The following is a 72,089-nucleotide window of genomic DNA, read 5'->3' as shown; positions in this document are numbered from 1 at the left end:
ATAGTTTGATAATTATAATTCGTACCTACATGCTATAGGGAGGAGAGAGGCGAGTGAGACCGAGAAAAAGAGGAGAAAGGCGAGTGAGAGAGGGCGAAGAGTTGGAGAGAGGTGCATTATATATGTATATCGGTTAGATAATTGTATATTATACATGTGTATTTGTATATATGAAAGCGAGATTGGAAGAGGGAGGAGAGATGCAAGCGAGATTGAGAGAGAAAGGAGAGAGGCGAGCGAGATTGGGAGAGGGAGGAGAGAGGCGAGCGAGAGAGGGTAGAGAGTGGAAGAGAAGTAAATTATATATGTATATCGGTTAGATTATTGTATATTATACATATGTATTTGTATATATACAAGCGAGATTGAGAGGGGGAGGAGAGAAAGAAAAGAGTGGGAAATAGGTGAATTATATATGTATATCGGTTAGATAGTTGTAAATTATACACATGTATTTGTATATTCTGGTGAATTATACATATACAACGTGGTTAATTCTACAAACATTACTAATTATACAAATCTGAAGTCAGCCCACATAATTAATGTATAATGTTAATCGTGAGTGTTAATTATAACAAACTATAGCTAAGGGTGACAATTTCCACTCATATAAGTGAAATCAAACCATTTTACCCACATTAAATTAAATGAATCACTCATATTTTCTTTCATTTTCTTAAATAGGTTAATATGGTCTTCAACCTATTTAAATTCATATAAATATTAACAAAAAGGGGTTAACATGAAAATCCATATTCAACCCATATATGTGAAATGAATCAGAATTATTTTTTGTTTTTTGGAAAAAAAATTTAGGGTCGATTGGTGGAAGGTGGGGGTTGGGGGCTGGAGAGGGGGTAACTTTTTTTTCTTTTGAAAAATAGTTTTTTTTTATTTTTGAAAAACAAAAATAATTTAGGGGTAGGTTGGTTGAAGGGGGGGAGGGGAAGGTAGGCGGGTCGGGGTGCCCGGGGAGAAGGGGTAAACTTTTTTTTAAAATCAGATTTTTTTTTGTTTTTTTTAGGAAACAATATATTTTTAGGAGTTGGTTGGTGGAAGGGGGGTAGGGGTTGCGCTGGGGAGTGGGTCTGTTTTTATATTTTTTGAAATTATTTTTTTATTTCTTAGAAAATAAAAAAAATAGGGGTAGGTTGGTGGTAGGTGGGGGTGGGGGGACGCGGTGCCCGCGGCAGGGGTAATCTTTTTTTGTTTTTTGAAAAAATATTTTTTTAATTATTGGAAAACAAAAAAAAAATTGAGGGGTAGATTGGTGAAGGTGATGGGGGTAAATTATTTTTTTTGGTTGAAAAATAGTTTTTTTTTTAATTTTTGAAAAAGAAAAAAATTAGGGGTAGGTGGTGAAAGGTGGGGGGGGGGATGGGGTGTTTGTAGGGAGGGGTAAATCTTTTTTAAAACAAAAATAATGGGTTAAAACTATTTTGCTCAAACCATATTTGATAGGTATATAGCATTTTTTATAATAATATTCCCAAGTTATAGCATTAGAATTTGTATTTCAATGTATAACATTTAATATCTCAAGCTATAGCATATTAGTAAAAAATATAATATTAATTTTAAATTATTAAAAATATTTGTATTAAAAAAAATTAAAGAAAAAAAAATAGACAAAATATAAATGGAAAATGACATCCTTCATTAATTAAATTAAATATAATTATTAATTTGTTTTAGTTGATTAGCACGTTTTAAGGAATTTTAAAAAATATTCAGATTAGTTAGTTGTCTTAAATCTCTCCAATTAGTTTAAATGAGATTAAATTTTGATTTAATTCCTTAAAAAACTCTAAAAATTTGACATCAACGTACAAGCTGTTTTTTTCTCCCAATTTTCACGATTATTTCAGATTTGCAGAATATTTCAGTTCATTTTTTTAGTAATTGAATAAATTTTTGCATTGGAAACAAATTAATTTGTTGTGATGGAGAACATTTTGTCGATATTAATTAAACATGGTAGAAAGTGGAATTCATCAGGTTGATTTTAGTTATGATTTGTTGATTTTAATTATGAATTGTTGGTTTAATTATGATTTTTTGATTTTTAACACAGAGAACATTGTTCAATTTTTTTTTATTATTGTAAGATCTGAAATATAGATTGTATCTTTTTTTTTGTTGGACGAAACAGTGTTTTGGTATGTATACTGTATCTGAAAAACAGCACGTAAATGTATATGCGTTTGAGTTTTAATAAAATTGAATATTCATGTAATGCTTGATTTATGAAAAAAATAGAAAAAATGAATTTGATGGTACAATCTGTTTAGTAACTAGTCAAAAAGTAAGTAGATATAATATTGTGGACCGGTGAAGTATGAAAATTGTATTAATAATGTGTGAAACTTGTATTAATTGTGTATGAAGTTTTAGTTTTTGTTGAAATTAGAATATATGTTTCTGAATGAAATTTTTATGAAAACTGTATTATTTTTATTTAATTTAAGTAGTTTATATGTCATTAAATTGTATATTAAATGTGTATGAAGTGTGTATGAATTATTTTGCAATTATATTTATTATGTTGCACTGAATATTATTTTAATGTTGTGAAACAGGTAAATATATCGATTTCAGATGGAGGGCATCATATATGATGCATCTACTCTTTATAGTGATTTAGTTAATGCTATAATATCTCAACTTAATATATACCAAAATATAAATTCTATTGAGATAAAATTTATTGTTAGCGATATGTGTTCACCTATTAATATTCATAATGATGTTGGGGTATAGGTTTTTCTAGATCAAAAGAAAATGAATTTGGATTTTTTTACAAAATATACATTGTGCATCTCTTTGAAAGATTGTGAGATGTATAATGAAGGTCATGGAGATATTACTGATAGAAAAAACTTTGAGGTTAGTTTAACACATACTAACGTTGATTTATACTCCAACAATTCTATCCATTTGGTGGGAATGAATTTAGACGAAGTTTTCTATGAGAATAGTGGAGGAGATAATGATGTAATATGTGATCATTCCAACCTATTTGTAGCTGAGAATCAGATTTACAATAATAGGAAACACTTAAGGAGGTTATGAGGCATGTTGGATTTGTCGAAAAATTCAGTTTTCGTGTAGCGCGTTGTAATGCATCTAAGTAAGTGCACATCATTGTTTTAAGTTATATTTTTTTAATTTGATTTATTTTGCTGCATAAAATTTAAATGTATATTTTTTTATTTTTGAAACAATTATCACCTGAATTGTATTTCTGATACTTGTTCTCGGATGATAGCGCATCTACTTTGAATAAATCAAATTTATTCAAAGTTAGAAAGTATAATGCTCAACACACTTGTGTTGTTAGAGATAAAGTGTATGCAAGACGTCAGGGGATAATTGATGTAGTAGATGTCTTGATGATGGAGAAGTATATTGATCCATCTACTGTATACATTCTAAAGAATATAGCCGCTGATATGTTAAAATTGCATGACGTTTCGCTAACATACATACAGGCATGGAGAGCTAAAGAAAAAACAACAAAATTGATGCGCAGAGATCCACCCGAATCGTATGCCAAATAACCAGGTAATTTTGACATTTAATATGAATTTAAAGTTTTTTAAATGGTTCAAATGGAAAAAACGACCATATAGTAAGTTTTCATAATGAATTGAATTGTTCTGATTCTTTTATTTTTTATGTATAAATTTTGTATCCTTTTTGTATGTATCCTTGTTGTATAAAAAACAGTATACATCCTTTTTGTATCAACTAAGTGATTTTTGTGTATCCATTAAGTTATACATATGATGTTTTAAGTTTTCGCATTATATAATAAAAATTTCAGGTTATCTTTACATTTTGGAGCAAACATATCCTGGATCTATTTGAAAAATAAAAAGGAAAGAATATGATAAATTCTTATACGCATTTGTTGCATTAGAAGATTGTATTAGAGGTTGGGAGTATTATAGGCTAATTGTAGTTGTTGATGGGGCGGGATTAAAATGTTCATATGGTGGTACAATGTTAACTGCCAACACAATGGATTCGGGAGGTATTTTTTTATCCCATTTAATTTTTCGATTATAACATATAATAAAATATGTTATAAATTGTATTTCTAATTTATGTGATATTTTTTTAAAAAAATGAATCAGGTCATATACTATCGTTGGCGTATGCGGTAGTGGATTTCGAAAACGATGTTTCATGAACTTGGTTCTTTGAACAGTTTAAGGAAGCGTATGGAGTTATACAAGACATGTGTTTTATGTCGGATCAAAACAAAAACATATGAAAAGGGACTGCTACTGTATATCCTGAATCCGAACATTATGCCTGCATATGACATCTGTCAGTCAATGTGTTAAAGAATTTCAATAGAAATACTGAGATTTGAAGATTTTATTTTTTACATTGGCAAAGGCTTATACAAAACAAAAGTTTGAGACGATTATGGGAAGAATAGACCAGATCGATACGCGCATACAACCATACTTATTTGATATTAGTTATAGCAAATGGTCAAGAGCTTACTCGAATTGTAAGTGCACATGGACCATGAGTTCAAACATCGCCGAGTCATTGAATAATATTACCAGGTTAGCAAGGAGGTTACCGGTAATTTCACTTCTTGAATTTATGAGGGTAACAATTTAAAGATGGATTCACAAGCACAATGAGGAGGCTAATAACACAACATCTGATCTGACAGAAAAATATGATCTTTATCTACAGAAAAGTATTGCTTTGTCTTGCAATATGGAGATATGTGTTTTACTCTATTTAGTGGCATGCATATTAACAATATCACATTTAAACTTTTAATTAGGTGATACCTTCAACTATTGATCTGCATGCTGTAGCCGAAGGAGCAAAGAAATACATAGTAAACTTGAACACAAAAATGTATAGTTGCGGGAGATTTCAACATTATGAGATATCATGTGGTCATGTAATTGCAGTTCTCAGATACAGAAAGTTGCATAAAGCATATTTTTGTGCTGCTTTTTATAGCCTGAATAATTTCAGAGATTCTTATGCTATTCCTGTCGAGCCTATGCATGCGAGAGTACATGGTATATACCAAGTTATACTTCAGATCCTAAAATGATGTCACCCGGTCCAAAAAGATCAGCAGGAAGAACAAAATTTGAACTGTAGAAGGGGTTTGCTTATGTGAATTTAAGAGTCAAAAATCACATGCAATAGATGTTGTCAAGTTGGACACAATAAAAAGACATGTTCAAATTATCCTGTGCAATAAAAAAATGATTTCTTACTATTTCATCCGTTTTTATGCAGTTGTTATCATTGACATTTATAAATTTTGATTTCGTAAAAAATGTCCAAATACAAATAACAATAGAACACAATTTTTTTAAATGTGATATACAGTATACAATGTTCATACAGTATTCATAAAATGTTCATATATATTGCATAGTGCATGCAAAATTTATACAAAAGTCATACACATTTAATAAAGTACAAATATTCAGTGAAGCATACTGCCATTCGTTTCTCTTCTATATATATCAAAGTACAATATGACATTTGTAATTCATAAAATATTCATACATAAGAATAAATTAATTTTAACATATTTTGGTACATTAATTATTGTTAAATTATTTCATACAAATTTAATATGTATTTCATATAAAATAAAGTTTATACACATTATATACTAAAGTTAATATATTATGGCATATAAAGTTAAAGATATTTTATACAATATGCATTCATAGATATTACGTTATTTTACAATGATTAATATCGGGTATACATAATTCAGACAAAGTGCATACATAATATATTATGACATATAAGTTAAATATATTTCATGCAATGTGCATATATGGATGTTACATTATTGTACAATGAATAATATATGGCATACATAATTCATACAAGTTTATGTATAGGACAAATACATAAATAAATTTCTAAATTTGTTGGGTTTTTCCCCTCAGGTACCTCAAATATACTATTTTCCTATTGAATCATTGAACCATCCATAATTTGTTCCTTTTAAACAAACGTTGTTGGCTGACGTGGAATCAGATTTTGTGAGGGGTATTGATAGAGGGTACATATGTTGTTCCAGAATTCATTATTCCAATTGAAAGTAAAAATGTTCGAGAATACTTGTATTTTACTTCAAGTCATTTGAACATATTAGAGAACAACTGAGATTCACATAGTTTGTTTTCATTCCTTCAATCAAAATCATTACAATACAAACACAATTACAATAAAAAGTCTACCAAAATCAACCAACATTGTTTAAAAGTGTTTAAAAAGAAAAAATTGTGGGTGGTTCAATGATTCAATAGGAAAATGACGTAGTTGAGGTACCTGAGAGAAAAAACCCTACAAATTTAGCAATCTGTTTATGAGTTTAGCCTTGTGTATATAAATGTAGTAATTAATTTGTCCAAAATAATGGTAACATATATAATTTATATAAAACAATGTGTAATTCATATTAATAATAAAACACTGTAAAGTAACATAAATAGTTCAATAGTTCAAAAAAACATGTCATTCAAAATTATGTAAAGGGTGCAATGAAATTTTCTACTTTCTATTACGGGGTCTTGTAGTAGGATAGTTGGTGGTGTCTATAACTTATTCTTTTAGCGTCGAGGTCCACCGTACTTGTTGGAAACTATACCCGTAACTTCACTTTCGTTTATTGTGCTCTCTTCATTTTTTTTAATTTGGATAATGCCAAAGTAATGTGGCATACCCCAGACGATGATATGTTGAATCGATATCAATATCAGACATGTCCAAAACACCATTGCTGATATATTCGGCAAAAGAGATGTGTATAGACCACAACCGCTGTAAATAATGTGAAAATAAAAAAAATCATAATAACTATATAATGATGTAATTTTAAATGAAATGTATATAATATAGCAACTATACATACTTGGAATTGTCTTCTTGTTGAGGAACATCTGTCACATGCTTGATACTAAGAGGCTCGGATTGAGACTTGTGTTGATATTCCGAGAGATTGTTCGCATACAAATTAAGTCTTTTGCCATAAAAACCTGTGCTTGCCAGAAATAATGAAATCATGATTGCAAGCTTATAAACAGCTGCATGCATATTTTTGGTGTGAACAGATCCTCCACTCATCGAGTCGTATGCATGTAGATATATAAGTTTGATTGGGATTACAACAAGCAACCAATGGAATTTCTCGTTGATATTGACAGGAAAAATTACTTCGTTAACCTTATCCAAGCAATGTTAGCAAGAAGCTTAAATCCTCTGATGCACCGTCCAACATCGTGATCGGGGGCAATGCATCTCATTTTGCAATCTGACTGTCTCCATTGTTTCTCAATATATCACTCCACGTCATAAACCAACAGTAAACAGTACTGTATGAAGTTACTGTCTTGGAGTATTTTGCCTTCTTTCGAAGATAATACATAATTGTATTAATATTTTGTTACAAACAAAAAACATAAATAAAACACAATCAATACTGCATACACAAATTATTTAAAAAAAGTTATATACATGTTCCATACCCAATTCACACATAAATCAAACAAATAAAAATATGTATACATGTTACATGACCATTTCAGTGAATACATCGATGCATACATATATTGTATTATATTAATGAAATATATGTATAAAATATTTTACTGGATTATGTATATTAATAGTTGAATACATATGTCAATACATATACAATTCATACAATATTAAATTAAAACAATACATACCTCAATTAACATGGATTCTGATAAATACTAATTAACTGTATAAAATTTATTCAAGTGTTGTAAAATAATTATTCATTATTTAATCAAATTATGTCTTACCCCGTCTTCTCAAGGTCTGCCCGGTTGACTTATTATATGGGGAAAATCCTTTTATGCAATTTTTACAACGCCAAAGTCCATTTGAGGATGAAATGTATTTTTAGCCTTTGAATATGCTGTTTTCCTGTGAATATTACAAAAAAATTATATAAATTTTGAAATTATGAAATTAAATAAAATAAATTTATTTATAGACATTTATGCCTGCCACGCCTGTTTGAAACATCTTTGATAACCCATTGGTTGAACTCCTCGATTATGTCATCTGGAACAACAAGATCATTGTGATTTTGAAATGGAGTTTGATTGTGAAGAATGTAGGTACTCTCTTTGAACTGCTTTTGCCTTTCGACAGTCTAATATAAGGAGAAGATTCGTATTTGCCGGGATTCTTATGTCTTGGTTACATGTTCGGAGTAGTGGTAGTATTTAGAATTGGATCGAGTGCAATGATTTGTGTCATGGTAAAATCAGGATAAAAAGCATCTAACGTTGGTAATTTTGAAGTTGATGATACAGGTACGTCAGTATTGAAAAAACAACCGTTTGACTTTTGAGCTTCATGTACATAAGATAAAAATCGTTATGTAAAAATAAATTTTTAAATCAAAATAATTTTCTTAACAATGTGTATATCATACCACCTATGTTTGACATGTGGACGTGTTCGTCCATTAAAACAGATGGCATATAGATCTTTTTCAGATTGTACAGCATTATGAGTGGCATCGTCCAGATATTAATTTTCAGCCAACGCCAATATAATCTGATTTTTTTTTGTATGAATTAAATTAACATAATTCATACATGTATGAAAAGAGTGTTATCATGCATTTCTATAAAACTTTTATACATTGTTCATAACTATATAAAAAAAAAAAGCAATTTCATACACAATTGATGCCACAAATTAAACAATGTCTTTATATATATATATATATATATATGTAAGATATTTTCATTCACATTTAATACATAATTTATACATTATTCATATATATTTAAAAAACCACTTTCATACGTGATTAATACAATATGTATACATTATTCATACATATATGGAAAAACTGTAATACATAATTAATACAATCTATACATTATTCACACATATATATAAAAAAAAATGTGTTATTCATTTGAAAGGCATACGCTGGTAATAACTGTAAACACAAGTGACATAACAAATCAATACATACAATGATCATACAACATTCATACACATAAAATACATTGATTCATACCTGTTGTTGTGCATCTGCTATTGATTGACCTTTTGATAATCTAATCTCTTCAATTATCAGCTTAGTCAAGTTATCAACAAAAGTTTTGATTTCAACCATGTGCTTGTCAACCTTATCAGTGTATAAAAATTAAAATTAAAATTATAAAATAAATATAGAGTAATTATATCATTTCATCAAAATTAGATTGGAATTAATAGTGACTTTGAGATCTTTCAGCTCCGTCTTAACCTGTTCATTAAAAGTAATAAGTTTTGATATGTAAAGTGTAATATCTAAAAACAATTTTAATTGTGAATTTCTATTTCTACCTCTGCAATCTTATCTTTTAAATCTGCGTATCAACGCCATGATTTTTCGAGGTTCCTTGTCCTTCCGAATCATGGTGACTTGGAGATTGATTTAAAATGGTGTCATCCATGAAATTTAACTCTTCTTCAGTAAAAATTATATTTCTGATTTTATGTTGCATCAAAGAAAAATATGAAAATGTATAATAACTTATAATTACTTTAATAAAAACAATAAAAAAACTACCTAATTTTCATGTGTTCTGAAAATCGTTTCAAATCGTCAAAAAATATAACGTCATTCGTTGTCTTCCGGTTCAGGATACGCGGTGTTTGATCTGAAGCATGGATAGAAATTGTGTTTTCAAATGGATGACAACACTCATAAAACCATACCTGTAATACTACATGAAACTGGATGAACTTAAATGACGAAGGATATTTTTTCAACTTCTGACTGCATGCTTAAAATGTAAGTTAGAACACTCATTCGCCCATGAAAATGTGGCGTACTTTCCAGACGCAACTAAATCAAAATATAATTTAGGAATTGTTGTTTTTGAAGGGTCTGAAGCAGTCAGAAATGAAGAAATGTAATACAGAATTCCGATTTTTAAATGGTCATCCTCTTCCCAAAAGTTTTCCAATCTAAACTTGTGGTAAAAATTTGACTTGAGGACTTTGTCCTTTTTCTCAAAATTTTATGCAATAATCCTATTTAGAACAGAGGGATCAGAAACAAAACTAGAAATTGGTCCAAATTTCAAACCGATTATAGCTACAAATTCTTTTAATCCATACCTTAACTCTGTACAATTTATGTTTATGACAAACATATCATCTCTGTTATTTTCAGTTTCAAGCAGAAAAATATGGCGTAACAACTGATATTGAATTTTAATGTTGTGTAAATCATAAAAAAATTCAAAAGGTGTTTCCTGTAAAAATTGTAGGAACTTGTATTTGACCGAGGAAGGTCAATAGATCAGCAAACACATTCATGTTGATACATGAAGACAAATGTGTTTATACCTTCTTCTCCTCTAAAATTGGTAAAACTAAATTAGTACTTTTAACTTAATATATAATTTCATAAAAAAATCATAGATACACTGCTATATTAATGTACTTTCAATGCAATTCATACACAAGTCATACAAAATGAAACATCAGTTCATACATCTTTCATACAATATATAATTTCATATAAAAAATCATATATACACTGTTATACTAAAGAACAGTCAATACAATTCATACACAATTCGTACAAAATAAATACACAAGTTCATACATAATTCAAACATTAATACATATTAGCTTTTAAAAAAATTAAAAGTGGTCACATACAACATTGTAAATTCACTTCATACACGATTAATACATAACTCATATACTATTCATTTATAAAAAAAGTTTTCAATTAAAATAACAAATACACACCTATACAATACAAAAATAGTGATTCATACAAAACTCACACAAATTTCATATATTATACGATTGCCAAATAAAATAAAAAATTAAACTAACTTATAAATAATATTTTAACCAAAATTTAAAAGAGTCTTTTTTACTGGCCTTGACATCTTTTTTAGGTATCTTTGTGCGTTGTATCTCTAAATCCTTCTTTGAGGACGTTCTCGTCAACCGACAAATTTCAATACCTTTTGATTTTTTATTTCTTAATTCGTTAACAAAGTCGGAATCTGATTTTAACGATACTTGAATTTCTTTTCCCTTGCTCTGTTTTCCTCTTTCTTTTGCATTTTTTTTCAATCTTCGATTTACCAAAACTAGCAGTCTGTTTTCCGGTTCATTTTTGTGGTTGAGTTTGTGTCAAAATATTGAATGAAGGTGCATGAAAGCCATTGGATGATGATTCCTCAATCAATTTTCTACTTTTACTGGATTTTCCACTGGCTTTACTCGACATTCTTTATCAACTTAACAAAAAGTAAAGTAATTTATGAAGATGATGTTTTTTCGAAATTGATCTGTGATGAAAATGTGGATGAATCAATCGTAATGGAGAAGGTTAGTGATAGACGATTTACGAATTTCTGGGAAAGCTGATTAGTGATAGAGGATTTACTGATTTCTGGGGAAGATGATGATTTGGTACGATTTTGGGGAAGAAGAAGATTTAGGCGTGTTGGATAAGTTTTGGATGGTGATCGGGTATAGGGTGTAGCGGGGTGGATAGTTATTGGACAACAGTAAAGTAGAGATTTACTTAAAATCAAATCCTTGATATTTAGATTTTATTTTAAAAGGGTAACATTATAATTTGATTTATTTATTATTTATTTTAGAAATTGTAAAAGGTAATTGTAATATTAATATGTAAATATTTAAGAGCTCGTTTAAAAAAGGTAACTCAAATATTAAAAATTTATTTTAACATATTAATTAATTATTATTTACATAATTACTTATAATTTATTTTTAATTAAATATATTTTTAATTGATTTAAGTAACATGCTATAACTTGATAATAATATGATATAAGTAATTTATTTTTAAAAAGTATGTTTATAACTTGATATATATAGTCTTAAATGTGTATGTGATGTTATTTTTATTTGACTAAATCTATATTTGCCCATATTATATAGGGGAACTTTCACATATAGCCACTTAAAAATAGCATAATTACTCTCCATACCTATAGTTTGATAATTACAACTCTTAGCTACATGCTATATGGAGGAGAGAGGCGAGCGAGACTGGTAGAGAGAGGAGAGCGGGGGAAAAGAGTGGGAGAAAGGTGAATTGTATATGTATATTGGTTGGATAATTGTATATTATACATATGTATTGTATATATCGCAAGAGAGATTGGGAGAGGGAGGAGAGAGGCGAGCGAGAATGGGAGAGAGCGGAGAGAGGAGAGATTGAGAGAGGGAAGAGAGAGGAGAGAGAGAGGGAAAAGAGTGGGAGAGAGGTGAATTATATATGTATATAATTGTATATTATACATATGCATTTGTATATATATGGCAAGCGATATTGGGAGGGGGGGAGAGAGACGAGTGAGATTAAGAGAGGTAGCAGAGAGGCAAGAGAGGGCAGAGAGTGGGATAGAGGTGAATTGTATATGTATATAGGTTAAATAAATGTATATTATACATATGTATTTGTATATCCTGGTGAATTATACATATACAAACGTGACTAGTTATACAAACTTAACATCAGCCTGCGTAATTAATGTATAGTGTTAGTCAAGAGTGATAATTATAGCAAACCATAGCTATGATGAGTGATTAAATAGTATAAGTTTGCTTAGCCGCGTAATTTTCCATATTATATTTGGATGGATTGTAATACAAACCGACTTTTCTCAAACCATATTCAACCCATCTAAATCTGATCCAATACTACCATTTGTCACCCCTAACTATAACTATGATGAGTCATTAAGTTATATAAGTTTGCTTAACCGCATAATTTTTCCAATAACAAATACATGTATTATTTTTGCTCATAAATTCTACCAAACGAATCATTTTAGTACTCTTATAATCAAGATCGTTCCTGCTCTCATATGTTGGAAAATCTTATATCTGTAGGGAATATTAGAAGAAAAGTATAGTTTGAAAAACCTTTGCCTAGCCTAAGTCAGGCAGCGGAATTGATAAATTTCGGTTACCGGTTCGGTCCGCTATCAATTCGGTACCGGTTAGTCCCGGTATAGACCGGTTCAGACCGGTTCTGGGACAGGTAATGGGGTGGAAACCGATATTTATCGGTCCCTCCCGATTTTGGTAATTATCGCTCCGTTATCGATCCGGTCCGGTCAATTTTTTTATTTTTTTATTTTTTTTAAATTTATCCATTTATAATCGTTGGGTAATGGCTAGTGGGCCTCCCGAACGGCTATTTGATCAAAATTTTAGGCAATTACACTCTTACTCCACCCCAAACTTTTTTAATACCCAAAAGTTTTAAAAATTACACTTCAACCCTTTTTTTTACTTATAAATACCCCTAAATTTAATTTTTTTTAATTACTAAATCATCTATTCATCTTCTACTCACTCAACTCTCTACTCTCTAATCTTTAATTCTCTAATATATAATATCTTAAATTCCGATGTTGCCTTATTTGATCTTTGGAAATTGAATTTGGAGCTTCAAAATTCAACCTTCAACTTTCCACGTTCGGCTCTCGACAGTCATAAACTTCTACTTTTTTAAGTAGATGTTCGGTACATTCATTCCAACTTTTATTTTATATTTCATTTATATTTAAATAATTATTTATTTATTTTGTGATTTATTATTTGCATTACATTTTTCATATTATATATAATCTCACGTTTAATATTTTAATATGGATTTCGGTAAAAATATTGTTCAAAAAGGAAAGGGTAAAAAAAGTGCATTAAAGCGTGTAAAAAATATGTATAACTTTATATCCTCCGGTAATGCAAAAACTGATAGTTCCTCTAAATCAAAAAATAAAAATCTATTATATTAAGAATAAATACAGATGATTATACACATGTTGATGATACGATTTTTAATATTGATTGTAATTCAGGATTAGATCCTTATCATAAACATTTGCAACGTTGCTTTGGTAATTTTGATGAGGATCTGCCTAGTGATAATGATAATGATAATGATATTGATAATTATACTGATACGCCTACTTTTGATGATGATGATGATGAAACTGAGCCACCTACGGCTACTAATACTCCCGGTCCCGGTCCCACTCCCTTTCGTTATCCTGCCCTTGTTCCCCCGTACATCCTAGGCCTAAGGTAGAAATTGCTTAAAAAATTGATTATTTGGCAATTTATGACACAAAACGAAGATAAATCACAAGCTATTTGTAATAAATGTAAACATAGATTAAATCATAAAACTGTTGGTAAATCTGGCGGGACGGGACATTTGAGTAGTCATTTAATGTCTTGTTGTAAAAATGAATTTTTGCATGCTAAAGCGGTAGCGGAAGCTAAAAAAAATGGTACCTCCCTTCCTGAAAATGTAGGAGTAGGCGGCTCTAAATGGTACAAACACAATTAAATTCGTCTAATTTTTGTGGCTCTAGTTTACCACTTTCATATAGTAGAGAAAAAGATCTTGAAGAACTAGCTAAAATGATAAGTGTTATGGGTTTCCGATTTAGTTTTGCTGAAAATCCCATTTTTATACATTATATTCAAGTTGTATATAATTCAAATTTTAAAGATTTTGCTAGAAATACATATAAAAAGGTTGTATTTGATTATCATGCACAACATTTTCAATATCTTCGTTGTTTATTTTATTATAATACTTGTAAAATATCAATTACTTCTGATATGGGTCGTAGTGTGAACGTTAACGATTATTTGACTGTTACTGCACATTGGATTGATGTAAATTGGTATATGCAAAAAAGAATTTTAGGTTATAAATGTTGTCAAATGCAAAAAATCGGTAGTTATATTGCTCAAACTATTTTAGATATTTACAAAGTTATTGAATATGTGATAAAAATAAGTAGTATAACCTTAGATAATGCTTCAAGTAATAATGCTGCTGTTGAATAATTAAAACCTACACTTTGTCCTTTCTACGGTGATAATTATCATATTAGGTGTACTGCACATATATATAATTTGATGGTTAGAGATGGTGTACATATGTATGATAACGGATGTACGAGAGTTGAAAATGCATGTCATTTTATATTTAAATGTCAAGCTAAGTCTAGGCGTAAAGATTTTCAAAATCGCTATTTTGAAAATAATCTTCCACCTAGAAAAATTGCAAAAACAGTGGCTATTAGATAGAATACTTTATATGAAATAATTGTAGTCGCTTGTGAATATACTTACAAATGGTTTGGAATGATCATAATTCTGATATGACATATATACTAGATGATAGTGATTAGCGTGATATAAATGAACTTATAGATTTCCTAAAAGTTTTTTACTTAACTACAAAAAGAATATTTGTACTTTATAGTCCATCAATTTGTACTGTTTTACCTGATATTTGTACGATTTCTTCTATATTATATAAATTTAAAAATAAACCAAGATTTTAATAAACCATTGAAAAAATGATTCTAAAATTTATTATATTCCTATTCCTCAAATTTATTTCACTGCATGTTTGCTAAACCCTCATTATAAAGATGTAGGTGCATCAAAAATGGTTGAAAAATGTATTTTAACTTAGATATTAATGATGTATTAGAAGAAATTCCTAGTTGTCAACAAGTTAAAGATAGCATAAAAATTGAAGCTAGAAAATTGTATGATTTATATAAAACTAATATAGATTTATCAAGTGAAAATGAACCTCAAAGCTCTAGGAGTAGATTTGATGAAGATAATATTGATGCTTTTTTACAGGATTATCTTGAACTTTCTCATGATAGTAGAAATGATTTTGATACCTATGTTAATCAAAATACAGAACCTACTGAAGATATTCTAGCATGGTGGAGAAATCGCGACAAAGAATTTCCAAAACTACAACCGATGGCTCGAGATATATTAGCAATGCAAGCATCGTCGGTAGCTTCGAAATGCGTCTTTAGTGCAACAAGGTTTCAACTTGGAGAACATAGGCATTCACTAGCAGCCGACAGCTTGGAGATATCGGTATTATTTTGAGATTGGATTAATGCCGAGAGAAGAAATTTGGGCCGTGAACCACTACTGACCAAATTTCAATATGACGTTGATGAAGTAATGCAGGATTATAGTGACGACGGGATTGAAGCAATGGAAGATCTTTCTATTCAATCAATTCCCGAACATGTTACTAAAGATATGTTGAATGATTTACGAAGGGATTTATATGGTGACACCAACTATTAGTAAAAGTATGATAATTCGAGATTTAATTCAAACAGAACCCTTCCTAGAAGGTGGTTGTGTAGATTAAATCTTTTAATACTCTACTAATATTTTTGTAAATTTAATTGTAATATCAAATAAATATTAATAAAAATATAGGCTATTCGCCTTAATTTGTTTTTTAATATTATTGTATTAAATTTAGTTTTTAATATTGTCAATTTTTAATGTTATAACTTTAAAGTTTGAATTTAAAAATTTCAAACTTTAAGAGTTTGAAATTTTAATTTTATAACTTTAACATTGAAAATTTAAAATTTTTTAACTTTTAAAGTTTGAAGTTTAAATTTTTAATTTTTTAATTATTATAATAAAAATTATATTCAATTAAAAAATTAATTTTTAAGTTTTAAGTAAGTTAATTTTTTTAATAACGGTCTGTCCCGGTTACCGTTCCAGTCCGGCATACTACCGGGTCTCTTTCGGACTGGGACAGAACACGAAATAATTTATCGGCTTATCGGTCCGGTCCGGTTCCGATTTCGGAACGGTAACGGTTCTCACAGTACCGGTTCCATCCCGATTTTGGAACTTACCGATCCGGTTCACCCGGTTTCGGTACCGCCGCCAGTCATAGCCTAGCCCAAGATTGTTAACTAAGATCGGAAGATTCAACTAAAGAAGAGGAAGCTGAAAAGGAGAACTTGTTTATGGATGAATACTCTTTTATTAGGTTGTTCTTAGTTTGCTAGGGTTATTCTTGGGTTGATTACAAATGTACAAGACCACCCATATTTATACTTGTTCATGGATGTTTCTAGAAATTCTTCTAGATACTTCCACAAAGAAAATTTTAGTGATTGGTTATCTTCTACCCTAGAGTATCTAGATATTTCTTGAAGATAACTATTCTAGATTCTACACTAGACTATTCTAGAAACTATATCATAATAATTTATGATATTTCAAAAATCAACTTTATCATTTTTCACACTCCACCTTGAAGTGATTTTTGAAAACTACCCCGCACTTGTTGTGGAAGAACTCGAATGAAGCTTTGAGCCACGTCTTGGTAAAAATGTCAGCATTTTCTTCCGGACTCCTCTTCCTTCTTCAAATGATAAAGATTTTTCACCGTTAATTGATCCATGTAGATTATCTCCTTGTTGAGTTCTCAAACTCCCCCTTTCTCTCAACTTCTCAACAATAATATTATCGAGAGAAGAACTATCAATATCTTGTGAAGTCTCTAACACCAACATAGGATCTACTGTCATATTCTCTTATCATCTTCTTGATATATTTTTTGGCAGCTTCAGAGCTTTTAAAGAGCATATCGTTTGACTCCAATACTTTAATATCAACTTCTTCCTCTGTTTGATCTTTACGTTCTCCACCTACTTTCAAAAATTGCTCCAAGCCATTAAATTTGCCTTGATGTTACAAATGATTGACCAAATACTTCCGCTTCTAATACATCTCCATCAATGATTTCTCTATAAAGGACGTCACTAGCACATGTAGTTTCAAATATTGTCTGTTCGGGATCTTCTTTTTGTATTTCTTCAATGGAAGCTACCATATCACCATGTGGAACATCCTCAAAAGTTTCTTGCTTAATGTCGACAACATCAGTTTCTTGCTTCTCCAAGTGATCAGCTATATTATATTCTAAATCCTCGATCCAATCTCTTTCAAGATTGATGCAAATCATGGCATCTATCGCTCGAGACTCAGCTATTAAACATTTCCCCACTCTTCTTCTTCTTGGGTAACTTTTTGAGCCATATTGCTCTCCTTGGCTCAGAAATTTTTTTGTATGTGCTCTACTTCGCCACAACGATAACATATGAGAGGCTTCTTACCATAATAACTAGAAGACTCTTCCTTCTCTCTAGGTGAGCGTGAACAACCGGAGGGTCGAGAGTGTAGCGTATCTCCTGTTTTTCCTTTAAAGTTTCTCTTGTTGGCTACAAGAGCATTTTCTTCTCCATTGACAAATACACTAGCCAACAGCTTGGTAATTCCTGTGACGACAATAAATTTTCAAATTCCTTCAAGGATGGTTGTTGAGTCCATCCTTTACTCAACGTCACAAATGAAGTATATTCAGGCTTCAATCCACGAATGACTATTCTTCTCATTCGTGCTTCAGAAATAACCTCTTTCGGAAGATATCTCAGAATACAAGTTCTTAATCTTCAAAAAATACTTGGAGATAGAAAGATTACCTTGAGTGGTGTTAGCTAATTTATTCTCCAATATCTCCAACCGAGCTTTATTCTTCTTGTTGAAAAAGCGATCGAGGGTTCTCCATATCTCGTGAGATGATTTACACTTTATAATGTAATCAAACAAATCGGAGGAGATTGTCCTCTTTAGTATGAACTCCGCCTTCACATTAATCTGCTCCCACTTCTTGTATATGCTACTGTTTTCCGGTTCCTCAACAGTAGGACTTATGTCATTCCCATTAACATACCACATGATTTCATACATGTTTTCCATACCTTGTAATTGGATTGATTCAACAACTCCATTCCCAGTCCATTAACACGATCGCTAAATTTCATGTAGACAAACTAGTTGAATCTACCAGCAAATAGATCTTGAAATAATACCCAAAATCAATGTATGATTATGACTCTGATACCATGTAGAGAATAGCAGAAGAAAAGTATAATTCGGAAAACCTTCTGCTAGCCCAATATCATTAACTAAGATCGGAAGATTCAAATAAAGAAGAGGACGTTAGAAAGGAGAACTTGTTTATGGAAGAATACTCTTTTATTAGGTTGTTCTTGGTTTGCTTGGGTTATTCTTGGGTTGATTACAAATGTATAAGACCACCCATATTTATACTTGTTCATGGATGGTTCTAAAATTCTTCTAGATACTTCCACAAAGGAAATTCTAGTGATGGTTATCTTCTACCCTAGAATATCATATATTTCTTGAAGATAACTATTCTAGATTCTATACTAAACTATTCTAGAAACTATATAAGAATAATCTATGATATTCCAAAAATCAACTTTATCATTTTTCACAATATCAAGATACAACAATAACTATATGAAGTAGAAATACCCTTTGTATAATAGATCAGTCTCTAATACTCTATTATATATGTTCACTGTGTTGAGATTTGAGATTCCTGGACAACTAATATGTCAAGTCTACGACTACAACTTCCATAAGAAAAATAAAACTTAATTGTGATGTTTTAGGGTGGCCAGTAACATCAATTAGGATCAAACAAGTGAAAGATAGTAACATCCATTACGATACCCCCTTTGAATTATTGGCCAATAAGGACTTCTTTTTTTGTAGGATAAGTATGCATCTACACCAGCCTCATCTCAATGATAATGTCTATTATATATTCAATATGTTAGTTTTGTACTCATTAATGTATAATCAATGATTAATGAAGGTGAAGATTGATTTTTTTTTTAAAAAAAAATGTATAAACACTTAAAAAATCCTGTGTGTATTTAGTCAAAATGAAGGCTCTCAAGAGATACATGCATGTGTAATGTCCAGGTGAATGTGCAATTTTATTACTTTAAATTAATGTAGCCGTTATTGTCACTGCTTCTCTATTGTATGTAGACACTCACCTTTAGGCCGCAAATTGACATATGACATTGTTATAGTATCTTTTTGGTACTATCTATTTGTTTGGAAGTTCCCTATTTATATTCCCATTATAGAATATTCAACATTAAAATAATCTCCCTCCCTAAATATCTACTTTTATATGTTTTTTGTCTAGAAATTTTTATTGTTATTATTAATCATTTAAAATTAAAAAAAGGCAATATAATAGTGAATAAGTAAAAATGAATCGGAGTAACATCAATTCCACTCATGTGCTTACTATCATATTTTCACTTATGCCTCTATAAAAATCAAAAACCAATTCTTCCTTCTTTCATCTAAACATTTTTGACTAAAAGAGAGTAGAATTCATGGGGCCAAATGAACCTTTGTTAGAATCTGAATCACCAATATTGGCGTCGGCGGCGACGGAGAAAATAAGTTCTGAGCTTGAAGAAATCCTATCAGACACAAGCTTGTCATGTATTCAGAGGTTTAAAAGAGCCTCAGTGATAGAGTTGAGAAATTTATTCCGTCTAGCAGCTCCAGCCATCATTGTTTACTTGCTAAACAATGTTACTTCCATGTCTACACAAATTTTCTGTGGTCATCTTGGAAATCTTGAACTTGCTGCTGCTTCTCTTGGTAATAGTGGCATTCAACTTTTGGCCTATGGTGTCATGGTAATTTTATTTTTTTTCACCTTTATATATTCTTTTATTACAAACTCAAAGATTTTTATTAGTTATACTTTCGCCCCTAATTTATCTGACATCGTTTGATTATAACAAAATTTTTGAAGTTTGTGATCTGAACAAATCTTAGACACTATTACTTGTTGATTACTTATTCTTAAAATAGATTTTTCATTTTTACTTATCACTTTTGACATATCAAGAAAAAATAATTATTTGTTTTCATGTTTTACCCTTAGTATTCAATATCTAATCTCCAAATCATTTTCCATGACCTAATAGGGCTAGTTTGGTAAAATACCTGTATCAATAATTATTTTCTTAATGGATGTGTCAAATCAAACAGTGACAAGTAAAAATAAACAAGTTTATAAGTTATTTCAAATATAAAACTATGACATTCATTTTGCGATCAACTAATTAAAAAATGTGTCACATACATTGAGGGGTCGAACCAGTGTGTTGATTACGAGTTCAAACCCTGAATTTGTAGTAAGAATTAAAGTGTAGAAAATCAGAATTTCAAACTTATAAACTTCAAATTTCGAATCTGCCACGCCTTTTGTGACATATATTAGGATGAAATGATTATAGTATAGATATCACCTTCAATATTACTTGTATGTATATATACTTACAATAAACTATATATATATATTGGAGCAGCTAGGAATGGGAAGTGCAGTGGAGACATTATGTGGTCAAGCATATGGAGGTCACAAATATGAAATGCTAGGAATATATCTTCAAAGATCAACCATACTTCTTATGTTAACAGGATTACCACTAATGGTGGCATACTTATTTTCTAAACCAATCTTGATTTTGTTAGGCCAATCCAAGAAAGTAGCATCAGCAGCAGCACTATTTGTGTATGGTTTAATTCCACAAATATTTGCTTATGCAGCCAATTTCCCTATCCAAAAATTCTTACAAGCTCAAAGTATTGTTAACCCTAGTGCATATATTGCTGCTGTTACATTAATATTTCACCTATTTTTAACATGGCTAGTGCTTTATGTATTTAATTGGGGATTATTTGGTGGTGCTTTGGTTTTGAGTATTTCATGGTGGATAGTTGTGATTGCACAATTTGTGTATATTTTGTGGAGTGATAAATGTAAGAAAACATGGAGTGGGTTTAGTATGCAAGCATTTTATGGATTGTGGGATTTTTTCAAGTTGTCACTTGCTTCAGCTGTTATGTTGTGTCTAGAGACTTGGTATTTTCAGATTTTGATTTTAATTGCTGGTTTGCTTCCAAATCCTGAAGTGGCATTGGACTCCCTTGCTGTTTGGTAACAACATATCTACTTACCAAATTTATTGTTCTCTCCCCCCCTCTGGTCTATATTACGTGAATTGTTGAGGTTGTTTTTCAGGAGGCTAATTTGAGAATAATCAAAAGGGTAATAGTGAAAACCAGTCTTAGTATTTTGAGATTGTTTTCACCGTACAAAATAAGTGAATTTTTAATATTTTTAAAAAATGTTTTACCCTACGTTGAATGAGATTTTTTTAAAATTAATTTACGTTTTCCAGGAGACTAGTTTGAGAATAATAAAAAAGGTAATAGTGGAAACAAGTCTTTTAATTTATATATTTAAATATTTTTCTTAAGAGGTATATGTCATACTCCGACAAATTCAGTTAATATGGACCAGAGGGAGTAGTAAATTGTTTCTTATTTCTTTCAACTTTTTTTCTTGATTTAATGATTATTATTAATTTTGAGATGCAGTACTACAATTCTAGGGTGGGTGTTCATGATATCCGTTGGGTTCAATGCAGCAGCAAGGTTAGTGATTAATTTGTTGTTTGACTAATATTGATAGGTTATTTTAATTAGCTATATTTTTGTTCTTACATATAATTCACTAAAACTAAAAAAATTCATACTAACAAGGCCTTAGTGACTGGTGTTAGTATCTGGATTAAATGAGGAATATTAGCTTTTGAAGCATTTATGTGTTCTTTCGAAAGTACTATTTATAATTATTATGTCATTTACTTAAAAAGGATAGGTAATAGTGACTTTAATTTCATAGTTAAAAGAAGAATTGAGAAGACTGTTGTCCTAAATTAAAGATGTTAGTATAATAGGAAAGTTATAAAACATAAATGTAGGTATATTTTTCGAAATAAATTACTCTCTGTCCCTATTTATTTGTTCATATCCTCTTTTAGATGTTCCTATTTACTTGTCCATTTTATTAAATTAAGAAAGGACAAATTCTTTTTCCTATTATAACCTCATTTAAACTTCTTGAAAATTTCTTCAATCCTTTTTGAAAGCATATTTAATAAGGGTAAAATTATAACTTCACAATATTAATTATTGTTATCTTAATATGTGTGTTTTTTTTAAAGTAGACAATTAAATAGGGACTGAGAAAATATAAAGCAAGTATTCAGTAATATTATGCCCAATAATCTTTAAATGAACGTGCTTGAACTACTTGCTTTATGAACGAACCTTTAAGATTGAAATTCAAATTTATTCACTTTAAATAATTAACAATCTGAAATATTTAATCTGAAATATTTAGTATCAATATATATAAAAAAAATTAAAAGCACAATGATATAATTAATAATTTAAATGATAATGTAATATTATAGGCAAAAAGAACTTGTTATTTCAAACTCTCTAAATAATAGTAGAAATTGTGTCACACGTAAAACGGAACTAAGGTAGTAGATGATTTACTGTTCACCTTTTACTTGTTTATTCGTAAAAAATAATAACAAAAGAAAACTATTAAAAGACAACTGAAAATAAAATATCTCTTGGCATGTAAAATTAAGTTGATGCATCATCTAAGAAATCACAATCAAAGACACCAATAATTGAAAGGGATAAGACAAAAAGAAGATGATTAGCAAAATCAATAATTAAAATAAAAAGAATTAGGTTACATCGAAATATGTGACAAAATCACAAAAAGAATGATCCACCCGCACCCATGGAATTAGGTCATCATTCCAAAATAAAAATGCAAATGATTCATATACTTCGGGATGAAGTTTTGATATAATGATATACTATATATTTATATTTATATTACACACACATATATATTGAATAATATATCATATCATGTCAGTTACGATATTAACACACTCATAAAGATTTACTAATAATTATTTTATATAAATATTTAAATTGTTTAAGTAATTTTGGACAATACTATCAATATACACAAATTAAAATTATTTATAAAAATCGTGGACTATCACAAAATAATCTTTACATGAATGCAAGTTTGGTGTTGCATGATTGGCAACCTTCGATTTGAGGTAATTTATAAATGTCGTAAACATGCTTTCTAGATAATATTATCAGTATATAAAAATTAAACTCGACATATATTTTTTATTTTGGACAGTGTTCGAGTGAGCAATGAGTTGGGAGGTGGACATCCAAAATCAGCAGCATTTTCTGTTGTTGTAGTGACAATAAGTTCATTTGTCATTTCTGTTGTGTTTGCAATTTTGGTTTTATTGTTCCGCCATGTCATGAGTTATGCCTTCACGGGTGGACAAGTGATTGCTGAAGCTGCCTCAGATCTTGCCCCACTCTTGGCTCTATCACTAATACTCAATGGCATTCAACCTGTTTTATCTGGTATCATTTCTCTTTTACTTTATTTCAATCTACTAGATTATAATATATTTTTTGATTCTTATTGAATTAAAAAAATGTGACTTTTTTTAGATAATATTCTCATTTTATCTTTATTGATAAAGTATTAACGTGATACATGCACCTGTTAAGGAGCAACAAATAGAATTATAATTTTTATATACATAAGTCTTGAATATAATACAATTTAAAATTTTGAAAAAATACATTAAGAAATGAATACATTTTATAAATATGATAAATTATGTTTTAATTTTCTAAACTAAACCAGTAAAAACAAATATTTGTTTTTTATATAATGAACAACTAGAAATCTAAATGGTAAAAATAACTACCAATTAAATTCATAAGGTCTTTGGAATAAAAAAAATTAAAGTATGACTATGATCCCCTCTTAGGAGGAATCAAACTTTATTTAATTTCGTCTTGGGGTTTCAATTTTCAAAGAAATAAAGTTGGAATGTTTTTTGAATCTTTATACCACATCAATCTCGAGATGTGCTCTGTAGACTTTATGACAAATTTTATTTATTTAAGATATAAGTAGACAGGGTATGTTTTTATTCACTCACGCATGTGACTTTGTTCACTTAAAGATATGTTTGTTAATTGTTGGACTCAACTCTTTTCATATGCATTAGAATTGATTACACTATTAATTTTTGTTAAATATATAAGTATTTTAAATAGCAATTAATATTTTTTATATATGTGTCTAAAGTTTTAATCGATACTGATTTTAATAACACTTAATTAATATTTGTAAAGATTCTAACACTCATTATTAAGATTAATATTTATTGTCGCTAAAAATTATTTTTATTTTAGCGTGAATTTAGTAGATTATCATAAAGGATAGATTTGTTTTTTAGTGAAGGGATATACATGACTAACCTAACAATATACCATATCAATTATTGGAATAAAATAATATTTGAAGGGGTTGCTGTTGGATGTGGATGGCAAGCATTTGTGGCATACGTTAACGTTGGATGTTACTATGTTGTTGGCATTCCATTGGGTATTCTTCTTGGATTTTATTTCAACCTTGAAGCTAAGGTATATGTAATATTTACTTAACCTTTTTATAATTTGTATACACTATATAATATATGTTTTTGATTATTAAAATTATAGTTATAGCAAATAGTGATAATTTATATAACATTGTTTTGGTTAATTGTGAAGGGAATATGGTTGGGAATGTTAGGAGGAACAGCTATGCAGACTATCATATTATTGTGGGTCACCTTTCGAACCGATTGGGAGAAAGAGGTAAGTTGTTTGAGTAATTTGAATTTTTTGAACTTTTTCCAAAGATTTTTTAAAAATATTTTCAAAAATTAAATATTCTAAAATCTAATTTTTCCAAAAACTTATACTAAGATAGTGATTGGCCACAATTTTCTAAATATTTTTGAGAAGTTATTTTTTCGTGAAGTTTAATCATGCACTTGACCATAGATTTTTGAGAGAAATATTTAACTTTTTAAAAGTTAAATATGATTTATATTTATAAATTTTAAAAAGTATTTAAAAAATTTATAAGTTTGTATTATCATTTTATAATGAAATATTTCATAAAAAAGTGATGACAAAGAACATAATTTATTTGAATTCAAAAAAAGAAAGAGAGGAAGAAAACAAAAGGAAAATACAATTAACTTGAATAGAGAAACTATTGTTACTACTTGCAATTGAAAGTGATGTCAGAGAGCAAACTCAGATGGTATAAAATAGGTATACAAAGGTATAAATTTTATATAACAAACTAGGATTGAAATGTAATCCAAAAATTATAAATGATGGATATTTTTATAGAATATAAAAATTTGAAGTAATTTCTAAAATCGCCAAAATACTAGAATTGGCCCAATTTTTAGTTTTTTTTCCTTCTAAAACTAGGGAACTTGGGATGTTTGCCAAATAATGATAAAGTATATGGTCACTAATTTTATTTGTTTTTCTAAAATATATCTTTGGCTAAACGGCACCTAGTAGTGCAAATTTTCGATCATGGAATATCATTTGAATAAAACTTTAACATAGTTTGCTTTGAATATGGATTTAAAGTATAAATTACCAAGCCTTCTTTATTTAAGTTGTATTTTTCTTTTGGCTAAATAGTTTAGATAAGTTTGAAAACGGATAGCTTGATTGTTGACCAACATGTTCCTATAATTTCTCAGGTGGAGCAAGCAAAGAGTCGATTAAATATGTGGCAAAACAATAGTAAAAAACAATTGTTCAATGATTGAGAAGTATATGTAACCAATAGGGATTAATGCATATGTCAAAGTACCTTTTGGTTCTTGTTTCATCAACTAGAGATGATAAGTACATGGGCAAGCACGAGCTTAATATTTATCAATATGTATTAATATAAAGTTGTTTTTGGATTTTAATTTTAAAAGTTAAAGTAAAAGGGACGGTACCACAATAACTATTAATTATGATATAAAATATAAGTTCATAATAATATAATATAAAGAGAGGAGACAAGATAAGTAGATGAAAGAGAAAATTATTTTTCTTCTATTCAAGTGTGTCATTCAAATGGTAAATGATATCTCTTTTTGTAATGTTGAAATATCATTCTCAAAGGTCATCATTCTAGTACATACATAGTTATTAAAAATGTTTTTATCACCTTAGAAGTATAGGTACATGAATTCAATAAATATTTGAATAAATCAACCTTAGAAGTATAGGTACATGATTTCAATAAATATTTGAATAAATCAAATGGACAATCCACGATTCAATGAATTTATAATTTCCTTTTGGGTATCCATAGATAATGTGTCTCGTTAAAATGTTACTAGAAAATCTCAATGGAAAAAAACCTATTGAAGGAAAAAGAGTTCACACATCTTATAATATGCTTTAAATGTTGCCTCATTAAAAGCATTACCAGGAAAAATCAACTTGGGACAAAACCATGATTAAGGAAAACACTACCATGTGTATTTCACCCCACCCCCACCCCCCACCCTCCGATATCTCGGATACGACGCATTCCAATCTTGTACCTCAACTTCTCAAATGTTCATGTTGGCAACGCCTTAGTGAATCAACAAGATTATCACTTGAACGGATCTGTCGATCTTCTATCTCAACATTTTGTTAAAGATCAGGAGTGTGTTTGGTATGAAGGAAAATATTTTCTGAAAAATGTTTTTCAATTATCTCATGTTTGGTTGCGGTAAAAGTTTTGGAAAATGTTTTTCCAAATCAACTCATTTTCTTCAAAATTAAGGAAAATGACTTCCCTTCAAAAATTAAGAAAAACATTTTCCATAACTCTCCTCCAATTTTAAATTACATTTTTTTAAAGAAAAAACATCAATTTTTAAAAAAATATATTTTCAATTTCAAAATTTTATTTTTTCACCCAATTCCTGACCACCCTCCCCCCAACTCCCCTCCCCAAAAAATTAATTTTGCTTTTTAAAAATATTTTCAACTTCAAATTTTTTATTTTTAAACTCCTACCTCCCCCCCCTACCCACTCCTACCAGCCCCCCCACCCCCACCCCCAACCCCCCAAAAAAATAATTTTGCTTTTTAAAAATACTGTCAACTTCAAATTTTTATTTTTTCACTCCTACCCCCTTCCCTGCCCCACACCCACTACCCCTCACCCCCCACCCCAACCACCACCCCAAAAAAAATTATTTTTAAAAAATATTTTCAATTTTATAAATTATTTTCTGCTCTAGTAAAAATAAAAGATGTTCCTCAAAAACATTTTTCATTCATAAATTAAACACTAAAAATTATTTTCGAAAAATATTTTCTACGCACCAACCAAACATGAGAAAATAAGTCCAAATCTACTTGTTTTCTAGGAAAAACATTTTCCATGGAAAACATTTTCCTTCATACCAAACACACCCATGTGTAAAATAACCTTGATGAAATGTGCTTTGTCCAGTCTTCTTTGATGTATCATTCTTTCAATTGAGCTATACAAGCAAAATTAACTTTGTACATTGTGGTTGATATATTCTTTTTCGAAGAAAAATCACATATTTTCGAAATATGGTGTGTCATTTATCTCATCTAGACACACTCTCGACTTGCTTCATGGAGGGCTAATATTTCTGCATGATTTAAAGAAGTGGCTAGTAAAGTTTGCTTCATTGATCACCAAGATATTATTGTTCTTCCACATGTAAAAAAATAACATGTTTGAGACCGAGCTTTACGCGTATCAGGTAAATATTCCGCATATGTGTAAACAATCATTTTTGACTTGGATTCATCATAATAGAATAAATACATGTCTATGGTCCCTCAAAGATATTCAAATATGTTCTTAACACCATTTTAATATCTTTTTTTTGAGGAGGAACTAAATTGTAACACCTCTATCTTCGAAAGAGCTGAATTTTAGAAAGAACTAAATTAGAATTAGTCAATTTGAGATTTGTGCAAATTATGAGTCTTTAATTGTGTGTTTTGAGTCAACTTCAAACGACCATAACTTTCATCACAGGATGATTTAGGTGACATATGAGATATCAAATTAAATATCTTTGAATCATCTTTCCAAAGCCACAAAGTATGCTAAATTCCGTGTTCGAATGAAGGAGATATGTTTGTTTGATTTTTCATGTCCAGTTAAGAAATTACATCTAAATTAAGGAGGGATATTTTTCTTTTCCTTACCCCACTAAGTCCACACGTTTTTTCCACCAAAATTAGGGATGAAAGCTGATCAAAATTAATTTAAATGGTAAAGTCTAAAATTTTTGAAAAGTTAGGGAAAAGTTCAAATAGAGAAAAGGGAGAAAAGCTACGAGTGTTCAAGATTTTCTTGCGAGCTTTGAGGAATTTCGCTAAGAATTTGATTCTTTCGAGGTATGTAAGCTTTCAGAGTGTTTATTTTGTTCTCCCTCACGTCAATCATAGAATATTTTACCCATAAATTCATTCTTGAACTTGATTGATGAATTCTTGAGATGTTCTTCAGTTAAATTGATAAATTAAGGTCCTGGAGTTCTTGAGGTGAGAGTTTTTCCAAATGAATTGAGTCCCTTGATATATTACTATATGGGTTTCATCGAAGTTGTTTTGGATTTGTGAGATTTCGTGATATTTGGACGAGAAAGCTGTTTTGGGTATGAACTGAGTCTAGTTTGGGAGAGAAAGAAAAGAAAGGACAAATAATTGCGCCCAGGTCCGCGTCAAGGAGACGCTTAAGATTTTCACTCTTCAGATGGTCACTCCCTCTCCGCGTCACGAAGAGGATACGAAGTCCTCTACCTCAAAAATAAATTTCGTGATAAAAAAATTATTCACCCTTCGCGCCGCGCCAGTGTTCTCCAATTTATGTCTTTGCTCGTTTCTTATTATCAACTACCTAAACCTTCTTAAATAATTAAGAGATCCTACATTCCAAATCATAACTCTAAAATACTTATTTCAAATCAAAGTAAAGGTTGAGAAAGTCTTTTGAGTCATTTTGAAAGTTGAATATTTATATAGAATTTAAAATATTTTAGGAAAATGCACAAGTACCCCTCAACCTATGCCCGAAATTCCAGAGACACACTTATACTATACTAAGGTCCTATTATCCCCCTGAACTTATTTTATAAGTAATTTTCTTCCTCTTTTGGGCCTACGTGACACAAACTTGAAAAAAAACTCAAGCAACGTTGGGCCCACAAGATAGTGTCACGTAGGTCGAAAAGGGGTAGAAAATTATTTATAAAATAAGTTCAGGGGGGTAATAGGACCTTAGCATAGTATAAGTGTGTCTCTGAGATTTCGGGCATAAGTTGAGGGGGTACTTGTGCATTATCTCAAATATTTTTTAAATTATGTAATGTTTATATAGTTGTATTTCATTGATGGTTTCACTTTTATTTGTATTATCTATTATTATGCATAATGTCGATATTTGCTAGCAATTTATATTATTTAAAAATTTATGGCACAAAATAATTTTATATAAACGATTATAAAAGGAAATAATATGAATAATAACTGGTGAATGTTTGAGAAAAAAAATTGTTTTATGAAATAAGAAAGAAAAACTTTCACATATAACAAACACAAAATTCATATTTGTATGTTATAACTATTGTTTGCATAATTGTGCTCCATAGCAAACATGTTATGACTATTTTCGCTATACAAATATACAAAAGAAGCTAGGCTATTTTGCTATGCATATATACAAAAGATTTTAGGCTATTTTGTTATACATATATACAAAAGAAGCTAGGCTATTTTGTTATACAAATATACAAAAGAAACAATTGTATAATTTGCTGGCTCCTCTTCATATTTGTATAATTTCGCTAGCAGACTATTTGTATAAATTGTTGGTAGCCTTTCGTTTGTATAATTCGTTGGCTCCTCTTCAGATTTGTATAATTTCGCTGACACATCATTTGTATAAATTGTTGGCAGCCTCTGTTTGTATAAATCTTTGACAACCTCTCGATTTTATTTTATGTGTTTGTATATCTGTATAAAATTTGAATTTGTATACAATTGAATCGAAATAAAATATTTGTATATCAAATATCGCTCTCTCTCTCTCTAGCTTTATACAAACATAAATTATACATTGTATTTTGTATAATATGTGTTTGTATAAAGCGAGAAAGAGAGAAAGAAAAAAGAGAATTGGGCAGGAAAATATTTCTATCGTATAATTATTAGTGTATAGGACGAAGATATATGCATTTTCATGCTTATATATAATTTTCTCCTTCTTTATACAAACAGAAACACAATTTATACATTTCTCATTGTATAAAGCGAGAGAGGCAAGCGACAAAGGGAGTAAGCAAGAGAGGCAGATTGACGAGCGAGAGTTCGAGGGAGAGAGGTGATTGGCAAACAGTTTGCTACAACGCACAATTAAATCAAGTGTGGTTATAGCATTTAACTTGAATTATTAGTTTGCTATTATATACAATTTTCCCAATAAAAATATATAAATAAAATAAAAAATAATAATATACTCCCTCTGTTTCATAAAGAGTGACCTGATTTGACTTGGCACAAAATTTTACAAAATAAAGAAAGTTTTTGAATGTCGTGTTCCTAAATTAAAGTTATGTCAAATATATTAAATTATCCTTCAATCTTGCGGCCTTAAACATGCCACGTGGAAAGCTGAAATTAAAATGTTACCAAAAAAGAAAAGAGGTCAATCTTTTTTAAACAGATTAAAAATAAAAGGAGGTTATTCTTTTTTAAACAGAGGGAGTAATAATAAAGAGAGAGAGAAATATTCTTTTTTTGTGTAAAATTTGATGCAGTGGGTTGGAATTGATCGCACCAAATTGGTGTTTGGGTTGAAGATGCCCTAAGTATTCCCCAAGAGTAGATGTTTTTCATGTAAAATTAGAGGGAATTTTGATTTTCAATGAGTTCATAGGTTAATCTATTCACATAAGAAACAATGGTTTGTAATCATCAAAAAGGGGAATTTGTTAGAACGAGAAAATTTTTGATAATTGACAAATAGAGGAATAGATGAAAGGAACCTGTTGCGTCAGCATGTTCCTTTCAAATCGAATCCGACTGGGATAAGGAGAACGTCAACCACACGAATTAGAAGTTATATGCAGTGAAAGGATTGCTTTTTCGACAAGCAACCAATGCATAAAATTTCCTTTTTATAAAGGAGTCCTACAAAGAAAATGGAGTGCATATTAAGTCAAAGTGTAAATATAGATATAAATACTAAGAGAAGTAGGAAGCATGATCAAAGAAGGAAATAAAGGGCGTAAATAAAGAGTTCAAGAAGGAAATAAATCAAAGTGAAGTCAAGAAAGAAAACTGAAGACAAGTTCGAGTTGAACTTGGAGTTCCACACGAAATAGGAATCCTACGCGTGAGCTTATATGTTTTAAGAGAAAAAGTAAGCAGAGCACAAGTACTATTTCTAGTTGAAATAGGTTTTGGATTCAAGTTCAAATCTATAAATAAGACGATGGTTTTGCTGGAGAAAATTGCACATTTACATAGAAAGAGGATCAAAATACGATCAAGAGTTTGAGAGAGTTTTGAGATTTACTGGGGAGTGTTGCGAGTTTGTGAGGAAAAAGTTGTAAGATTGTAATTAAGAGTTTTGATTACAATCAAGTGTATGTGTAGGATTCATCTAATAAGTTTGAGAAACTTGACGGACAGTAGAAGACTTAAACCTGGGATTTTTTGTCTTGGGTAGCTAGGAATTAGAGTTTGTAATTTCTTAGCTGGAAATTAGAGTTTATAATTCCTTAGGTTACATAGGTTTGTAATATGTGATTGAGGCTCAGAATTTTATGAAGAGGAGTTCAAACCTACAAAGGTGTAAGTCAAGTTTTTTTTTCCTTTGTGAGCCAGGTTTTTTCGTGATAAAATATTATGTCATTATTTTATTTGCTTTACAAAACGTAACTGTTGCGAAGGAACATATTGAATATACTATTTCTTTAGGCAAATTTGGGATCAGAATTCCAACATATATGATTTAGAAAACCTTAGCTCTCCACACCAGCAATCCGGCATCATGGCAACAGTCATGTTTTATTATCCTACACTCCAGATAGAAGTCCATAGACATTCTCTCCAGTCATATCTGCATTGTGACGGGGAACCATTTCCTCGGGAAAATCTTCAGAATTATCACCAAAGAAGAAATCATACCAGCCCGTTGAGTTCCAGCCATAAGTGAAATAGTTTTGTTGAATATCAAAGTCATGATGACAGAGCAAGTAGGAGCCTTGAACCTGATATGCAGAGTTGTCCACCCCATTAATGAGATTGTGTGGATGAGGAGATGGTGATGTGTTACATCTCAAATTGTTCTTATACACAATGTGGACGCCAAGTTGCTTCAATCGAACACCAGAATATAGAGTCATTGAAATGCTCATAGAATCTCCAGGATCCAAGTGATCTCCTATTTCCCAATTGCATAGCCATGTGATATCTTCATAATTATCTGGAATACCATGAATTATTGGACTATATGTCCATCTCAAATCCTTGGTCTTATTTACCACTCTAACATGAAACTCATTCCAAAATTTATTTCTCTTTGTACAGTAAGATATATTGGCCTTTCCATAGATAACATATAAGTTTAAACCCTGAATGTCATGATTAGGCACATCAAAACTGATTGAGGACGACCCCGTAGATTTGTAGCTTAACCAGTCTGGAAGCTCACTTCCGTGAAAAGAAGTACTGAATATGCCAAATTCATAGAGGCCCTGCATATTAATCACAAATATACATCATTAATATTCGTGTGATACGAGCAAATAAATCAGCATAAGACAAACCTGTATAGGACATTTCCATCTTGTAAGAGTCAGGTTGTTGTAGAGATCCACTTTCATGTCACTCAAGTTGGGTAATCCCAGAACGCTGATTAAATCAGCATCAAATAAAGAAATACATTTTAGCTGGAACATTTCCTGAACCTCAATTAGTTTGTTGCAACTTAACACAAGAAATTCCAATGTTGTCAATATGTTTGGTAAATTTGATAACCGCTCGATTGACCTGCATCCGTAGATGCTCAACGTTGTGACACTGGCTGGAATCTCTGGAAGATACTTAAGTTCTTGGCACTTCTCTAACTCAAGTACCTGGAGATTGGTAAGCTTCTTGATGCTATCAGGTAAGCTGTCAATTGGATTCTTACTTAAATACAAGTTCTGCAGTGTGGAGAAATCACCAAGCTCCACTGGAATCAAATCACTTGATAGACCACATCCAATAAGACTTAAGGTTACTAATGTCTGAGATACTGTAGTTAACAGGTTAACGATTCCAGGAGATTTTCTTGGGCTTGAGACTAAAGTGCACAGAGCTAAACTCAGTAAATGCTTCTTACGTACACAAGTGGAATCTTGATGTATAGCAGTTCCACCGGCATCAAGCTCTAGCAATGACTGCATCTTATTCAACTCTAATGAAGACCATTCAAATTTTGAGCAACCGTACAGAATAAGCTTCTCGAGGGAATGGACATTAGTAATACATCTGGGAAGTTTCCGTAGACTTTGGCAGCATTTCAGGTTCAAAATGAGGAGTCTCTTTAGTCCTCCAATCGATTTATCAATCAGAGTCAACCTAGTGCAGTACTTGAGAATTATCCTCTCAAGATTTGGGAGCTTTGAGAAGTCAGGGGTATAGGACAAACCTTCTGAATGACTCAAATTCAGAATCTTTAATGCACTTAGAACCTGTAAACAAAAACAAAAAAAAATGAATCTTAAAATCTTAAAAACAAGGGGATATTATATAAAAGACTTGTGCAAGGAACAAGTTTTCAAGGAAGAGGGAATATACATTGTGTAGTACCTTGTTTCTTTCAAAAAGATGATGCAACCTACTGTAGCGCATTTCCAGGACGACCAGTTTCTCCAAAGGTAAGCCATCAGGTAAACATTTATATGGAAATTTGTGCCAACACAACCACCTCAATGACCTTGGGAACTCCTTATAACTTCCTTTAAGTGCTAAATTGTCAAGTTGCAGCAGTTTTAATTTGTGCATACCCGAAAATGCATCAGTGTTGACACTGTCCACCTTCTTTGATTTGCCAAGTGAACCATTAGTAAGAACTTTACGAGGTTGTGGTTGCCTTGATGGATTACTTTGGCTTGACAGCTTCTTTTTCCCCATTAGGTAGGCACATTCCTGCAAGTACTCATGTGCTGTTGGATGATAAAAGAATCTCGGTGGCTTATCTTTGTGTGCACAAGACCTAACATTCAGGCCTCGGATCATATCTGTACCCTGATGAAAAGATTACTGATATATATAACATAAAAAGCAGATTTGTGAAGGTAAATGTAACTGGAAAAATAAAGGATCGTACAATTTTTTCTCTCAGAACATTAAATGAGTCCTTGAAATGCCACAATCTACTCCGTCTTTCGGGATGCTTAGGTGATTCTTGGCGTATAATTTCTCGTCCCATATCTCTAACTAATGGATGCATCCTCAGTTTTCCATATTCATCAATTATCAACAAGAATCTATCTCGGAGATTCTGAAGCCCAACCATTGTATAATATCCACATGCATTAAGTATAGTGACAACATGGTCTACATTCTTTCCAAGAAAGAAGGAAGCAATGTCAAGGAATAGGCTTTTGTCATGATCATCTTGTATAAACTCAAAACTAATTTGCAGTTTCTTCGATACTTTACTATTAGGAATTGCCTCTAGTTTCTTCAGTGTACTTTCCCATACATCCAGACTTTTACCAGAGAGAGAAGAACCCAAAACTTGTAAAGCTAGAGGACATCCAATACAATATTCTATAATCCTTGTCAAGAACTTGGTGTAATTCTCGACTGGATGGTCTTGTCCGAATGCATGCCAACTAAATAGTTCAACAGATTCGCCTAGGCTCAGTTTCTGAACATGATCAATCAATTCAATTTCACAAGCCCTTAGTAACTCTATGTGCCTTGTTGTCACTATAATTTTACTGCCTGAATAAAACCAATCTCGCATTCCAACGATAGCAGCTAATTGTTCCACTTCATCAACATCATCCAGCACAATGAGAACCCTCTTACCATAAACAGCACTTTTGATCTGATTCATTCCATCTTCAACACTCTGAATGTCAATCTTCCTCCCGTCAAGAATATCACAAAGAAATTGTTTCTGCAGATAAATTAGTCCATCCGTAGACTCTGAAAAATCTCTAACATTGTAGAGGAAGCTGCTTCTTTCAAAACTTTCAAAGTTAGAGTTAAATGCATATTTGGCGATTGTTGTCTTCCCTATACCACCCATACCACAAATGCCCCAAATACCAACATCATGTGTTTTATGTTGCAACCACAAGCAAATATTGTTAACCCGAAAATGCATACCAATTAGGTAAGGAGCAACACTCAGGATTGAACGGTTTACTTTATTTTCAGTAACTTTCACAAGTTTCTCTATAAATCTCAACTCAGTCCTACAATAAAGATCAAAGTGGAACAAAAAAAAACAGAATTGGTTAGCTGGGTGATCTCAAGTTAAAAGTTATATGAATTATTATACTTTCTCTTCTGAAACATATTCAAGGATATGTGTGTTGATTTGGCTACTCTACCAATGAGTAGTTACTCAAGCTTTGGTTTACTACATCTGTTTACACTTTAGTTAGTAATGTTTTCGATTATTAGACTATTTTGTTGATTGAACTGTTTCCTTTAATTAGTTGTTATGTTTTCTTCACCCTAGACGTGGACGGCACTCAAAATCATTATTGGTCCCAAGCGAACCGTTTGTCTGGCTAACTATGGTGTATATGACTCAATATGATACACAAAGGCTTTAATTTAATAGATGAGCATTTAAACATTTAAAGAAATTTTAAAACAAAGTATGAAAATACTTAATATAGATAGTAAGTGTTTAATAAAACATGTGAGAAAAGTTATGGAAACCGTCTAACTCTTTTTGTCCATGAAGCCAATCCTATCTAAATATCGGTGTTGAGAGAAGACTAACGACACCTCAAAACCCTGATACTATAAATCAACAAAAATGGAGTCCTTCGAAAGCAAGGAGGTTACACTATATGTTGACGAGTAGATGATGTGATCTTAATGGAACATCTGTTGATAATCCTAAATACCTAAAATTGATTCATGAAATGAGGTTGAATAGCATCAGTACATTGAATGTACGAGTATACAATATGGCCAAATAAAACAACAGTTGAACTGATGATTAAATATAACTCAAGTGAAACAAGATATGAACAAGTGGTGAAAACCATTTGTAGTTTACAAAAAAATATGTACTAAAAGCAATATGAAAATAATAAACTTTACTTATTTAATCGACAATCATCACTATGAACCTAGCGAAGAAACAACATTTCACCCACGTTGTCAGGGTCATCCTACAGTTTGTCGGGCTATAGGATGCTAAACACTACTATGGATCCATCCAATAAGCCTTCTTGAGGCAATAAGGAGTACTCATTCAAAAATCGGTACGACCCTATCCTACACTAACTATGTATATCATGGGGCTTGGTATTTAAAATGAACTATTACTCAATTTGGTGCTCGATACTACTTGCAATATAATCAGCATCAATATGCTCATGTAGCATATATGTGTTGAGATAATACTCAAAAAGACCCTTTTTTAAGGGATAATTCAACTTTTATATGTCCAGATGCCTCCGTATACTCTTAATGCTTTTGTAATTAAAATAGTATTTTCTTTCTCATTGTAAAATAATGCATTTAGGATCATTCAAAATACCCTTAAAAACTCTAGGTTGTAATCATGAAAACTATATCTGAAATCATATTATGATTTGATCATTAATTAATGACTCGAGAAGTCACACTGCCTAAACATTAATTACATATCTGGAAGTTATACTCTCATTACTGATCATGAGTCGTGGTGTTCTCTGTCAATGCTCAAAATATCTCTTTCATAAGCATATCTTTACTTCTATGCACATGACTTTAAACACGAGACAACTTATTTGGAATCATGCATAATCCGTAAATACTCAAAAGTAGCTCTCATAGCTTCATAAATAATCTGGACACATGTTTGGAGAATCATAATAATATAATAAAATACGTAGTTCACAGTAACTCATTGATATACTGGAGAAATCTTTCATAAAACTCTAATTCTGAATAAAAATCATAGCTTGAATAAGATTAGGTAAAATCCTAAGTTTGTACATATTTTATAATCACTTTAGACATGAAAGAGAAATGAACATTCTCATTGAAGTACTACAAAAGTTGATTGGAAGCCTTAAAACTCTAGCTTTTGCTATCCTTGGAGGGGGGGTTCTGAGTTGGGGAGTTGAAAGCGTATAATTAAAAGAAAATTGAGTACTTGGTGGAAATATATTCCCCTAATTGAAGTTAAAACTTCATGTCTTGGGCTTAGGAAAAGTAGGAAAAGACAAGAAACCCCACTTAAAAGCTGTCAATAGGGGTGGGCATTCGGTATTTCGGTTAGGTTCGGTTTTTTCGGTTTTCAATTTTTGTAAATTGCGTACCGAATACCGAACTGAAATATTTCGGTTCGGTTTTTTATTTCGATTTTTTAATGGGCCAAACTGCTGCACGGCCGGCGGCTGGCTGCTGCTGAGTGCTGTCGCGGCTGGCGGCTGGTTGCTGCTGTGCTGCTGGCTGCTGCTGTGCTGCTGTCGCGGCTGCTGTGCTGCTGTCGCGGCTGCTGCTGCTTCCCTTGTTGTGGATGGCGGCTGGCGCCTGGCGGTGCTGCTGAAGACAAGAGTGGTTGGAGCTGAAGAGTGGTTGGAGTAGAAGAGGAAGAGGAGAAGAGAAGAGGAAGAAGAGCTGAAGAGGAGAGTATGAGGAGTGAATTGAAAGGAGAAAAAATTTGGTAGAAAGAGAAAGAGTCAAAGTAGGGTATTAGGGTTTTCTACTTTTTTTAAAAAAAAATTATTTAATATTAATAATTATTAATTAATATAATATAATTTATAAATTATTAAATTATAGCATAATATTTCGGTTTAAACCGAAATACCGAATTCCAAAGTAATATGTACCGAAAACCGAATCGAAATACCGAAAAATACAAAAAATTAAACCGAATATCGAACCGAAAACCGAAATACCGAAACCGAAATTCTAAAAAAATTCGATTCGGTTCGGTGTTTCGGTTTTTCGGTGTTTATGCCCACCCCTAGCTGTCAAAAACATTCCACGGGGTCATCAACAGTTCGTGGTTTGACCTATCGATCATAGATCTCATCCGTGAAATTCATATTGAAGTTTTAAGGCTAAAAGTTTCTAAACTACGACCTAGATCCAAAAATTGACTTTCAGTTGTTTTTCCATGAGTCAATAATACGGGTAGTAGCTCTGCTGTGACTCGTAGAAGTGATTCGTAGGCCATTGACTCAGAAAACTCTATTGTGGTAGTCTCTCGTAAAATGATAACAACTTTTTATTTCGAACTTGAAATGAGGCAAACTTGGTGGCATTGGAAAGATGAATCATAGACCTTTAATTACATAGATCATAGTCCACCTAATTCATTATGTGATGAGAGAAATGATTGTTTGAATTTGATCAAAGTAGAACCTTATATTAAAACATAATCGGTAAGGAAACTTTCAACTCAACCTTGTGCTAAGAGATTCTCGAGACCATAATTCATGTCCAAATAAATTCTTACACAAAAGAATTGACCTTAACACCTAAGCACAATTTAAAAATCACCAGATATGACTATCTACACAAATGAACAATGGTTCAGGTCTTAAATTAGAAATTTTCGGTGTATTACACACACACTATAAGATTACTTGTCTCTTGTGTTGTTTTTCAATTGATGATCAATTATACTGATTATCAATTGATGTTATGCATGTGAAGGCTTTAAATTGAAGTTTAATTGACAGCCATGTACATTTTAACAAGATATGATAATTTTGTTTTAAAAGCAAAAGTCAGAGTCTCACTCGCTGTAAGCTTCCTATTTTTTTTTTCAGAGGATTGAATTTCATGTAGAGAAAATAGAAAAGAGAAAGAGAAGATGAAAGAGATTTACTCTTTAGATGAACTCTGTAGAACCATGCCACTCCCGCTTTGATCAGCGACTTCCCTGAGTGCTGCCCTCCAACGTTTGATCTTCTCCTCTTTACCTTCATCATCAGATTGTTCCATTATTCGTTGTTCATGCGTAGCAAATGCAGTAGCAAAGCTCCCCATTTGCTTTCCAACATCGAGAGGATCCACATAGTAGAAAACTGGCAATATAGCATGTCCTCTTTTCCTCTTGTTTTCAAGAATCATGACAAGTTCATCAAGGCACCAACTAGATGTTGCATAATTTTTTGATAAGATGATAATTGAACTCTTTGAGCTATGAATTGCTTTATCCAATTCAGATTTAATATCTTCCCCTCTTTCAATTTCATTATCATCTCTGAATGTTCGATAACCCTCATCCACCAAAGCTTTGTAAAGCTCATCAGTAAAAGTCTTACGAGTATCCTCACCTCTAAAACTCATGAACACATCGTACATACAACGCGACTTGACATTTGAGGCTTCCTCAACTCTCAAACCTTTCATTTTGACAGTAAGATTTTGAGATCTCTGTTCCTAAAAAAGATAACTGGAGTTTATTGTTTTACTTTAATATTATTGACTAATTGGAATGGAACATATTAAGACCGAGGGGCGGAGCTACCTTGTACGTAGGGGTTCATCCGAACCCGTTTGACGAAAAATTATATTATTTATATTTAATTAAAATAATTTTATAGTAAATATCAAATCCACTTTGATTATTTATTTCTACAAATTTTCAATCCCTTATTAAAATTTTTTACTTCGCCTCTACTTGGTCTACCCAACTTATTGGAATGGAACATATAAAGAGAAAGTCTAGCAAATTGACTTGGAAGTCTACAATAAAGGATGGGAAAAGGGACATACCTATCCACTTTATGATTTAGTGGTTATAAAAGTTCATTCATATGCATCTCTACTTTTCCACAAATAAACCAAAGTACCTTATTGGTTTAACGAAAATGAATACTTTAATTTTTAATTTCTTTTATTCAATAGAGTTCATGTAGGGTCTTATTTGATTCTTCATCTCAATTATTTTGACTTCTTTGATTTAGCGATTAATTTAAATTTATTATTTTGATAGTCAATTTTTTTAATTCATTTTCTTGTAAAATCTCTTATAGATGCCTAATTCTTTTTAATAGATACAAAAATATTACAATATAGCTGCTAAAAATATAGTTCTAAATTTTTTTCTTACTTTTCTCTTTTCATTCATACTTTTTTTCTTTTTTATTCCTCACATGCTTACACTAAAGAATGAAAGAAAATTCAACTAAGAATAAAAAGCTCTAATAATGATAAGCAAATAAATCTATAAGGCACTACAAATAAAAGCCTAAATAGAGAGAGTTTATTTTACATGCAATTTGTTGTAACAGAGGTTGTAATCCCTAAATTAGGTCTGCCATTATTAAGTTCAGTAACCCCTGTAACAAATAACGGGGTTATTTTGCAGCGATTTGAACCCGGTAAATTGATTTTTAAAAAGCTACCATTTATATTCCAAGAATCACAACCTCTAATAGTAATAACAAAATAGTAAGGGTCGAAACGCCCCACAATTCATGTCATTAGTGGAATATTGCTCTAATTTAAGGACAAAAATCACATACCTGTAAGGCAAAATTACCATTTGTCTCTTATGAGTTTATATTTACATAAATCCCTCAAACTGATACAATAATATAAGTGCTGATACATTAATCTGATGTGCGAGATACATTAATCGTTAAGTAAGATACATTACATTTTATACATGATACACTAATCTGATGCGCGAGATACATTAATTTGATGCGTTGATACATTAATCTAATACGTGAAAACGAGAAATTTTAAAAATTTATAAAACTAATAAGGGGTATTGGTAATAAGAGAATTTTAAGGTTTCAGCTATTAAGTGAAAAATAGTTCAAACAACCATAAAATTTGAAAAGGTACAAAATATAAAAAGTAATATCCAACAAGTTAAAAGAATTGGGATACTTCCTCAATATGAGAAGTTTATTCAACAGAAGAAAACCAAAGAAAACTAATAATATTGGTTAAAAGACAGACATCCTCATGAGCTGGTTATGGAATACTGGAAAGAAAAATCGTTAATGTAATTCCTGTTGATGGCACACAAGATAATCTCTGGGATCCTCATCGAAACCTTACTAAGAAAAACAGCAGAGAGTTAGTAATCCTTCATCGGTCCAATCTCCAAATTTATGCTTCTTGCGTCCAATAACAAGTGGATATGGGAAGTACCAAAGGCATGCTGAGCAGTTACGATTATCCAAGAATCATGATTCCATATACACAGCCAGCTACTGCTGCAAAATAAAGATCCAAAAGTGGCTATTGATACTGAATTTTGTCAGAGTAGAATTTTCACATTATGGTTGAATAATCATATCAAAATTATATTGGTTAATAAAGCCAGATATACCATTTTTGTTCGCATTTTCAATAGTGACGATACTGAAAACTGAAGATTGAAGACTACATTTCATCAATGTACACAAAAGACATTTGAAGTGGAGTTAATCAGGATAATAACGTTTATGGATGATCGACTAAAATAAAGTTTAGAGAAATTAAAGAAGATGGAATAAGGACGTAGGTGATTTCATCGGGGTCCCAAAGGGTAGTAGCATAATTATGAAAATCTTTAGTTGGATCGAACCAAAGATGAAACTGCATTTCTCTGCCAATAAGATGACCATATCCACTTTTTTATCATGTACACATTTGTTTGCAACACATATGGCTTACCTGGTGTAGTCCCAAAACAAAATAGATACCGTTAGAAACCAAAGAGAACACATTTCATACGCTTACCTCTACACCATGCTAATTTTTTCATATAGAAATATGAGATTGTGCAAATATGGAAAGGTATAAATACTCAAACTGAAAGAAATATTGCTAAGTACTACCTCATCTCCTCGGTGCTATTTTTTTCAGTCTTTGATTTGTGATCCAACATACTTCAGATAGATAATGCTTGTATTAATCAAATTTTGTCGAAGGAACTATGGAGTGTAGACACAAGAGTTTTAATGGACAATACCTAAGGACTTCAATAAGGCACGCAGTTATTGGTGTGTTAAAAAATTCACATGGCGCATTGTCAGTTCTAAAATACTTTACAACTGAAGAATGAACAGTTTTAACCATGAGGAGAAGTTCCTTAATAGAAACAACAACTTCAGCTTTAGATGGCAGTAAAAACAACTAAGCATATCTAGAACAATTATCAATAAGAACACTACAACAAAAACAACTTTTAGCGGTAATAAATAGACACATTAATAAAGATTGTTAAAGTCTTTACCGGTATTTAGTTAAGTGTCATTAGATTCTATCTCGCTAAAACCTTTAGAGACATATACAAAGATTGCTTATTGCCGCCAAAGCTCATTTTTATGTAGTGTGAGCCACATTAACTACACTCTCAGTAAGAATATGAACTTTTCCCAAACCATTATTGTCCTTTACCTCAATATGAGATAACAGTGCAATTGAGCTCCATATAACTTTAACTGCAATGACAGTAACATAAGGGATCAACCTGCTGTCGAAACTGAGTGAACTAGGTGTTTCCGAATCAAGCATAGTCATACGCATTAAATTTTTCTTTAGGATAGCAACTATGAACAAATCTTAATTTGTTTTTACCTAACAGACTAATAATGCGCATCAAACTACTTCACAATGCACAATTTTATGGTCATGTGAGCTTGATTGAGATTAAGAAACTACTTTGAGTGTCATTTAGCTGAAGAAACAAAGGATGATGTTGATCGATTGTTGCTATGATAGGGATGACTCCTGCTCCAGTGTCCAGATTCATGGTTGTACTGGTGTTCACCATTGTTGATTATGCTGAATTGCTCAAAAAATGAAGACTAAGATGGCACTCGACTTGAACCAAACACGAACTAGATGAGATGAATGAAGACCGAAGGACTGTGAGATCGATCACACAAGCTCGAAACACTGATACCATGTTAAGATTCTTGATCCTCACCATGTGAATACGGGAAAAAGGTCTGAAAAATACTCCAACTTAGGCCGAAATTGTTGTCATGATATCAAACTTTATGGAGGGCCTTTTACCCCTGCACTATTTAATAGTGTATTTAAAATATATATATATGTCCATGTGGATATGTTACTATTTATAATTATGCAATATTTATGATGTTCACATAGACACATTTATACCTTTATAATACACTATTAAATAGTGCATGAGTGAAAGGTCTTTTTCAAAGTTTGGTATCATCACAGTAATTTCGATCAAAGTTCGGATATATTTCAGATTTTTTTTCCCATCAGGTTACTTAGAAAAGGAACAAAGCATAACCAAAAAAGTAGATTGATCTTACTCAGCATTGCCTAGAATGATTTTGTACACACTGTATATATACAACTCAGCAACAAACTCCTAACTAACTAACTGATAGTCCCTAACAATCATTGCTAACTAAAAATATCTTCTATTCAACATAAAACTCTTCCTTAATCGTTTTTATAGTATAATGCATTTGAGTTTAGTTTTGATTATCATCACTTAACAATATGTATGACACTATTAATTATTATATTTTTCATGTTGGTTCACGAGATCATGACTATATTATCAACCACACGAGACAACAATTAAGTAGGAATAAGCAATAGCAACGTTATAAATATGGCAGAATTAGAATAGATGCCATGGCCCTAGAATTTTATATTTGTGAATCAATCTCCGAAAGATCAACCATTTTTTTATTGATTTATGTTGGAAACCAAAGCAAACAGCACATCCAACTTCTTGTGTTGAAAACATTGGTGTTATAATCATAATAGATTACTTCAATAGCTTGTCAAAATAGGGATCCAATTGCTGGTAGAAATATATGTTACTTATACGACTAGGTATTCTGGTGTGTGAATTTAGGAGCAAAAACTAAGTTGCTTATAGAAATATGTTACTTATACTACCAAGTAGGGGTGCCAATTTCAGCCCATATAAATAAAATGAAATCATTTTGTTCATATTAAATTAAATGGATCACTTATATTTTATTTTCTTTTCTTAAATGGATTAATATGATCTTTAACCTATTTAAACTCATACAAATATAGACAAAATAGGTTAATATGAGAATTCATATACAGCCCATATAAGTGAGAAACAAACCAGATTCTTTTTATTTTTGAAAAACAAAAAAAATTAGGATCGGCCGGTTGATGGAAAGTGGAGGTCGGGGGATGCCCGAAGGGAAGGGTAAACTTTTTTTTTTTCGAAAACAAATTTTCTTAAGGATAGGTTGGTGGAAGGTCCGGGGGTGAGAGGGAGGGGGCGCCTGTGCGGAGGGGTAAATTTACTTTTTGAAAAATAAATTTATTTAACTTGGTTAGAACTATTTTACCTGAACCATATTTGCCCAAACCATATTTGACCAAATTCATATTTGCTCATATTATATTTGGATAGATTGTAATCCAAACCATTTTTTTTTTCAATCCATATGCAATCCATCCAAATCCGATCCAATCCAACTATTTGTCACCCCTACAACCACGTGTGTGAATTTGGGAGCAACAACAAACTTAGCTAATCAAAACGATAATTCACCCTTTGGGACCGTAGTCATTATGATTATTTATAGGGCAACTTTCACATATAGCAAACACAAAATTTATATTTATATGCTATAACAAAGTTTGTATAATTGCGCTCCATAGCAAACTTATTTATGTATAATTCGCTATATCTATACAATTGAAGAGAATTGTATAAAACGAGAAAGAGAGAAATTATATACAATTTGAATTGTATATAACGAGAAAGCGAGAAAGACAGAATTGAATTGTATAAAACGAGAAAGAGAAAATTGTATACAATTTGAATTTGTATAAAATGAGAAAAAGAAAAAGACAAAAAGAGATTTGTGCGGGAAATATAAAATTGAATTGTATAAAACGAGAAATAGAGAAATTATATACAATTTGAATTTATATAAAACAAGAAAGGCAAAAGAGTCTTGGGCAAGGAAATATTTGTATTGTATAATTATAAGTGTCTAGGATAAAGATATATGTATTTGCATGCGTTTATACAATTTTCTCTCGCTTTATACAATTAGAAACACAATTTATACAATTCTATTGTATAAAGCGAGAGAGACGAGCGACAGAAAGCGAGCGAGAGAGAGAGAGAGGCGAGCGAGAATATAAGGATGAGAGGGACTGACAAACAATTTGCTATAGAACACAAATAAATTAAATGATAGCTACTAAATATTATTAGTTTGTTATTCTATACAATTAATAATAATAATAATAATAATAATAATAATAGTAATAATAATAATAACAACAACAACAACATAAAGAAGCTACACTAGCTCATGCATGTGGTACATGATTAGGTTTCTTTATTGTTATTGCCGTTTTTTTATTGTTATTGCCTTGTAATTAATTTTTCCTCCCTTATGATAGACAAAGTAATTTAGGCCATGAATTATGGACTTTTTTTTCTCAAAGGGTCAAAAAAAGTTTTAATGAGGTTGAATATTAATGGTTAGCGTTAGGTACCAGTTATAAATATGTACGGCTGTACCGACAAGCACAAATTCAAAAGGGCCCTAATATTTGTTGGCAAATAATTCCAGCTCTGCTTCGTGTGAACTTGACTAATATATCAACTCTTCATACCCCACTTTGATTTTAGTGACCGATGGTTAGAAATAGGAAGAGTAAATATGATTTTCAATACTTTGCTTATGTACAACTACAAAGGACCAAGCATTCTAATTGGATTAGATTAATAACAATGAATCCTTTATCATTCAGTTATTTAATCATAAAACAGTAAAATTGACGGAGACAGACAAGGAAGATTGTTGTTTGAGGCTCATAAACTTCAATTTTATAGCTTAGCTTTTTAATTTTGTCAAATTAATGCCAAGTAAGCTCATGAAAATGGAATGATTGATTTCAAATATCATATTAAAATAATGTACTTTTTTATATCATAGTTTTTATATTTGATTGCACTTTTTTGAAGTTTGTGTTCGATAAGATATCTGGTATTGATATATTAAAGTATTTAATTATATGTAAATTCATATATATTGTTATAATAATACTAGTAAATATATAAAATCGCATTAATACAAAACTAATTGTTTACACGTAGAAATTTTGCTTGTGTTTGAAAATGAAGAATTAAAGACACCCTTATTATAACGGCACAAAATCTGAAATATAATTTTTTTTTTTTTTAATTCTATAGAGCAATTAAGCAAACACGCTAGGTTCACCAAATCTTCACTTAAAGTCACATGAGTTCTGATGAATTTGATTCCATTCTAAGTTCATCACATGTGTTTTGGTACGAATGAAAATATTTTTTCAAACAAAACAAGTAATTCTTTAATTATTATATTTTTCATGTTGGTAAGTATGTAAAAATTATTATATCAAATTAATTTATTAATAATCTAGACAAAGCTATGGGATGGGGTGTACTGGAAGATGTATTAAAGTAAAATGTAAAAGATTAATTTCTCACACAGTCACTTAACTAATATTACTATCTCAAAAATCACATTTCTTCTTTATTTCAATTTTCTAAAATTATAACACCGTTAGTTAAGTTAAATTCAGAGATCTCTTACTCGAAATGTTATTAATTAACTAACTATGACCCGTAGTATTAAATGACATGTATGCCTCGAAATTGGAATCAACTATATCAATCTTCATATATTATACATTGGAAACAGAAAAAAGTCAATCCCTACATTATAAATTGCACATAAAAATCTGTAATATTACTAGTAACTTCTTCGATTCTTTCTTTATTTATCAAAATTTCCACTTTAGAACTAAAACTAAGGATGGAGATGCAACGTAGTTGTCTCTCTACCCTTATTGAAGGGTGCGCTTCCAAAATTTCAACTGACAAATTAATTGCTTGTAACAAACCACATGACTTTTAGAAAATTTTAACAATATGCTTTTCCTCATTCTTTTTAATTTCCTTCCAATCTTGATCTTCAACTTACACACTTTCATTTTCAACCATATTGGCTGTTGCTTTCTCTGAGATCCAATTGAATCTGATTTTTGTAAAGACTTGTGGATCAAGAATTGTGCCCTTCTATGTTGTACTTCCTCAGGGTCTTCCATTGGCATCTTTGAGTAACTATAATATGGTATATTCATTTTTATTTTATTTTTTCCTTTAAGGAACAAAGTTATATAATTGAAGAAGAAAAAAAGAAAGAAAGAAAGAAAGAGAGAGTAGCTTGTATAGAGTTAAAAAGAGAGTGAACTAAAGATATATTTATATATAGAGAATAGAAGGGTGTGTTTGATGGAGAAGCATGTGCATTGAAGAAATGCCTAATTTGTCAAATGTCAACCCCATGTCCCCTTAGCTACGACTAAAATAATTACTCCATTTATGAAATGTTTAAGAGAAACAGAGCAATTTTTGAAACTTGTACTCCCTTTCTTACTGCTTCTTCCTTCCGTTTCGACTAGCTCCATCTGTTTCTAATTACTTGTTAATTTTTAAATTGATATATTTATCAAGAAAATAATTATTAATACAGTGAGTTAACCATTTTACACCTAATTATTATGAAGGGGATGAATTAAAAGTTTAAGATTTTCAAAAAAAAATTATATTTTTCAAAATAATTAATTGAGGATATAATAGGTTTAAAAAAAATTGCCGTGTGTTGATTTGTCAAAATGGACAAGTAATTAGGTATAACTATATAAAAAAAATGGACAAGTAATTAGGGACAGAGAGAGTAATTGTCAAATTTTGACTTAGTATTTCTTTTATTTTTTGTCCACTTTTTATTGTCATGTTGCGTTTTTGGAAAGTCTATTTGACTAATTTTCAAAATTGAATTAGACTACTTCAATTCGATATTTTAAACAAAAAAATTTAGATATTCAAAAACTATATGAAAAAGTACTATAAATTTCAAACTCTTTGCATATCAATATGATGAACAAACACATCGTAAAATGTTATTCAAAATTATTATCGTTTGACTTTTAAAAAAGTATGATAAATAAAAGTGGGTGGAGGTAGTAGTAAAAAAATACTCCATCTATTTCAAATGAATTGAATTGTTGAGACATTTTTCTTTTTTCAAATTAAATTTTCAAGACTATTTTTAGAATTTTCTTCCAACTTTACCCTTCATTATTAGTGTTGAAAATATTTGTTAATTAATATTTAGTTATTTTAATCATAATTTTGATAATAATTAATATGGGTAAAAATGAAAAGTTATGCTTAATTTATGTCTTAATCTTCTTTTCTTAAAACGTGTGAAACACACCAACAATTTAATTAATTTGAAATGTAGGAAGTAATGATTCATACAGTGAATTTATCATTTTACTTCTATTTATTGACAAAGGCCCAAGCATATTTACTCATTTATATTTTTCAAATTATCTACTTAATATAAATAATTAGACTATATAATAGAAAGAAAAAATAATACTTCCTTGATCTATCAAAAATTACAAATACAAATAAAAATTAAATTTAAAAATATTGAACAAGTAAAAATGTCAAGAAGGAGTATGTTAGTTATTCATTTTCTTTCTATACATTTTCTAAGAATTCATAAACAAGAAATACAACTCTAGTAATTTAGCTATTAAGAAATTTTTGAAACCTTATAAAATTGTTTAATGTTTCAAAGGAAAAATTCAAAGGAAACATATTTATTCAGATGCAACTAATCCTTACTTATGAGCAGTGACGTAGTCACATGTTGTGAGGCTTGTTTGAGTTCATATGTTGACTTCTTTAGTTTACACATTATTTGATTCTTTAATTTCGAAACTCTTTGGTTAGTCCATTTAAACATCCTCATTCGAGGTCTACATTAAGAAAGAAAGTTTTCACATTCATTTGGTGTAACTCTAAATTATAATGAGCTATTAAAGACAAAATAATTCTTAATAATGAGTCTTTGTTTGAGACCAGTGAAAAGGTCTCTTCATAATCAATGCATCCTTTTTTGAGTGTATCCCTTGGAAACAAGTGTGACTTTATATAGTTCAATATTACTAGTTGAATCGCGTTTGGTCTTAAAGACCCATCTACACTTGGTTGCTTTAGAACTTTCTGGTAGTTGAACGAGATCCTAGACTTTGTTGTATTATATGGATTTTAATTCTTCATTCATGGCATCAATCCATTTATCAGACTCATTGTTTTCTCTGGCTTGTGAAAATGAAATCAAATCTTTATTAATTTCAATGTCAAAATCTGTATCTTGCAATAGATCACATAATGACCAATTTTCTTTATGACATTGTTTGTGGTTCATTTGCACCTGATACTTGTAAGTTAGTTCCTTCTTGAAATGTTTCATTCAAATATTGTTCAACATTGTTAAAATGTTCTTCAACAAGAGGAACAACATTTGTGATTGGTGCGGAAGTAGGTACATTCATGGGCAATGAAATATTTACCCTTACCTCATTAATTTTCACACTTTGTCGTTCAACACTCCCACCAACTTCACCACTCCAAAGGAAATTTGCTAATGGACTTAGATATTGTTCTGATTTGTTACAGTTTTCATAATATTCATCACTTCTATCTGACCTAATGATTTCACTTTCTTATCTAATTGTGTTTCAATCTCTTTAACGTACACTTTGAGAGTGTACGCCGCTTGAGATTTCTTTCAACAAATAGATAAATCCATAATGTAAAAAATCATCGATATAGGTGATAAAATATTTATCTTTACCTAAAGATGGAACATCAAAGGGTCCACAAATATCAGTGTGTATAATTTCAAGAAGCTAAGTGTTTATTGTGACACCTTTCTTGATATGATTGGTCTGCTTTCCTTTAATGCAATTCAAACATATATCAAGATCAATAAAATTCATATTCGAAAGAATCTAATTATTTACTAACCTTTTTAATCTTTCTTTGGATACATGACCAATGTTTATGCCACAAATAAGCATAACTTTCATTTAGTGAACTACATCTAATTATTATGGAGTTTCAATTTATATAAATCATCAATAAAAACACCATAAATATAAAAATAGTATTTTTATATAAATTGGAACATCCCTTGCCAAACTTAAAACAAATCCAGAAACATCAAGTCATGAATGAGAAATCAAATTCCTAGAAATTGAAGGAACATAAAGAGTCAGTAATAGATCAAGGTGATGTTCGGTCTCCAAGATCAACAATAAGTCCTTATACCTTTAATTTTAGCCTTCATGCGATTTCCCATGAACAATATTTTTTTTAATTATTGTTTTAAATATGGATTCATAGTTTGGATTGTAATTAATCTCTGCAGCATAGTGGATACATGAATAAGTTATACATGAGTATTTGCACCAGAATCAAGCCACCAAGTATTATTAGGAGCTTCTATTAAATTTGATTCGAACATACAACGACACTAAATGTACCTTTTTTTTCAAATCAAGCATTACGTTTCAGGCAATCTTTCTAATAGTATCCTTTCTTTTACAGAAATGACACACATCAACCTTGAGTTCCTTATAAGCATCCTTTGAAACTTTAGCAAGTACTTTCTTTTTCTTAAACTTGTTGGCTTACAACTAAAGTCCTTTACCAGCTCTTTGACCCATGAAGTTAATGGAATGACCTCTTTGTTTCTTAAGTCTTGACTCCTCTTGAGTAAACATACTGGACAATTCACTAACATCCCACTTATCCTTAATAGTGTTATAGTTAATTTGGAATGATCCATACTTAAGAGACAATGATTTCATGTAGACTGAACTAAGAAGGTGTCATCCACTATTATCCCCAAAGTCGAAAATCTTGTTGCAATTTTAGTCATCTCAGTGATATGATTTTGTATACTACGCGACTCATCAAATTTAATGATCGTGAGTTCATCCATTAGTATACCAACGAGAGACTTATCAGCAGAACAAAAACGTTCTTCCACAAACTTCATGTATTGCCTGACACTTCCTGTTTGTGGAATAACACTTTTAATGTTGTTAGCAACAATCAATTCGCATGAACATAAAGCTCAATCTGTTAGAACGCTCCCATGATTTATGAAAAGATTTCTTATCATCACTGTTGTTATCATTAATGGTAGTGGATTTGTAATTTAGTAGAGCATAGTTAAGATCCATCACACCTAAGTGGAACTGCACTTGTTCATGCGACTCAGAGAAGTTCAATTCATTAAACATAGAAAGAAGAAGCATGCGAATGAAGAGGAATAACTGCAAATAGATATGCATGCTCACATATCACAAAAATAATGTGAATTCAGTAAAATGATAAAAGTACATCGTAATTCTCCTTTGGGTAGATACTACGACACACTATCATAATTTAAATGCCATTTTTAAAAATCTTTAATAGGCAATTAAATAATTTGAACCAAACATATACGACATCTTTGATATACAATGTATGTTTGATAGAAAATATTAATTTACCTCATAATTTTCACTATTCGTAGAATGATAGATTCACCTTTGGGTAAAACTTTTTAAGTTCTAGCAATAGTGAAAGTCAATTTATCTATTTATTTTTCAATATCTGCATTTAATTAACTTTCATAGATAAAAGATAATTTTATGAGTGCATATTTTTCTTAAACATACTAGTTTGGTCACTAACAAGCTATATGAATACACATGTATACATAATCTCATAAAATTTTGTGCATGTAAATTATTTTATACATTTTAGTTTGGCCACTTTGGTGACTAACAAACTATAGAAACATAATACATGCATCAGTGATCATAAACAGGATATGTGTAAATGTTAATTTTCTCTAGTTTGCTCACTTTGATGACTTACAAACTATATAAATACAAAACACACATAACATCATAAATTTTTGTGCATGTGAATAATTATAAACATTTTAGTTTGACCACTTTGGTGACTAACAAACTATAGAAACATGATACATACATCAAGTGATCATAAATATGATATGTGTAGATTTCTCTAGTTTGATCACTTTGGTGACTAAAAACTATATAAATATACAAAACACACATAATATCATATTTTTTTGTGTATGTACATAATTTTAAGAATTTTCGTTTGGTTAGTTTGGTGACCAACAAACTATAGAAACATAATACATGCATCAAGTTGAAAATCAAACCCACTTTCTCTTGGAATATTGAATGTGCCAAAAAAATAATGAATTGTACTAATCCACATATGCCAAGTGAACATGAATATTATATATGTGTAAACATTAATTTTCTAGTTTGGCCAATTTAATGACTAACAAACTATATTGCACTAAGTACACACATATTATTTATTACTTAATATAACGATCACTTTAATTTATTGCACAATCTGAAAGAGAACATAATTATTACATTATGGGAGAAATTAAAATTTTCAGAATTTGTGCAATCTAAAACAAAAGATAATTATTTATTTATTTAGAATAGTGGGCGGTAATTACTCTTTATTACTCTATCAAGGCTGATGCGGTTATATAATTTATGAAGATTATAGGTTCAAACAATCCAGGCTCTGATGCCACATATAAGATTAAATACTTGAATACATAATATCAGGATTTTGAACACGATAATCTTACATAGAGATTGTTAGGATCACAAACCTGATGAGGAAGACATCATCACAGAGAAAAGCGGAAGCGTTAGTCATAAATTGGTTTCTAACTCTTTGACCTAACTTTATGTTATTACAACCGTCAGCGATGGAATTATTGTAGAGAATATGTGATTAACCCTAATGGTTGGAGGGAGGACCAATTTATAGAGATTATGATTTAATCTGGTACGTCCATCAAGTAACCAATGTACGGATGAGATCGATTCCTTATTAAATATTATTTATGGTATTACTTGAATTACAAGTAAACTTGGGTCATAAGTAACAAATAATTAATAATATTTCTTACACTGTGAACTTAAATGCTACTCTCTCCGTTCAAAAAGGATGACGTAGTTTTACTTGGAATCAAGTTTAAGAAAAGAAAAAAGACTTTTAATCTTGTGATTCTAAATTAAAGCTATATCAAATTACCAAAATGTCCTTTAATCTTGTGGTCTTAAACATGCCAAGTAGAAATTTAAAGTTAATGTGTTTTTAAAAAAGGAAAGAGGTCATTCTTTTTTTAAACAAACTAAAAAAGGAAATAGAAACATTCTTTTTTAAACGGAGGGAATAGTTCTTTTTTCTTTTTCTTTTTTCATTTTTTTTAGTTTGCTAATTTGAGTACCTGAGTTAACATATATGTCATTTAATCTCATGATCTTAAATATGTAATGAATATGATAAGCTTAAATTTAAAAAATAATTAAAAAAATCATTCTTTTGTAAACCCTCCCCCCCCCCCCCCCCACACACACATATATATATATATATACACGTTATTGATCGTGAAAAATAGAGATTTTTTTTTGTTATGTTTGATTGGTAAAATTATCCACTCACAATATTTAATTATTTATTCAAAACTACTAACTAATTTATTTAACTTCTGTTATAATATCTTTATAGAGTTTACACTCCCCAATAGGTGAATATAATTCTCTAAAGATCTGATGCTCGAAAGACTTAATGAAATTCAATTAGAGACACTTAAATAAATTCCAATTTCTTTTATCAGAAGAGACTTCACCTATACTCTAAACATTATGGTGGATAATGTTTTAATTTCTGAACCCTCTCGAAGAAAAATTACATTATATATTTAAGAATTTTTTTTATCTTTAATATGTATATTAAAAAATTGAATCCTCTAGCCATAAAACTAGAAGCTAACTCAATAGTTTGATGGTTCAATATTTATTTTGAAGTTCTAAGTTCATATGAGATTACATGCATTATTATATTCTTTATCTCTAATTTTGAAATTCTTAATCCGTCGCTCTAACGTGTACATATATAACTTGTGTCCTTGAAAGAAAAGTCAAAAAGTCAAATGGGAATATTATTTTATACGTTTATTTCGTTCTTTTATTCTTTTCTCTATTCTACGTCAGAGAATTAAAATAACATTAGGAAAATATAAATGTTTGATAATGGAGTAGCTAGGAAAGAGGAAAAGAAAATTCCACCGGTAAGGACGAAAAATATATACGTTAAAAAAGAGGTGTTAAATAATATTTATCTGATTTAATTTATATGGTATTTTTTGTATTTTCAGAGTTAAACAGTTTAAATTTGATCGTAAATTTACACATGAAATCTTTAATTTTTTAAAAATGAAATTTATATATTTGTAAACTATGTAAAAACTACTATAAGTCATGATAATTCAAAATGTTTAAAATATTTATAAAAAAACTTACAATTAAAGTTAAACTTGTTTAAATCTCAAAATTTAAAAAATATCACATAAAATTAAACGAGAATAACTTAGTAGAATAAAGTCAATATAATAGGGAGGTATATAGGCCATGCCCCATATGTATATGTCTGCCAGACAATGACATGAACCATATCGTCTGCTGGCTTTTAAGTAAAGAGGAAAAAAAGAATATTTTGCTCAATATAAAGTTTAGTTAATTACATTATTATTTAACATAGGAATATAATATTATATTCGAAACAAATTAAAAAATTACGTGATTTTCAAGCCATTCATTGACCCTTATTCAAGTCTTGAGGGTCATTGTATGAGACTAATAAACAGAAAAGATCTCTCGAATCAATCGGTTTATGCATGCATGTGGAAATATGAAAGCAAGAGTCTCATCAATCAATTTATTTATGGAGTAATTAATAAGTTATTGTCCTGAGTTTTCAGTATAGAATTCTATTTTTTTAATTATAGGAGTAGTAATTTTGACGTATAAGAGGTACCAAATTAAATGTATCGTGTAATAAAATTGCTTTTATGTTCATGTGATAACTTATATATCGTTGAAAACATAGGAGAAAGAAATGTAGAGGAAACAAGGACAGAGAAATTAAATATGCCTATAACAGTAAAAAATATGTGTTATATATTTATTATATATCGATATAGTTTAAAAGACGCATTACGTAGCTATGTTTAGAATTTAATTAGCGAATCCCTTCTCTCTCCTATCAAACTCTCGCTCCCCTCCCTCTCTAGATCTATATCTTGCCTGATACAAACTAGGCAAGACATGAGGAGACCTCTCAGCTTCTTCCTTTCTCCTCTTTAATCTCATACCTAAATTCCCAATATTCTGAATGAACGGAATTTTTGACCAAACTAAGTTATTATTTAAACCAATTTATCAAAAAAGTATGTTTTAATCCTTTTTTACAAAACTAGTATAAACGTAGTCCTCAGTAACGTGTTAAGATATTTTTGTTTTTAAAATTTAACGGACTAAAATTGATGAAGCTGACGATGTTAAATGAATAAACGTTACTATGAGTAACGTTTTAAGCCCATTACGTAACCTAGGCTCACGTCTATTATTTGTCGAGCTACTCAAATAAACGACGCCGTTCTCGTTGTATCAATTATTTTTCACCCCAATTCAAATCCATTTACCTAAAACCCTTATGCTACTAGCGATGCAAGAAATTTCCATCCCTTACATCTCCATTTTCAATTCTTGCGGTTTCTAGAGGGTGTAGTAAAGTGGTGGATCAATCATTCGTTTGTTTGCAGGTGGTTTTTTGGTACTGAGTAACGTAATGGTTTCCTAGATGTGTTGTGATTTTATATTTTTTCAGAGGACGAGCAATATGATATAGCTTGGAATAGAGTATTTTTTTTCTGTGTTTGATGTATGCTATTTCCTAATAAAATAGTATAAGAAATGCTTGAATTTAAGAATCATATCTTCTCGTATTTATATTGTTTTTGTTTTGTAGAATACCGAATAGTTTCAATCAAATAACTTTGATTCTTGTATGTCGGGTTATTATTTAGAAGATTCATGTATGTTGTAAAGTGAACATTGAAAAATAATCTTTTCTAGAAGTTGCACAAGTAATGAGTAATGGTTTCCTCTCATAAACTTGGTAATGTCTACACCATTCTCATGTCTTAATTGACAATAAGGCGCCCAATCAAAAGGGGACCATTTACATCCCCTATTCGTAGGCGAGGAAAAGGTGGTGTTTCTGATAGGAGGGCGCGTGACTTGAGAGAGGACGACTTCCTGTTGAAATGGATGAAGTAGCCTCAGAAGATGATCAAGCAACTTGTGATATTGGTTCCACTTCAAGGGGCCACACTCAAGAATTCAGTCATGTAGCATAAGGTATGATATCAATCAATAAATACTGAGATTGTCCCATTATCCCATACATAGCGCCAAAAAAGTCGAGGGATCCTAGTCTTTTGTTGCTTGAGAATGTCTTTGGGAGTTATCGGCCTCAATATTTTGAGAATGTCCCAAATTTTACCTCATCGCATGTGCCAATGTCCATGGAAACCCCTGATGCCATGGATAATTTAGAGGACTCCAACATCGATATAGAAGGTAATGAATTGGATGATGCTGATGAAGTATATGGTAATTATTCCGAGAATGCAAGTGGAGGTGGGAAATCGACAGTGAAGACAGGGGTGGCTCGACAGTGTTAAAAAAAAGATATGTATCTTAGGCCTCCAAATTTAAGGAGCCTCCTTTTTCTATAATAAGAGGTTATAAGTTAATATTTTTTAAAAAATATTGAATACTATCTTGTCCTTTTGTAATTATGTTGTGATTCCTTCAAATTGTAGTATATCAATATTTCGGTTATATAAAAGGAATTTATTGCGATTATTGATTCTTATGTCTTGCAACTATTGTGAACAAGTGGTCATACTTACACTTCCGTTAGCATGTAGTCATATGTTAAACTATGTCCTGCATCTTGCATGACTTAATAGTTATTATTGTGTCCTGGTTGATCTCATTAAGTCTAAAGAGGTAGAAATGATGCAAAAAAGAATGTTAGATGTGTCCTTTTCTTATTCAAACAAAAAAGTGGAAGCTGACTAATAAACTGAGTTTGCACTAGTCAAATTGAGGTTGAAAATGTTCAAAAAGAGATAAATGAAAAAGTAATTCAAAATGCTATCAAGCTAATGCCCACGAAGTGAAGCAACTAGCAATGGTAGCACATTTAAGTTTTATAATAAAAACGTTGTCCTAATTGACAATCAAGGTAGAATATTACTCTATAACTATATTTGCGCGATTGGATCTTAAAACGTGACTGAAAGTCACGTATTATAAAATGTATTTGTGAGTAACGTTTTTAGTGTAAAATGTTACTATGAATAACATTTCTCAATCTTACGCCGTCAGATTTTTAAAAAATAAAAAATATCCTAAAAAGTTATTGTGGAATACGTTTATACTAGTTTTGTAAAATTTTAGAAAAATGTATTATTTTAATAAATTAATTTAAATAATGGCTTAATTTGGTCAAAAATTCGAATGAACAAGAGAAACAATATTGTATCAATTGTATTCTTAATGACTATATAACACATCATACAAATGTATAACAAGGGCAATATATATTCCCTTATCTTGTTTTAATTAGTGTTGCACGGATATAAGAAAATATAAAAGCCTTCCAAATTATCTTATGGTCTTAAATATAATTAATATTAAAGAATTTTCAAAAGAAAAGATACATTTATTTTAAATGGATTAAAAGGAAAAAATAAAAGTAATACAACGAAACGAGGAATATAAATATATATATATATATATATATATATATATATATATATATATATATATATATATATATATTTTATTTTATTTTTTTCGCTACTAATAAATTAGTGGTTGGATGTGATGAATAAGGTTAGGTGGCCGGTAGCTTTTAAATGTGTACGGCTGTACTCACTAGGACAATTATTAAACAAGGTCCCCTTACAGTACCCATGGTGCTGGTTGAGTAAGAAATTTTTTCTGTTAGTGTGAACTTGATCCACCAGACAAAATAATAATCACAATTGATGAACAAATAATAGTTATTATACCTAGCAGGTGTGGTGCAGTCTATGAGATTGCTCTTTTTTCATTAGAGGTGTCGAATTTTAATTTTGAAGATAAAAAAATCCTGATAGAAGAGCTTTCCTTGAATGGAGTCATTGAGGTACAAATCTAAAAATAATTGAATTTCAATGTGAGTATCAAACACCAAAAACTAGTTATTATAACTGATAGAGAAATATGCTTATGTACACGCATCACACATCTTAGACTAATCCACAAGATTGATTCAGTTTGAATGTTTATGTGTATGAAGAAAACAACATCATGGCATGTGATAACAAAGTCAAATGTTAAGACTACATGTTATGACTTGTGAAAAGAATCACTTTGCTATAACTCAACAACCATCACTCAAAATTCATCAAACCTATAAAGGTAATTAAAAATCTATCGTAAATTTAAATGTGTGAGAGGGGGGAATAATTAATATAATTTAAAGATTCAACATTTTTAAAAAGAAAATGCAAAAAAAATCAAGGGGATTCAACATTTACTATTTATACATAAAAAAATTATGATACATAATGTAATTTTTTGATAATTTTTTTTTTAAAAATAAACTCGTTTATTCCTACCTGGCCCTACACCTGATTGCATATTAAATATAAATTTTAATTTTACGCATAAATGGGCAAAGGAACTTTTTCAATTGGAAGTATGTTATTTTCGTAATGGTCAAACAAATATGCTCAAAAAAGAATAATTTTATCATATATTCCAATCTAAAATATTGTTAGGCGCAAAAGCCGCAGGTTCATCCAAGAACATGTGAAGCAGAGTAGTCAAAAAGATTAGCCTAACTTTTCCATGGAAGGGCCACAATTTACAAATCTAACATCTTTTATATTCTCTCTCAATCAAGTTGAGTATGTTAGACGGGTTGGTAAGAAGTCAGTCTTGTTTGGTAAGACGGAATTGAATAGAGAAAAAATTAAAAATAATTATATAATTTTTTTATTGGAAAATGGTCTAAAATATGTAAAGAAGTATTAAAAATGGTATAAACTTATCCTACATTCACTTATTGATTCAAAAAAAGTGAAGACTCCTTGTAGTCTTTATTTGGATTCAAATTTGACCACTTCTTTACGAAATTTCATTTAATTATTCTTATAAATATGTGGCGCTCAACCATTGGCTATAACTATAACCATTATTCAATGGTTGAGCGTCATGTATTTAAAAAATAATTAAATAATTTAAATAAAAATTCGTTGAAGAAATGGTCAAATTTTAATCCAAAGGTGGATGAAAAAAGTATTTTAGAGCCAATAAGCGAATTGAGGGCAATTTTGTACTATTTTCAAATAGTGTAATAGATCGATATTCAAAGGGTTACGTAGTCTTTTAGAGGCAAGAACAAGGAGAAGAGCCGATAACTTGGAATTCGACATAAAGTTTTATTCTCTTTTACTTGTTCGTTATGCAAATCTATGCTATTTTCTTGAACTCCATTATGAGTAGCTAGATCAATTTTAAGGATGATTAATAGAACTCATTATTGGAGAACTAGTGATTTTGTTTTACTATAATCAAGTTGTTTTACTTTTATCTCTATTTGTTCAACTATATTTTGTTATAGTTAATTGAAGGACCATTAACTGTTATATGGTATTTTGTTGTTCTTGAGAGAACAGTCATATTAGGTTTTAGCTGATATCACCACTTTGAGGCATTAACCAGGTTTTAGTTGATATCACCACTTCGAGACATTGAGAGATTAATGACTGATATTTAAAATAGAAGAGTTGGCAAAATTTTGTTTGAACAGAGTATTTGGTTAGCTAGAGTTCATTTGAGAGAATAGTGCTTGGAAACCACTATTGTATGTTGAGAAACAACTATTCATGATGGATAGAGAATAACTTTTTCTTTAGCAGTTATCACGCAATATTAATTCATAGAAAGGTTCAAAGAGTTAAAAGGTTGCAATCACATCACTTACAATTCATTTAGGAAAAGTAGAAAGCCAAACAACTTTGCGTACTAACAAATAGAAAATTTTGCTAAATTATGTGCTACCAAATTCCAAGACCTTGGAATATGCATCACATTAACCACTTCAAAGTACTTCATAAGGTTCCAAATATCTTCATAAGTAGTCTCTATCTCTCATGAGACTATGGTTCTTTGTAGTAGCATATCCATCACTTTTTTTTTTTTTTTGCGTTTGATAGGATTTGCACCTTTGTCCACTCATTTTCTTTAGCATTCTCCATCACCATACGAATTGCAATTGCTTCAGCAGTGATGTCTTTCCCAACGTATTGAATTGGGTTGTCAAAGGCATGAAGCAGGTTACAATAGCTATCAATAGCCACCACACCAATGCTGGTAGTCTTCTTTTCCTTATGTACACTAGCATCTGCAAACACAACAATGCCATCTTGTGCCATTGTTAAATTTCTATCATCATTACAAGTAGGTATGACTCTAGGGAAAGATGGAGGGATCAAATTGCTTTCATACTCATGAAAATCAAAAAGATCTTTGTTAATAATATCCTTAGGATCAACAATTTCTCCATTGAAACTCTTTGAGTGTCTATCCTTTCAAATTCGCCACATAATAGAAATACTTAATTTAATCATCTCAAAAGAGCCAGGATAATTTTTAACATTTATAAGAAGATCATTCCACCAGCCAGCAAAATCCACAGTATATTCTAAGCTAGGCCAATTAATTGGGAAAATTTTCCAAACTAATTGAGCACTGGGACACCTAAAAAGCATGTGATCCATCGTTTCATTCTCAAGTCCACAACCCTTACACACTCCACAAATATACCTCAGTTTCCTAGAAATTATGTGGTTGGTTGATCAGTAACGCATTAAAAATACATTTCCGAATAAAGTGTTTATACTTGTTTTTAATATTCATAGACCATAAAAACTTCTAGAATTCTTTTGAGAAAGATTGATTACTAGATTGGACTCTCTCATTACTCACTTGTTCACACCTAATTATTTCCCTCGCTAAGTGGTGTACTGATTTAACCTCATACTTCCTACACTTGGTATGGTGCCAAATAATCTTATCGGAAGAGTCTGTGGTTGAAATAAGTAGAGAGAAAATTGTATGGAAATCATTTGGGCAGAAATACATACTTCTGAAGATCATCCAATTTCCATGTATGGGTACTTTCCTCTATAAAATCTTTCACTCTCAACTCGACATCTATTTGAGCATGAATCTGACTAGGCTTGAATCCACTAGAGTTAGGAATCCAAGGATCTGTCCACATTTGATACATCTCCAGAGCCTACCCTCCATCTAATGCCCTTCTGTAAGAGATATACCCCAAATAATGTTTTTCCATATCCAAGAACTATTAGATGAACAGATGGTTTTAAGGAATGAAGTATGTGACAAAAATATTTACTTTTCAAGATTCTAAAAAAGTAAAGAATCTTCTTCGGCCAAAATTCGCCAAGCAAGCTTTGCTAACAATGCTTGATTAAACGACTTTAAATCTCTAAATCCGATTCCCCCTTTAAACTTAGCTAAACATAAATTCTCCCATTTTTCAAATGTATCTTACTTTTATCCTTACCATGCCCCCCATAAAAAATTAGAGAAAATAGTCGTAATATATTTACATAAGGAATTTAGAAATTGAAAATATGCTAACACATAAGATGGAATTGCGGATAAAACATATTTATGCATCACTTCTTTTCCTGCCGGACATAGGAAGTTATTTTTCCATCCTTTTATTTTGGATATCATCCTATCTTTAATAAACTCTAGCAGTCTTTTCTTAGATCTTCCAACTACCGCAGGTAGCCCCAAATATAATCCTAAGTTATAACATTGTAATTGTGTTGGGTTTTATTTGCCCTAAATTTCTTACCATAAATAGGTTTTTCTTGTAGGAAAAGGTTTAGGACTCTATAAATAGAGGCATGTTCCTTCTAACTTAATCAGCATTCACAATGTAGTCTTAAGGGCCTTGAGAGTTTTGGTTAGAGGGAGAATTTGTGGGTCACAAGCTTGATACGTTATCACTTGTGTGAACCTCCCATGTATTCTGAGTGAATTGGTTGAGGTTGTTTCCCTCTGTATTTTGTACTCTCATATTTATAGTAGATTGCTCATCTCCTTTGTTGACGTAGGTCGATTGACCGAACCACGTTAAATCTTTGTGTCTTTTGGTATATTTCTCGTTGTCTTCTTACTCGTGGTCTTTCGATGTTTGCATTGCTAGCTTCCGCATTTACACCTGCTTATTTACGATCCTAACAAGTGGTATCAGAGCCAGATTCAATGATGGAGTCAGGTTCAGTGGTTCGATAATTGATGATTGAACCAGGTTACAAAGAGGTGTTCATCTTGACGGGTGTAGCTGTAGTCGCAACCTTTTTAACAGTAATGAAGATTTTGTTGGAGAAATTGTTTCAGAGAGGTTTTCTGTGTTGAGACATAAATTTTGCAAAGGAGATCATGGAGAGGAGAAGCAAGTTGTTGAAGATTAAGTCAAGAAGGTGGACAAATTTATTTTGTCAGAAATTCAGGCCAAAGGAGAGATTTGTTGGGTTTTATTTGCCCTGAATTTCTTACCATAAATAGGTTTTTCTTGTAGGAAAAGGTTTAGGACTCTATAAATAGAGGCATGTTCCTTCTAACTTAATCAGCATTCACAATGTAGTCTTAAGGGCCTTGAGAGTTTTGGTTAGAGGGAGAATTTGTGGGTCACAAGCTTGATACGTTATCACTTGTGTGAACCTCCCATGTATTCTGAGTGAATTGGTTGAGGTTGTTTCCCTCTGTATTTTGTACTCTCATATTTATAGTGGATTGCTCATCTCCTTTGTGGACGTAGGTCGATTGACCAAACCACGTTAAATATTTGTGTCTTTTGGTATATTTCTCGTTGTCTTCTTACTCGTGGTCTTTCGATGTTTGCATTGCTAGCTTCCGCGTTCACACCTGCTTATTTACGATCCTAACAAATTGTCCTACCACTTCATTAATACTATCTTTATCAACATCAGAACAATTTTCACTAAAGAAAATAGCAGATTTAGTGAAGTTCACCTTTTGTCCCAAACACTTCTTATACGTTTTTAACATTTCAAAAATAAAAATTGAGCGTTTTGGATAGTCGCCTTACAAAATATAAAGGAGTAATCATTGAAAAATAAGTGACTAATCGTAGGCCCTACTCTATTTAAGCTTAAACCTTATATAACCCCACATAATATCGTATGATTAAGAGTCTATAGAGACCTTCAACACATAAGAGGAATAAATATAGAGAAAGTGGATCTCTTTGCCTTAACCCTCTAGTTGGTTTCACTCCTTCCGCTATATCCCCACTAATATTAAATTTATATGTTGGGGGTGGTGATGCACTGCATAATCCAGTTAATAAAAGTTTCATGGGAACCCATTTTAGCAAGTAATTTTTGGATCGTTGAGGCGCTCCATCAAAGCTATTTCATGATCGCTTAATAGTCATGACTACCTCTTTCTTGTCACTCCAACGCTTATCAAAATAGAACTTTCTCTTTTTTCCCCTAATATTAACCTCCTTATTCAATAACAAAGCACTATAATCTAATTATAACCTCAGTTTTCAATATTAACCTCCGTGTTCAATAATAAAGCAGTATGATCTAATGATAATTCACATAGAATTAGAGGTCAAAACAATGCCACCGCTCGAGCAGAAAAGGCTCGAAGTATTCCAGAGTTTGGTGTAACAACCCTAAAATGGCTATGCTAAGTAATACTTAATGTATCTAGAACACCTACGATTAGATCGGGTTCACACGGATTGATGCGCGTAGTACAAGACCTTGGACCCTCTGCAACAGCCAAGACAATTAACTTGGTGAGTTAGTTTATCTAGGAAAGGTTGGGTCCAGCCATGTAGGGCACCCGAATATGAAGATTTACCCGGATGAGTCTTAACCGGACTTAAAAAGGGGTAATTTTAAGTTTGAATGGTCTATGGGTAAAATGGTCTTTTCCAGGCTAAGGGTAGTATTGTAATTACCCTAATTAATTATTATATTGTTAAGGGGCAATTTGTGTAAAGGTGACAGAAATTGACCCTTTAAGCAAAATCTTGCTCCATCGGGTTCGAGCCTTGGTGGAATCAATGATTTAATTGATTTATTGTATTTAGTGAATTAGTAAAATTAATTAATATTTAATTTGATGATTTAATTAAAGGAAAATCATATTTTTAATAAAATAATAATAATATTAATAAATAATGGGGAGTCCTTGTTTGACTAAGTCTCCATCTAACTCTCCTAATCCTTTCCTCTCATTCTCACGTCTCTCACTCTCATTCTCACGTTTTACATCAACAAAAACACTGAAAATAATATTTCTTCACTCTTGAAGAATTGACACACAAAAACTCAAACGAAAAGCTAAGCTAAAAACGAAAATCAACAACATTCTTCTCGACGGATTAGGTTTTGGATTTTGGTGGTGAGGCAATGGTGTCGTGGGGATAGGAAGCATTGAAACAATTGTTGAACGACATTAAGGTATGGGTTTTCTTCTCTCTTGGTCACTTTCCCAAGAGACCCCTAAGTTCAGTTAAGATATTAATCGAGAAACTAAGGTTGTCCCCATTGCATGCCCCTGTCATTAGATCCTTTGAAAGATTCAAAGTATATGTTGGTATGTCTTCTGGTAGATAATTTTAGGTCTCGTTGTGATTATGTGTTGAATATGTGTTTGGAAATTTTGTAAGGAATGAAAGATGTATTCCAGAAAAGTGTATTAAGTTAACTGTTTGAGCATGTGCGTGCTATAAATTAACTATGTTGCTGCCTGAAATTTGCATGTTAAAAATGTTGTGTTTTTGTGTATGAAAATGTTAAACTTGTGATGTTCATATAAGGGTAATGTTGCTGAAAAAATGTCACCCGAATTACTCCAAGAATCAACATAAAAACTTGAGATAAAGATGGATTGAAAGAGACCAAATTTCAAGTTGGAAGGTCTCGGCCAAAAATTTGAAAATTTAGCTATGTTTTTAAAGAGTTTTTAAAATTATGAGGTCATTGGCGATTGAACCCAAGACCTCACCAAATGCAAATTGTATGAAAATTTCATGAGAAAAAACGAAAGGAAAAATAAATGTGGTGAGTTGGGATTGAAACCACAACCTCTTGAATAGATGAGAGAGTTAGGAAAAAAATAAAATGAGGTGAGTGGGGATTGAACCCACAACCTCTTGAATAGATGAGAGAGTTAGGAGAAAAATAAAAGAGTAAAATAAAATGAGGTGAGTGGGGAATGAACCCAACACCTCTTGAATAGATGAGAGAGTTAGGAGAAAAATAAAGGAGAAAAATAAAATGAGTTGAGTGGGGATTGAACCCACAACCTCTTGGATAGGTGAGAAATTTAAGTGACAAATTAAGAGAAAAAGAATGAGCTTGTGGGGAATTGATCCCACAACCTTTTTGCCTTAAACGAGAAAGAGAGGAGGGAAAAGAAAGAAAATATTATGGGGGTGATGGGGATCGACCTAGGGTCCCCCAAATCTGAGAAATGCAAGTACCAAATGAGATAGGGTATAAATGGGCAGGGCGTGGACCAATGCAACAAAGGCATACAATTTCAAATCTTAAAGACAACAAGATGTTATCTAGTGGGTTAGATATACTCTTCCTAAAGCTGGTTTTGTTTAAGAAACTCTAAGTTTTAGTGCAATAGTCAACTTGGTTTTGTATGTCCAAACTCGTATGTGTAATAATTTCACTATGTGAGTTAAAATGAATTCATGTTTGCATGTCATGTTGCTATTTTTGTATAGCGTGGACATGATTTTATTTGTGTTTCATGAGTGGTGAGGTGCATCAAGTTAAGTGCGATTGAGAAGGAAGTTCCTCAATCTCAAATATGAAGCTTCAGATAAGCTTTAGTAATATGCACTATCCAGAGTAAGTGTGAAACAGAAATTCACAAAGAGTTAAGTCATAAGTATGTTAACATATTTTTGAAAATCGCCCTCTTTATTTCAAAATGATGTGTAGTATCATTCGGGGACGACTGTTCCAGGGGGGGGGGGGAGATAATGTAACAACCCTGCTATGCTAAGTAATACTTAATGTATCTAGAACGCCTACAATTAGACCGGGTTCACACAGATTGATGCGCGTAGAACCAAACCTCTGCAACAGCCAAGCCAACTAACTTGGTGAGTTAGTTGATCTAGGAAAGGTTGCATCCAGCCATGTAGGGCACCTGAATATGAAGATTCACCCGGATGAGTCATAACCGGACTTAAAAGGGGATAATCTTAAGTTTGGATGGTCTAGGGGTAAAATGATATTTTTCAGGCTAAGGGTAATATTGTAATTACCCTAATTAATTAAGGGATAATAGTATATAATAGCAAACTAATAACCTAAAATAAATGGAGTAGCTACGGTTTGATTTAATTGTGCTCCATAGCAAACGTTAGCCAAAGTTTACCAGTCGCCTCTCTCCCAAAAATCTCGCTCGCAACTCTCCCATTCTCGCTCTCCACTCTCCCTCTGCTCGCCTCTCTCGCTTTATACACAGAAGTGTATAAATTGTGTTTCTGTTTTGTATAAAGCGAGAGAAATTTGTATATACACATGCGAAAACATATATCTTCGTGCTATACACTTAATTAAACAATTTAAAGACATTTTACTTCAATTCAATTGTAGAAAAATGCAAATTTTATACAAATATTGCAGAGAAAAAGGCCAACGAGTTATACAATTGCGAATTATACAATTGCAGTGAAATACAATTTTCTCTCGCTTTATACAACAGAAGTGTATAAATTGTGTTTCTGTTTTTGTATAAAGCGGGAGAAAAAAATATATCTTCTTCCTATACACTTATAATTATGCAATATACATACATTTCACTTCGTTTCAATTGTATGCAAAACAAATTTTATACAAATATGCAGCGAAATAGGCAGTGAATTATACAATTGTGCATTATACAATTGCGAAATAGGATAGCGAATTATACAATTGCAGCGAAATAGGCCAACGACTTATATAATATAGGCCAGCGAATTATACAATTGTATATGTATAGCGAATTATACAGTTTCTATATTTGCTATGGAGCGCAATTATGCAAACTTTGCTATAGCATACAAATATGAATTTTTTGTTTGCTATATGTGAAAGTTGCCCATTAATTAATTAATAATTAATTAATTAAGGGTAAATTTGGGTAGAGGTGGCCGAAATTGAACCTTTGAGTAAAATCTTGGAAAAACACCGGGGTTCAGCCTAGGTGGAAGCAATGATGTAATTGATTTATTGTATTTAGTGAATTAGTTAAATTAATTAATATTTAATTTGCTGATTTAGATAAAGGAAAATCAAATTTTTAATAATAATAATAATAATAATAATAATAAATAGTAGGGAATCCTAGTTTGATTAAGTCTCTACCTAACTCTCCTAATCCTAATCCTCTCATTCTCCCGTTTCTCACTCTCATTCTCACGTTTTTATCAGCAAAACCACTGAAAATAATAGTTCTTCACTCTTGAAGAACTTACACACAAAAACTCAAGCGAAAATCTAAGCTAAAAACGAAAATCAACAGCATTCTTCTCGACGAATTGAGTTTTGGATTTTGATGATGAGGCAATGATGTTGTGGGAATAGGAAACATTGAAACAAGTGTTGAACGACTTTAAGGTATGGGTTCTTCTCTCTTGGTCCTTTCCAAGAGACCCCTAAGTTCAGTTTAAATTCCATCGAGAAGCTAAGGTTGTCCCCGTTGCATGCATCTGTCATTAAATCATTTAAAAGATTTAAAGTATTACTTGGTATATATTCTGATAGATAATTTTAAGTCTGGTTGTGATTATGTATTGAATGTGTATTTGGAAATTATGTAAGGAATGAAATATGTATTCCGGAAAAGTGTATTAAGTTAACCGTTTAAGCATATGTGTGCTGTAAATTAACTATGTTGCCGCCTGAAATTTGTATGTTAAAAATGTTGTGTTTTCGTGTATGAAAATGTTAAAAGTGTGATGTTCAAATAAGGGTAATCTTGTTGGAAAAATGTCACCCGAATTACTCCAATAATCAATATAAAAACTTGAGAGAAAGATGGATTGAAAGAGACAAAATTTCCAGCTTGCTGAAAATGTTGGTCTAGGCCAAAAATTTGAAAATTTAGCTATGTTTTAAAGAGTTTTAAAAACTATGAGGTCATTGAGGATTGAACCCAAGACCTCACCAAATGCAAATTACATAAAAATTTCATGAGAAAAATGAAGGAAAAATAAATGTGGTGAGTGGGATTGAACCCACAACCTCTTAAATAGATGAGAGAGTTAGGAGAAAAATAAAATGAGGTGAGTGGGGATTGAACCCACAACCTCTTGAATAGATGAGAGATTTACGAGAAAAACAAAGGAGAAAAATAAGATGAGGTAAGTGGGGATTGAACCCCCAACCTATTGAATAGATGAGAGAGTTGAGAGAAAAATAAAATGAGGTAAGTGGGGATTGAACCCACAACCTCTTGGATAGGTGAGAAAGTTTAGAGAAAAATTAAGAGAAAAAGAATGAGCTTGTGGGGGGATTGATCCCACAACCTCTTTGCCTTAAACGAGAAAGAGAGGAGGGAAAAAAAAGAAAATATTATGGGGGTGATGGGGATCGACCTAGGGTCCCCTAAATTTGAAAAATGCAAGTACCAAGTTTAATATAATAATAAGTGTTACTCAAGGAATTCGAAATCGGGTTTTCTTGCCCAATTCTGTATTGACACATAAGTAGTACGTGAACAAATAAATAATGAATGCCACCTCTAAGGATCAAAATCAAGATCTTGTCATACCAACAAGATGCATAAGTCTTGTTCCACTTAATCTTGGGTAAGTATGAGTCACTTAGACGAATTATGAATGAAGTCTCATGGCTTGTACCTATGGATCCATAAGTCCAACATACGTTTAAAAGTAAGCGAACCTAAAATGTATGTAATGAAATGATGTGAACCTAGGAGGTTTAACTAAGAGTGTGAAACATTCACGTAAGGGGAGTGTAGAAGATATAAAGTCAAATCTCAAGCATACTCCAAAAGAAAGTTTTATGAATGAATTCGTAGTTAATATGTAATGAAAAGAATGACTTTATGACTATAGGATAGTGCAAGTGAGACAAGTTGCATCTACGCCTAAAATCAATGTTACTAAATGAAATGACTAAGAGAGTATATTTATGCTAAACGATGAACAAGCAAAGTAAGAGTGGCCACAAGAGGATAGGCTAGTACAAGTAAGACAAGTTAAATCTACGTCTAGAATCAATTTCCCTCAATGTAAACTCCAAGAGAGCATATGTATATTATTCGTTGAACAAATAATAAAAGGTGAGTAAAGATGAAATGAAAAGATGCTAAAAAGAATAGAGTGGCATCACAATATGAGGCTAGTGCAAGTGAGACGAGTTGTACCTACGCCAAATATAAAGTCACCAAAATTACTCACCTAAGACAATGTTAAAAATTAAGAGGCAAGACTCAATCACACTCTATATGTAAGTGCAAGGACAATTCACACTTAATACGTAATGATGAGATGAGAAATCATCTAATGAGCTATGATGCCCCATGTTTGAAGCCAACTTCTATGATGTATGAGATGAATGTGATGGAACTTTATACTGAGTACCGATAGGCTAGCTATTAGTCACGATTCCTTCTTTCAGAAAGGCAGAGGTTCATGTAATTCTCATGAGATGAGACTGTCCATCCAGACAGGCATGGGTCTCCTTATTTCTCCTAGACTTTGAACCTATACTGCCAATATAGGGTTCTAGCAGGGTTCGAGTCCCTATATATGCTAGCATGTTTTGGTTCACTTTGGATGGTGACTCCACCTATTATCGGTTGTGTGGTTAAACACTGGATTTCATGATGCTCACATGATTTATGTCGGTTAAGGTTAAAGTTCCCAAAGAAAGAATAAGGCCAGCATCAAATAATGCACATAATGAAATGAACGATACCAAAGGTGTTAAGATAGGATAATCAAGAGGTGAGCTAGACTTAAGTAATGACACTAGGTTATTCTTGGTCATTGCACATCAAACCCGATGAAAGTCTTAAACTACATCCTAGGTATAGATGGTGTTTACACTAGTATATGAATGAATGAAAAGAAGTACGTATGAATGAATGAAGCAGACTCTGTGTTTGCTAAAGAAGGCTCCCTAGTTGAGGTCCCATATGTTGAGCCCTCATTTGGGAAGCCTTAATGTCAAGTCCATGATTCCAAGGTCTCATGACATATGAAGGAATGATATGAACTATGTGATATGATATGTGCAATATGTTATGTGTTGTTTGCAAAATGATATGTATGATGATGCATGTTACTCTCATAGCATGACTTTTCTAATCCGATTTGGCAAGTCCACTGACTTGACTTTTGATAACTCATATCATCAGGAGAGAGCTCTTCTTAATCATGCATGTCCTTGGTGTGTGCTTGCATATACCCATACTTAGTAAAAGTGTGTACTAATCCCATACAACTCTCTACGTTTAGGTGCAGGTGCAGGTGAATGCTAGAGCTTACAAGACTACGCTGAAGTTATCCGGACGTGGAGCATTCATCCGGACTTGGTAGTCTCTCTTTCTTTCGAGGATGCCTATCTTTTATGTTCTAGATTAGATGTAGTCATGAGCTTGTGGAGTATGTTCCACTAGTGCTTTCCCTGTTATTTTCAGATATTGTATTGGTGCCATTTTGGCAACTCTATATTCTTATCCATATATGACTATGTCTTTCATTTGATTATCTTGATATTAGATGGTTTAGTGAAACGCTTATGAGTTTATGTAGATAGTCTTATACGAGTCCAATGTTTCTCTCTATGAAGTCTAAGTAAACAAAAGGTTCAAAATTTTCCGCTAAAATTAACCTAGATGATGTAATGATGATGTACGTAGGCTTTTATGCGACCTCTAAGATGTTAACGACACCGATTTCGGATAGGGTCTAGACTCCGGTAGCGAAAGTTGGCACCACCTATATTCTCAGGGGCTATTGAGAAGGACACCCACAAGTTCCAGCTCACTTTGCAGTAGCAGTTACAGTCATTAGGCCTCTTACAGTTGAAAGGAGCCGACTCTACTACTCATCAGTTGTGTGGGCCATCCAGGCAATTATGGCATACGTATTGAGAGTCCATACTAGTTGGATTGCCTCATACATCTTGGAGTCAATTCTTAGAGGATTTTTTGGACCGGTTTATGCCACGTGGCGTTAGATATAGGCTTCGTGATCAGTTCTCTATATTGGAGCAGGGCCCTATAATCGTCTTAGAGTATAAGGCAAGGTTCTATGAGTTATCTCACCATGTTATTATGATCCTGCCCAC

General features: G+C 31.3%; 2 protein-coding genes across 2 annotated transcripts; one reads left to right on the top strand and one right to left on the bottom strand.

Annotated features, from left to right (window-relative positions):
* The first annotated feature begins 19,350 nt into the window (after positions 1–19,350).
* LOC101255252 (protein DETOXIFICATION 40) lies at positions 19,351–26,540 on the top strand. Its single transcript, XM_004231560.5, has 7 exons — positions 19,351–20,477; positions 21,156–21,787; positions 22,231–22,287; positions 23,879–24,117; positions 25,076–25,194; positions 25,324–25,410; positions 26,325–26,540. Exons 1-7 carry the CDS (start codon positions 20,166–20,168, stop codon positions 26,391–26,393), a joined length of 1,515 nt encoding a protein of 504 aa, XP_004231608.1. The 5' UTR covers positions 19,351–20,165; the 3' UTR covers positions 26,394–26,540.
* A 5,954-nt stretch (positions 26,541–32,494) lies between these two features.
* Positions 32,495–40,272, bottom strand: LOC101246977 (disease resistance protein RPV1-like). The gene is made up of 5 exons (XM_010317387.4): positions 39,683–40,272; positions 34,985–36,086; positions 34,465–34,902; positions 33,438–34,346; positions 32,495–33,365 (listed from the first exon to the last, which is right to left on the bottom strand). Exons 1-5 carry the CDS (start codon positions 40,207–40,209, stop codon positions 32,685–32,687), a joined length of 3,657 nt encoding a protein of 1,218 aa, XP_010315689.2. The 5' UTR covers positions 40,210–40,272; the 3' UTR covers positions 32,495–32,684.
* Between the last annotated feature and the right edge of the window lie 31,817 nt (positions 40,273–72,089).

This window comes from Solanum lycopersicum, chromosome 2 (assembly GCF_036512215.1).
Source record: "Solanum lycopersicum chromosome 2, SLM_r2.1".
NCBI lineage: Eukaryota > Viridiplantae > Streptophyta > Magnoliopsida > Solanales > Solanaceae > Solanum > Solanum lycopersicum.
The sequence above is the reverse complement of the archived record's forward strand: the minus strand, read 5'-3'. Positions and strand labels throughout refer to the sequence as shown.

What these genes read in the sequence shown, in the direction of transcription:
- LOC101255252 (XM_004231560.5), top strand. Translation starts at nt 20,166, where the DNA reads ATGGGGCCAAATGAACCTTTGTTAGAATCTGAATCACCAATATTGGCG. An exon ending in TTTTGGCCTATGGTGTCATG is followed by an intron (nt 20,478 to 21,155) that starts GTAATTTTATTT and finishes ATATTGGAGCAG; the next exon opens with CTAGGAATGGGAAGTGCAGT. An exon ending in CATTCAACCTGTTTTATCTG is followed by an intron (nt 24,118 to 25,075) that starts GTATCATTTCTC and finishes TAATATTTGAAG; the next exon opens with GGGTTGCTGTTGGATGTGGA.
- LOC101246977 (XM_010317387.4), bottom strand. Translation starts at nt 40,209, where the DNA reads ATGAAAGGTTTGAGAGTTGAGGAAGCCTCAAATGTCAAGTCGCGTTGT. An exon ending in ATGTTCTGAGAGAAAAAATT is followed by an intron (nt 34,903 to 34,984) that starts GTACGATCCTTT and finishes TCTTTTCATCAG; the next exon opens with GGTACAGATATGATCCGAGG. An exon ending in ATCTTTTTGAAAGAAACAAG is followed by an intron (nt 34,347 to 34,464) that starts GTACTACACAAT and finishes TTTTGTTTACAG; the next exon opens with GTTCTAAGTGCATTAAAGAT.